The 72,089-nt window shown below is 43.4% G+C and overlaps 3 protein-coding genes and 2 non-coding genes across 5 annotated transcripts; 3 read left to right on the forward strand and 2 right to left on the reverse strand.

Moving 5' to 3' along the window:
* Window positions 1–23,857: 23,857 nt before the first annotated feature.
* On the forward strand, window positions 23,858–24,548 carry LOC123425343 (60S ribosomal protein L27a-3-like). The gene has a single exon (XM_045109026.1). The coding sequence runs from the start codon at window positions 23,934–23,936 to the stop codon at window positions 24,369–24,371; it is 438 nt and encodes a 145-aa protein (XP_044964961.1). The 5' UTR covers window positions 23,858–23,933; the 3' UTR covers window positions 24,372–24,548.
* Window positions 24,549–29,454: 4,906 nt separating this feature from the next.
* Window positions 29,455–32,871, forward strand: LOC123425703 (probable GTP diphosphokinase RSH3, chloroplastic). Its single transcript, XM_045109416.1, has 6 exons — window positions 29,455–29,835; window positions 29,931–30,116; window positions 31,003–31,463; window positions 31,682–31,840; window positions 31,925–32,279; window positions 32,390–32,871. The coding sequence occupies exons 1-6, from the start codon at window positions 29,455–29,457 to the stop codon at window positions 32,624–32,626; spliced, it is 1,779 nt and encodes a 592-aa protein (XP_044965351.1). The 3' UTR covers window positions 32,627–32,871.
* Window positions 32,872–33,330: 459 nt separating this feature from the next.
* Window positions 33,331–33,412, reverse strand: TRNAS-GCU. Its single transcript has one exon. It is a non-coding gene; the product is annotated as a tRNA-Ser (tRNA).
* A 2,688-nt stretch (window positions 33,413–36,100) lies between these two features.
* TRNAS-GCU lies at window positions 36,101–36,182 on the reverse strand. The gene has a single exon. It is a non-coding gene; the product is annotated as a tRNA-Ser (tRNA).
* A 129-nt stretch (window positions 36,183–36,311) lies between these two features.
* LOC123429699 (transcription initiation factor TFIID subunit 9-like) lies at window positions 36,312–39,076 on the forward strand. The gene is made up of 2 exons (XM_045113710.1): window positions 36,312–36,617; window positions 38,577–39,076. Exons 1-2 carry the CDS (start codon window positions 36,312–36,314, stop codon window positions 38,916–38,918), a joined length of 648 nt encoding a protein of 215 aa, XP_044969645.1. The 3' UTR covers window positions 38,919–39,076.
* The last annotated feature ends 33,013 nt before the right edge of the window (window positions 39,077–72,089 follow it).

Consider the following 72,089-nt stretch of genomic DNA (forward strand, 5'->3'; position numbering starts at 1 on the left):
ACCCACAATCATGGATAACGCTCCCTCTTGGAGTTACAATCTACTACTTGGCCAAAGCAATAAATAGCAACGGAGAACATGCATGAACCACTAAGGAACATAATATAAAAGGATAATCAAATATATAACTCATAACAATCTAAACATAATCTCATAATCCATCGGACCCCAACAAACCGAGCATAGCAATAGCAAGAGAATTACATAGATGCCTTGATTATGTAGGGCAGCTCACAAGGACAAACCATTGAAGCACAAGATTGGAGAGAAGACATCACATAGCTACTGGTCATGGACTCATGATCCAAGGAGGACTACTCATGGCACGTCCGGTAAGCATCCATGGCGATGAAGAAACTCCCGAAGGTCAATCCTCCCTCCGGCAGGGTGCCGGGAAGAGGTCACCTGACGCTCCCGATTTCGGAAGCGCTGCGGCGGCGGAACGATGGAGAAATTCGCAATTCTAGAAGTTCTATAAGGGTTTCCTCTCAGGACTCTAAATATAGGCCAAAGAAGGTCATAGAAGGAGGTCGGACCCACACAGGCGGCCTCCTGGCGCGGCCTAGGGCCTGGCCGCGCCAGCGGGTCGCTTGGGAGGCCCCTCGCCCCACTCTGGCCCATCTTCGGTGATCCGAAAGCTTCTGTTTTGCTAAAAAAATTATATATATTTTTCTGTAATTTTTCGGGCTTCGAAAAATTGGGTAAAATCCCCTCCAAAATAGGCATCAGCACGCAGAAACTAGCACTGGGTGCACTGAGTTAGTAGGTTAGTCCAAATATGTGTAAAATGATATAAAAGTGTAGCAAAACATATAACAATGTCACCCAAAAGATCATGGAACAAGCAGAAATTATAGATACGTTTGGGACATATCAACATCCCCAAGCTTACTTTCTTCTCGTCCTCGAGTAGATAAATGATAACACAATAATTTCTGTGGTGACATGCTAACACACATATAAGAACTTCAAAGTAAAGCAAGTGAGATATGCAATTCAAGTCAAGACAATAACAAGCAAGAGTCTGTATCTAGTATTGAGTTTAGCAAAGTAAGAACATAAAGGTGCAAGAGCTCTCGTTGTCCGTGACTCGAATTTCTCCAAATGGTGTTTATGTGCAAGAAGTGGGAGATGGGTTGAGATCATAAAATATTTTTTAATTCAGAACTCAATCTACTAAAATTTCACACTTGGTCTCCTTCGGAATCTTATTTTGACTCGTCCCCAGACCACTAGTGAGGCACAAGTCAAAATGATCCTCTCCCTTTCGACTTTGAGCACTCATGCAATGGATGAGCGTAAGCAAGATATGTTGGCACTTAGGATGGCAAATAGAATAATGATGGGGAAGGAAGACAAAAAGGTGTGAAAGTCTCACATCAATGAGGACAACCATAGGCGAGAGAAAGCCAAATGATAGATATGATGTGAGGAGTAGGGATTGCCATGTAACGGATGCACATATGAGCTAAGGTAAGCTCTCCAATGGAACTAGTGGGGTGCATCCAACTTGTTTGCTCATGAAGACCTAGAGCTCATTTGAAGAGGCTCATCATTGGAATATGCAAACCAAGTTCTGTATTGTAAGGGTCCCTACATAGTTATGCATGAATGATAATCTCTATGTAGTACCAATATAGAAATGGAATACGAGTGTGGATCTTTCAAAAGGAATAGTAGTGTTGCCCCCTTCTCTCTTTTTATTTCTCTTTTTTTGTGGCCTCTTTGTCTCTTTCTTTTTATCTCTCATTTGTCCTCTTTGGGATCTTTTGTTTGTCCTCTTTGGGATCTTTTCCTCACTTAAGGGCAACACTCTATGTTTTACATGAATAAAAGAAAAATCATCACACTTTATAAGAAGTACTCAACATAAAGACAAGTGAAAACTATCATGATGTATGAAAATGTATGCCTCTACCAGTGTAGCAGGATATGCAATGATACTAGCGCATCACGTAGTAATAATTAGAGCAAGGCCCAACTATCATGCGGATCTATGATCAAGCAAAATCATGTATGACATGAAGATCAAGTCATGAGATGGTGGATGTTGCATGGCAATGTATCTCGGAAAGGCTATGGAAATGCCTAAGTAGGTAGGTATGATGGTTGTTTTGAGGAAAGATATAATGAGGCTTATGTATGACAAAGCGTATCATGTCATGGGTTTGGATGCACCGGCAGAGTTTGCACAAACTCTCAATGTGAGAAAGGGCAATGCACGGTACCGAAGAGGCTAGCAAAATATGGATGGTGGAAGTGCCAACAATCGAATACTCACATTAGTCCAGAGAACTCATACACTTATTATCGGTAACTCTCTATCTAGTTAGGAAATTCACAAAGAGACAAGTACCCCGAGGAGGAGTGTTTGGGGGTTTGGTTATCCTTGCGCATCCTCCACTCATGGTAACGTGAGGGTACTCTATATATTCCAACCCCTCCAGAGGTTAGCGATCAATTTAGTAGCTAGATTTCTCAACTAATTTTTAGTTTTTGAAAAACACACGGATTTCCCAAAATACGACACCTATCACTAATAGTCTCAAGCTCTTGGCACCAATAGTCCAAACATTACGCAAATCAATACCTCAAAACTATTGCAAGTTACTACTATACTTAAATAGCAACCTCAATTACCTACTCATGCAAGACATACAACTCAGTGCAATGAGCCAACTCTCTAAAGAAGATAAGCATGATAACTCAAGAGAGTTCCAAAATCACGATTCTAGAAGTTCTGTAAGGGTTTCCTCTCGGGGCTCTAAAGATAGGCCAAAGGAGGGCGCCGGAGGAGGTGGGACCCACCCAGGCGGCCTCCTGGCCCCCTCCAGCCCGTCTTCGGTTATCCGGAAGCTTCTGTTTCGCTGATTTTTTATATATTTTTCTGAAATTTTTTGGGTTACGGAAAATTGGGTAAAAGCCCCTGCAAAATAGACATCAGCAGACAGAAACTGGCACTGGGTGCACTGAGTTAGTAGGTTAGTCCAAATATGTGTAAAATGATATAAAACCGTAGCAAAACATATAACAATGTCACTCAAAAGATTATGGAACAAGCAGAAATTATAGATACGTTTGGGACGTATCATGTCTCGCGAGAAGAAGGGAGAGAAATTCTCAATGAGATACATGCGGGCGACTGTGGACATCACGCCGGGTCTCGATCTTTGGTGTCAAAAGCTTTTCGTCATGGTTTTTACTAGTTGACGAGTCATGCTGATGTTGAAGACATAGTGTGTCAAACTGATGGGTGTCAGAAGTTCGGACGTCAGGCGCACGTACCAGCTCAGGAATTGCGCATGATCCCCATTACATGGCCTTTTGCGGTTTGGGGGCTTGACATGATTGGTCCTTTTAAAAAATCTCCTGACAAAAAGACACATCTACTGGTTGCAGTTGATAAATTTACCAAGTGGGTTGAGGCGGAGCCGGTCAGTAATTGCAAAACAGAAACGGCGGTTAAATCCTCACGAAGCTGATTTTCCGTTTTGGTTACCCTCATAGCATCATCACCGATAATGGTACTAATTTGTCTATGGGGGAAACGAATGATTTTTGTCAGCGAGAGCACATCTGGCTTGATGTATCTACGATATCTCATCCACAATCTAATGGTCAAGCTGAGCGGGCTAACTAGGATATCTTACGTGGGATCAAGCCCCGGCTCATGATCCCTCTGCAGCGCTCTCCGGGTTGTTGGGTTGAAGAACTCCCCTCTGTACTTTGGAGTATCAGAACAACACCTAACAAGTCTATTGGTTATACACCTTTCTTTCTTGTCTACGGGGCAGAGGCGGTTCTCCCAAGCGATATGAAGCACGATTCCCCAAGAATCGCCGCATACGTTGAAGCTGATAATGAGCGGGCACATGAGGATTCTTTGGATGCTCTCGAGGAGAAGCGTGATCTGGTCGTGGCGCGGTCGGTGATTTATCAACAAGACCTACGTCGTTATCACAGTCGACGTGTCAAAAGCCGGGTCTTCCAGGAGGGCGATTTGGTGCTTCGATTGATTCAAGATCGCACGAGTATGCACAAGCTTTCACCCCCTTGGGAAGGGCCTTTCATCGTCAGCAGGAACCTCCGCAACGACTCGTATTACCTGATTGACTTACGCCCCGACAAGCCAACCACGGAGGAGGAAACAACCCGCCCGTGGAATATTGCTCACTTGCGGCCCTATTATACTTAGAGCCATTGGCTCCTTCTCTATGTACATACTTAGATCATTGTGTACTCTCTACATTACATCAATAAAGTCGGCTGATACGTCTCAAACGTATCTATAAATTTTGATGGTTTCATGCTATTATCTTGTCAACTTTGGATGTTTTATATACCTTTTATATCTTTTTTGGGACTAACTTATTAATTCAGCGCCAAGTGCCACTTCCTGTTTTTCTGTGTTTTTGACTCTTTTCAGATCTGATTTTGGAACGGAGTACAAACGGAATAAAATCTCCGAAATGAATTTTTCTAGAACAGAAGAAGATCGGGGGACTTGAGGGCCAAGGCAGGAGGCCCACAGGGAGCCCACAAGCCCTGTAGCCGCGGCCACGGGGGCCCGCGGCTACCAGGCTTGTGGGCCCCCTGGAGCTCCCCTGCCCTAGCTCTTTGGCCTATATATTCCCTAAAATCCCAGAAAAATAAGGGCATCCACAAAACCACTTATCTGCCGCCGCAAGCTTCCGTTTCCGCGAGATCTCATCTGGAGACCCTTCCCGGTGCCCTGCCGGAGGGGACTTTGGGGCTGGAGGGCTTCTACATCAACATCATTGCCTCTCCAATGACTCGTGTGTTGGGTAACGTAGCATAAATTCAAAATTTTCCCTACGCATATTCAGATCTTCCTATGGAGAGACCAGCAACGAGAGAGGGGTGAGTGCATCTTCATACCTTTGAAGATCGCTAAGCGGAAGCGTTGCTAGAACGCGGTTGATGGAGTCGTACTCGCGGCGATTCAGATCGCAGTGTGATTCCGATCTAGTGTCGAACCACGGCACCTCCGCGTTCAACACACGTGCAGCCCGGTGACGTCTCCCGCACCTTGATCTAGCAAGGAGGAGGGAGAGGTTGGGGAATATCTCCAGCGGCACGACGGTGTGGTGTCGATGGAGAGACGAGGTCTCCCGGCAGGGCTTCGCCAAGCACCGGCAGAGAGGAGGAGAAAGAATAGCAGGGCTGCGCCGAGGGAGAGGAAGATTGGTGTCTCCAACAGCCCAAAGTGCCCTCTATATATAGGGGAAGGGAGGGGCTTCGCCCCCTTGAGGGTTTCCCTCTCCTGGGAGGGGCGGCAGCCCTAGATGGGGGGAGGTGCGGCGGCCAAGGGGGGGAGGAGGGGTGGCGCACCCTTCTAGTGGGCCTTAGGCCCACCTACGCTAGGGTTCCCCCCCCCTCTCCCTTCTTCCTGCACCATGGGCTGAGTGGGGGGAGCACCAGCCCACCTAGGGGATGGTTCCCTCCCGCACTTGGCCCATCTAGCCTCCCGGGGTCGTTGCCCCCTTCTAGTGGACCTCTGGTGGTTCCGGTACGTTACCGGTGACGCCCGAAACACTTACGGTGTCCGAAACCATCCGTCCTATATATCAATCTTTACCTCCGGACCATTCCGGAGCTCCTCGTGACGTCTTGTTGACCATCAACACTTGATGCTATTTTTGAAGTTCTTCTTACCCTTGCCCTTTTTGAAACTAGTGGTCTTGTTGACCATCAACACTTGATGCTCTTTCTTGATTTCTACTTCTGCAGACTTGAGCATCGAGTACAACTCGGGAATGGTCTTCTCCATCCCTTGCATGTTGTAGTTCAACACAAAACCTTTGTAGCTTGGTGGGAGATATTGGAGGATTCTGTCAATTATAGCATCATCCGGAAGTTCGACTCCAAGTGAAGTCAGACGACCGTGTAACCCAGACATTTTGAGTATGTGCTCACTGACAGAACTGTTTTCCTCCATCTTACAGCTAAAGAACTTGTCGGAGACTTCATATCTCTCGACACGGGCATGAGCTTGAAAAACTAGCTTCAGCTCTTGGAACATCTCATATGCACCGTGTTGCTCAAAACGCCTTTGGAGCCCCGTTTCTAAACTGTATAACATGCCACACCTAACCAGAGAGTAGTCATCACTCCGCGTTTGCCAGACGTTCAGAATGTCCTGGGCTGCTGCGGGAGCGGGAGGGTCACCTAGCGGTGCATCAAGGACATAAGCCTTTTTAGCTGCTTCAAGGATGAGCTTCAAGTTGCGAACCTAGTCCGCATAGTTGCTACCATCATCTTTCAACTTGTTTTTCTCTAGGAATGCGTTGAAATTGAGTTTGACGTTGGCCATCTACAATATTTATAAAGACAACTTTTAGACTAAGTTCATGACAATTAAGTTCATTTAATCAATTAAGTATGAACTCCCACTTAAATCGACATCCCTCTAGTCATCTAAGTGATACATGATCCATGTTGACTAACCCGTGTCCGATCATCACGTGAGACGGACTATTCACCATGGTGAGCAACTTCATGCTGATCGTATTCAACCATACGACTCATGTTCGACCTTTCGGTCTCTTGTATTCGATGTCATGTCTGTACATGCTAAGCTCGTCGAGTCAACCTAGGTGTTTCGCGTGTGTAAATCTGGCTTACACCCGTTGTATGCGAACTTTAGAATCTATCACACCCGATCATCACGTGGTGCTTCGAGACAACGATCCTTCGCAACGGTGCACACTTAGGGGAATACGTTCTCGAAATTTTAAGAGGGATCATCTTATTATGCTACCGTTGTTCTAAGCAACAAGATGAAAAACATGATAAACATCACAATGCAATCATATAGTGACATGATATGGCCATTATCATCTTTGCTCTTTTGATCTCCATCTTCAGGCATCGCATGATCATCATCGTCACCGACGTGACACCATGATCTCCATCAACGTGTCTCCGTGAAGTCGTCACGCCAACTACTACTATCACTACTACTATAGCTAACCGTTAGCAATGAAGTAAAAGTAGTAAGCACATGGCGTTGCATCTCATACAATAAATTAAGACAACTCCTATGGCTCCTGCCGGTTGTCATACTCATCGACATGCAAGTCGTGAAACCTATTACAATAACATGATCATCTCATACATCATACATGCAACATCACAACTTTGGCCATATCACATCAAATGTCAAACCCTGCAAAAACAAGTTAGGCGTCCTCTAATTGTTGTTGCAAGTTTTACGTGGCTGATTTGGGTTTCTAGCAAGAACGCTTTCTTACCTATGTGACAGCCACAACGATGATATGTCAAAGCTATTTACCCTTCATAAGGACCATTTTCATCAAATCCAATCCGACTAGAGTAGGAGAGACATACACCCGCTAGCCACCTTTATGCACGGTGTGCATGTCTGTCGGTGGAACCAGTCTCACGTAAGCGTACGTGTAATGTCGGTTCGGGCTGCTTCATCCCACAATACCGCCGAAAAAGAATAAGACTAGTAGTGGCAAGCAATTGACAAATCATCGCCCACAACCTTTTGTGTTCTACTCGTGCATAGAATCTACGCATAGAAAACCTGGCTCGGATGCCACTTTTGGGTAACGTAGCATAAATTCAAAATTTTCCCTACGCATATTCAGATCTTCCTATGGAGAGACCAGCAATGAGAGAGGGGTGAGTGCATCTTCATACCTTTGAAGATCGCTAAGCGGAAGTGTTGCTAGAACGCGGTTGATGGAGTCGTACTCGCGGCGATTCAGATCGCGGTGTGATTCCGATCTAGTGCCGAACCACGGCACCTCCGCGTTCGACACACGTGCAGCCCGGTGACGTCTCCCGCACCTTGATCCAGCAAGGAGGAGGGAGAGGTTGGGGAAGATCTCCGGCAGCACGACGGCGTGGTGTCAATGGAGAGACGAGGTCTCCCGGCAGGGTTTCGCCAAGCACTGGCAGAGAGGAGGAGAAAGAAGAGCAGGGCTGCGCCGAGGGAGAGGAAGATTGGTGTCTCCAACAGCCCAAAGTGCCCACAATATATAGGGGGGGGAGGGGCTGCGACCCCTTGAGGGTTTCCCTCTCCTAGGAGGGGCGGCAGCCCTAGATGGGGGGAGGTGCGGCGGCCAAGGGGGGAGGAGGGGTGGCGCACCCTTCTGGTGGGCCTTAGGTCCACCTGCGCTAGGGTTCCCCCCCTCTCCCTTCTTCCTGCACCATGGGCTGAGTGGGGGGCGCACCAGCCCACCCAGGGGCTGGTTCCCTCCCGCACTTGGCCCATCTAGCCTCCCGGGGTCGTTGCCCCCTTCTGGTGGACCCCCGGGGCCACCTCCGGTGGTCCTGGTACGTTACCGGTGACGCCCGAAACACTTCCGGTGTCCGAAACCATCCGTTCTATATATCAATCTCTACCTACGGACCATTCCGGAACTCCTCGTGACATTTGAGATTTCATCCGGGACTTCGAACAACTTTCGATAACCTCGTATAACAATTCCCTATAACCCTAGCATCGTTGAACCTTAAGTGTGTAGACCCTACGGGTTCGGGAGACAGGTAGACATGACCGAGACACCTCTCCGGCCAATAACCATCATCGGGGTCTGGATACCCATGGTGGCTCCCACTTGCTCCACGATGATCTCATCGGATGAACCACGATGTCAAGGATTCAATCAATCCCGTATACAATTCCCTTTGTCTGTCGGTATAGAACTTGCCCGAGATTCGATCATCGGTATACCTATACCTTGTTCAATCTCGTTTCCGGTAAGTCTCTTTACTCGTTCCGTAGCACGTCATCGTGTGACTAACTCCTTGGTCACATTGAGCTCATGATGATGTTCTACCGAGTGGGCCCAGAGATACCTCTCCGTCATGCGGAGTGACAAATCCCGATCTCGATTCGTACCAACCCAACAGACACTTTCAGAGGTACCCGTAGTGCACCTTTATAGTCACCCAGTTACGTTGTAACGTTTGATACACCCAAAGCACTCCTACGGTATCCGGGAGTTGCACAATCTCACGGTCGAAGGAAAATACACTTGACATTAGAAAAGCTTTAGCATACGAACAATACGATCTAGTGTTATGCTTAGGATTGGGTCTTGTCCATCACATCATTCTCCCAATGATGTTATCCCATTGTCAATGACATCTAATGCCCATGACCAGGAAACCATGATCATCTATTGACTAACGAGCTAGCCAACAAGAGGCTTGCTAGGGACACATTGTGATCTATTTATTCACACATGTATTACCGTTTCCTGTTAATACAATTATAGCATGAACAATAGACGATTATCATGAACAAGGAAATATGATAATAACCATTTTATTATTGCCTCTAGGGCATATTTCCGACATCGTGAGTAGTCTACTTCAGACCTACGGGTCCATAGTTAGTAGCTAGATGGCTTCTTCTCTCTCTTGGATCTTCAATACAAAGTTCTCCATGATCTTCATGGAGATCTATCCGATGTAATCCTCTATGCGGTGTGTTTGTCGAGATCCGATGAATTGTGGATTTGTGATCAGATTATCTATGAATTATATTTCAGTCTTTGCTAATTTCTTATATGCATGATTTTATATCCTTATAAGTCTCTCCGAGCCTTGGGTTTTGTTTGGCCAACTAGATCTATGATTCTTGCAATGGGAGAAGTGCTTGGTTTTGGGTTCATACCGTGCGGTGACCTTTCCCAGTGACAAAAGCGGCAGCAAGGCACGCATCATGTTGTTGCCATCAAGGGTAACAAGATCGGCTTCCATCATAGATTTGAGATTGTCCATCTACATCATGTCATCTTGCTTAAGGCATTACTCTGTTCTTATGAAATCAATAAACTAGATGCATGTTGGATAGCGGTCGACGTGTGGAGTAATAGTAGTAGATGCAGAAAGTATCGGTCTACTTGTTTTGGACGTGATGCCTATATGTATGATCATTTCCATAGATAACGTCATGACCTTGCGCGGTTCTATCAATTGCTCGACAGTAATTCGTTCACCCACCGTCTACTTGCTTTCATGAGAGAAGCCACTAGTGAACACTACGGCCCCCGGGTCTACTCACAATTATCATCTCCACTTTTACTTTTACTTTGCTTTGTTTACTTTTTGCTTTCAGTTCTCACTTTGCAAACAATCTATAAGGGATTGACAACCCCTTCATAGCATTGGGTGCAAGCTCTTTGTGTTTGTGCAGGTACTTGTTACTTGACGCGATCCTCCTACTGGATTGATACCTTCGTTCTCAAACTGAGGGAAATACTTACCGCCGCTGTGCTACATCACCCTTTCCTCTTCAAGGGAACACCAACGCAAGGCTCCAAGGCCGCGGGGGAATCCTTTGCATACTTGCCAAGGAAATCCCTATAGGCGTAGCCAGCGGCAGAAGGATTTCTGGCGTCGTTGCCGGGGATAGATCAAGTCAAGATCTATCCAAGTAAGTGTCACAAACTCATCTCTTGCATTTACCTTTTTTGCCCGCTGCCTCTCGTTTTCCTCTCCCCTACTTCACAATTTGCCTTTTTTGTTTGCCTTTTTCATTCGCCCTTTTCTCTCGCTTGCTTTCTGTTTGCTTGTGTTGCCATGTGCCTTCAATATGCTTGCATCTTCGCTTGCTGAAAATCTATTGATATGGATCCTCATCCCCTTGCTAATCTCTTTAAGAGATCGAATTATGTTGATCCAATTGCTAGTGAGTTGAGTGCGCTTGACTTTCTTTATGGAGTTTTGCTTGAGATGCATGAATCTGAAAATTGTGAGGAAGAAATTTATGAAGTGATTCACGAGGGGTCCTTGGATGAAAAGCATGATTGCAATGGTTTCACTATAAATTCCATTAGTGACAATCATGCCAAAAATATGCAAAACCCTAAGCTTGGGGATGCTAGTTTTGCTATGTCCACTACTTGTTGCAATGATATTTGCAATAATATTGGAAGTGGGTTTGGAGAAGTCATGACTTTAGTTGATGATAATCCCACTATTTTTTAAGAACGTCAACTTTGCATGCATGTGGATCTTGAAAAGAATATCCTTTGTGATAACTATTTTGTTAAATTTGATTATGATCCCACATGTAATTGCTATGAGAGAGGAAAATATTGTGGTACAAACTTTCATGTTACCAAATTACCTCTCGTTATGTGGAGATTGCTATTGTCTCTTTCTTCTTCCTTGCATATGGCAACTATTGGTTGTCTTGACAATCTGTTTTCCTATAAAATGCCTATGCATAGGAAGTATGTTAGACTTAGATGTGATTTTCACATGCTTTATGATGCTCTCATTGTGCTTCAATTCTTGTCTTTTGTGTGAGCGTCATTGAGTTATTAATGCCTAGCTAAGGGCGTTAAACAATAGCGCTTGTTGGGAGGCAACCCAATGAATTTATCTTTTTCTTTCTGTTTTGTTGCGTCCACACCATCATAATTCTGTTATGATTGTGTTTTTTGTGTTTCTTTTGCGTTTGTGCCAAGTGAAATCGTTATGATTAGTCTTGGGGATGATCGTTTGATCATGCTGGAAAAGACAAAAACTTTCTGCTCACGAAAAGAATTTTCATTTTTTTCTGTGAGAGCTTTTGAGTTGATTCTTTTTGCTGCTGATTGCTACGCAAATTCTTGAGACTGTCGTAATGTTTCAAAAAATTTAAAGTACCAGAAGTATACAGATTGCTGCAGACTGGTCTGCTGTTAACAAATTATGTTTTTGTTGAGTTGGTTGCTTATTTTGATGAAACTATGTATAGTATCGGGGGGTATTAGCCATGGAAGATTGAAAATACAGTAACCCAACATCAACATAAGTATAATTTAAGTTTGCTACAGTACCTAAGGAAGTGGTGATTTGCTTTCTTATACTAATGATATCACGAGTTTCTGTTTAAGTTTCGTGTTGTGAAGTTTTCAAGTTTTGGGTGAAGTTCTTATGGACAAAGAGATAAAGAGTGGCAAGATCTCAAGCTTGGGGATGCCCAAGGCACCCCAAGTTGATTCAAGGATGCTGAAAAAGCCTAAGCTTGGGGATGCCCTGGGAAGGAATCCCCTCTTTCGTCTTCAATCCATCGGTAACGTTGCTTGGGGCTATATTTTTATTCACCACATGTTATGTGTTTTGCTTGGAGCGTCTTGTATCGTAGGAGTCTTTTATTGTTGTTGTGTCACAATCTTCCTCGCTGCACACCTAGAGAGAGACATGCACTCACCGTGATTTTGTCGAGCTTCACTTATATCCTTTGGTTAGGCAATTCAGCTCACATGTGTTTCACTTATATCTTTTGAGCTAGTTGATTTTGCTCTCTGTGCTTCACTTCTATATTTTAGAGCACGGAAGTGTGTGGCGTGGTAGTTGATCTATGGTATGAAAGTAGTCTCAAAAGGGGTAGTTATCCAAAGGGATATGAAAACTTCCACCTTCATGTGCATTGAGTAGTTAGAGAAGTTTGATTCATCTCAATTAGTTTTGAGTTGTGGTTGTGGTAATATTGAAGTTATACTAGTAAGGTGTTGTGGATCTAGAAATACTTGTGTTGAAGTTAGTGATTCCCGTAGCATGCACGTATGGTGAACCGCTATGTGATGAAGTCTGAGCATGATTAGTTTATTGATTGTCATCCTTTGTGTACCGGTCGGGATCGCACGACGGTTTATACCTACCAACCCTTCCCCTAGGAGTATGTGTTGAATGCTTTGTTTCGATTACTACTAAAACTTTTGCAACAAGTATATGAGTTCTTCATGACTAGTGTTGAGTCCATGGTTTAGATGCACTTTCACCTTCCACCATCACTATCTTCTTTAGTGCCGTTCAACTTTCGCCGGTGCATAAAACCACTATTAGCCTCCCTCAAAACAGCTACCATACATACCTACTATGGCTTTTTCAAAGCCATTCCGAGATATATTGCCATGCAACTACCACCATGACATGTGCCACAGCTTCTACATTGCCATTGCATGATCATAAGATAGCTAGCATGATGTTTCCATTGATGTCTATGCCATGCTAGATCATTGTCACGGTACACTACCGAAGGCATTCCATATAGAGTCATCATTGCTCTAAGTTTTGAGTTGTAAGTGTGATGATCATCATTGATGGAGCATTGTCCCATGCGAGGAAATAAAAGAGGCCAGCGAAGCCCATTTACAAAAGGAGGCCAAAGATGCCCACAAAAAAATAAAAAAAGAGGCCAAAGAGCCCACCAAAAAAATGAGAGAAAAAGAGAGAAGGGACAATGCTACTATCTTTCCACACTTGTGCTTATTAAGCACCATGATCTTCATGATTGAGAGTCTCTCATTTTGTCACCACCATATAGCTAGTGGGAAATTTTCATTATATAACTTGGCTTGTATATTCCAATGATGGGCTTCCTCAAAATTGCCTTAGGTCTTCATGAGCAAGCAAGTTGAATGCACACCCACTAGTTTTCTTTAAGAGCTTTCACATACTCTTAGCTCTAGTGCATCATTTGTATGGCAATCCCTACTCATTCACATTGATATCTATTGATGAGCATCTCCATAGCTCATTCATATGCCTAGTCAATGTGACCATCTTCTCCTTGTTTGCCTTGCAACCTCCACCACACTCCATTCCACTTATAGTGCTAAAACCATGGCTCACGCTCATGTATTTCGTGAGAGTTGAAAAAGTTTGAGAAAGTAAAGGTGTGAAAAAAATTACTTGGCCAATACCGAGGTTGTGCATGATTTAAATTCGTTGTGCAAGGATGATAGAGCATAGCTAGACTATATGATTTTGTAGGGATAACTTTCTTTTGGCCTTGTTATTTTGAAAGTTCATGATTACCTTGTTAGTTTGCTTGAAGTATTATTGTCTCCACGTCAATAGCAAACTATTGTTTTGAATCTAACGGATCTGAACATTCACGTCACATAAGAGGAGTTACAAAGGACATCTATGATAGGTAGCATGAAAGCATCAAAAATTCATTCTTTATCACTTCCCTACTCGAGGACGAGCAGGAGTTAAGCTTGGGGATGCTTGATACGTCTCAAACGTATATATAATTTTTGATGGTTTCATGATGTTATCTTGACAACTTTGGATGTTTTATATACCTTTTATATCTTTTTGGGACTAACTTATTAATTTAGTGCCAAGTGCCAGTTCCTGTTTTTCTGTGTTTTTTACTCTTTTCAGATCTGATTTTCGAACGGAGTCCAAACGGAATAAAATCCCCAAAATGAATTTTTCCGGAACAGAAGAAGATTGGGGGACTTGAGGGCCAAGGCAGGAGGCCCACAGGGAGCCCACAAGCCATGTAACCACGGCCAGGGGGGCCCGTGGCTACCAGGCTTGTGGCCCCCCCTGGAGCTCCCCTGTCCTAGCTCTTTGGCCTATATATTCCCTAAAATCCCAGCAAAAATAAGGGCGTCCACGAAACCACTTTTCCGCCGCCGCAAGCTTCTGTGTCCGCGAGATCTCATCTGGAGACCCTTCCCGATGCCTTGCCGGAGGAGACTTTGGAGCTGGAGGGCATCTACATCAACATCATTGCCTCTCCAATGACTCGTGAGTAGTCTACTTCAGACCTACGGGTCCGTAGTTAGTAGCTAGATGGCTTCTTCTCTCTCTTGGATCTTCAATACAAAGTTCTCCATGATCTTCATGGAGATCTATCCGATGTAATCCTCTTTGGCGGTGTGTTTGTCGAGATCCGATGAATTATGGATTTGTGATCAGATTATCTATGAATTATATTTGAGTCTTTGTTGATTTCTTATATGCATGATTTTATATCCTTGTAAGTCTCTCCGAGTCTTGGGTTTTGTTTGGCCAACTAGATCTATGATTCTTGCAATGGGAGAAGTGCTTTGTTTTGGGTTCATACCGTGCGGTGACCTTTCCGAGTGACAGAAGGGCCAGCAAGGCACACATCGTGTTGTTGCCATCAAGGGTCACAAGACGGGCCTTCATCATAGATTTGAGATTGTCCATCTACATAATGTCATCTTGCTTAAGGCGTTACTCTGTTCTTATGAACTCAATACACTAGATGCATGCTCGATAGCGGTCGACGTGTGGAGTAATAGTAGTAGATGCAGAAAGTATCGGTCTACTTGTTTTGGACGTGATGCCTATATGTATGATCATTGCCATAGATAACGTCATGACTTTGCTCGGTTCTATCAATTGCTCGACAGTAATTCGTTCACCCACCGTCTACTTGCTTCCATGAGAGAAGCCACGAGTGAACACTACGGCCCCCGGGTCTACTCACAATTATCATCTCTGCGTTTACTTTTACTTTGCTTTGTTTACTTTTTGCTTTCAGTTCTCACTTTGCAAAAAATCTGTAAGGGATTGACAACCCCTTCATAGCGTTGGGTGCAAGCTCTTTGTGTTTGTGCAGGTACTTGTGACTTGACGCGATCCTCCTACTGGATTGATACGTTGGTTCTCAAACTGAGGGAAATACTTACCGTCACTATGCTACATCACCCTTTCCTCTTCAAGGGAACACCAACGCAAGGCTCCAAGGCCGCGGGGGAATCCTTTGCATACTTGCCAAGGAAATCCCTATAGGTGTAGCCAGCAGCACCGGCGCCCATGAAAATCGGGGTCTCTGTGTTTCAGCCCATATCTGAGCATGAGTCTTTATTGATTAAATTAAGTCACCCAAGAGGATGAGTCGCCATCGGGGAGGCCATTCAAACATGGACGCTACTGGTATCAAAGAGAGTAAGTCGCCTTGATGTGACTACTCAAACATAGGTACCAATAAAGCCAAAGAGGATCAAGTGCCATGATGCACAGTTCAAACATAGGCGCCTATGTATGATCATGAAAAAACCCGGATTACCTCGGAGCTACTAGTTCCCAAGTCGTTTAGCAGTAATAGCATTGTCTTCTGCTATCCTATGCCTGTTTTTCCTTGATCATAGGTCATTCGGGGGCTTCTGACTCATTGAGTCCCGACTTAATACCCTCTTGGCTAGCGAAAAATTAACGCATTACTAAATGGTTATACTGGACTGTGTGTTTTGTGACTCGTCCATAAGGCCCGTGTACTCTTGGCGAGCCAATCCAAATATTGGACCCTGAACTCCCAAGGTTAAAACATTGAGGTACTCGCGAGAGCCAGCATATGGAAAATAGACAAACCATGGGTTCACTGAACCTCACCCTGGGCATTTGGGTACCCTAACCCGCTACCCGAACCCAAACCGAACCGAATTACCCGAATTTTCGGGTAATACGAGTATCGGGTTACGGTTCAGTTCTCATTTCCTAGTTATTCGGTTTTCGGGTTAGGGTTCGGGTTCTAGTCTAGAAAACCCGAAATACCCATACTACCCGAATTATTCATACTAGCCAAATTATTCATGCTATTAATACACGTACATGTTGCCCATAATACCTTAAATACTCATACTATTCAAAATACCCACATTATCCGAATTATTCATACCAAAAGTTGATGTGTGCTCCGAATATTTCGGGTTTTTTGGGTACCCGAATTACCCGAACCAAAATTTTGGGTAATTTGGGTTCGGTTATTTTTTTGGGTACCCAAATTACCCATAACCCGAACTACCCAAACCGAAATAACCAAAATACTCGAACGCCCAGGCTGAACTGAACCTGCTTTAGTAAAGCTTGACTTGAGCCTGATCAGCTAGTCTAAATACATAAAGGTTTTTGCAAAAACCTCTTCAGGTATGATTAGAGCCTTGCAAGCCCATCAACCCACCGTGACTCACAAAGCCGGCTTATTTTCCACCTTATATGGTGATTATGTTTTCAAGCAGACATTCAACAACCAAATCATTTACACATGAGTGGTGGTAAAGGAAGAAGTACAATACTTCTTCAAATTGCCAATAGCCAAATTAGGGCGAGTTATATTGCAAGGTAATGCTAGGAAGATTTGACATCAAAAGGTGCAAATACAAAAGCAGTTTTTAGCATATCCCAAAGCAAGATTACATGGCTCGTCAAGGCCAGAATTTTTCTATGCTAACCCGACAGTAAGATGTCTTCGGGTTCAATCTCCTCTGCGGGTTGAAGCTTCAAAGGGCCGCCACGCCTAAGCCGCCTCCGACTCACCCTGTGCTGAGGTTTCGGGGTCTTGGATCTGGAAGTTGTCCACATCCGAGGTGCAATTGATTAAGGCATGAAATTCGGCTTCTTCTGTCAAGATGGTTGACGGGTCAGCGCCAGAGGCAAAAAGAGGCTTACGGCGCTGAGGCGTTAAGTCCAAAGATGCAAAACAGGGAATCGCCACATGCTTCCCCTCGTCATCATAGGCCGCCTGGTACTTCAGCAGATCAAGGTCTTCAACAAGGCGGCTCGCCGCAAGGCGCACATCCTTTGCATTGCGCGTAGTCTTCCTGCGTGAATTCTGAGCCGTCATCCTTGTATTCAGGGAAGACACCGGCTATTTCATCCGGCTTAAGTTCAGGAGCATAAGCTATTACCTGGCTCATGGCTGCCATCACGCCCTTTCGCGCGGATGATTTCCTTATTTCGGCTATGTGCTGAGGAATGGTTGAGAGCCGTCGCAGCATATCCTTGATGTACTTCACTGGGTCTTTGACCCCCCAGACGGCCTTGACGGTCAGCAAGCCGCCAACATAAAGTTGCTCCATCAAAGTGTATATGGCCTTTAGCTTCAAAATCATCTTGAAGATTGGCGGATCAAGGGCCTACAAAGAAACAAGTGAAGAATAAGTAGCCGAGCACCTTGTGTCCTTTACAAAAAGTGAGAACAGATTTTATGAAGGGCTTACCAAAGATAGCGTTGGTCATTTGGGAGATATGGCGACGTAGACCAGTCAATTCTGATGTGGCTTGTGTCAGTTGACCCTCGGCCTTCTCCGCTTGTTGTACAAGGACGACTTTTTTCGCTGTGGTTGACTCCTTATAGCTAAGATATTCAGCCCTGACCTGTCCAAGTTCTGCCATTGTAGCTCGGAGTTTTTCCTCTTCTACGGCAGTGGCATCTTGCTGGCATCCCGGACTTTTTCATCTCGCTTAGGGAAACGTCACCTTGACTGATAGTCTCCTACAAAATCAAGCAGGAAAGATAAGTGACCTTAATATTATTTGGTTGCGTTGAAAGGCGGACAGTCAAGTCTCCAACATATTGCAAGCAATACACTCGACACTTGGGGGCTAATGTATTTGCTTTTCTAAAGTAAAGGTAAGTTTTAGTTTATTAAGCAAGACCATGCTCATCTTTAAGAAGATGACCCGGCCCTTGGGGGCTATAGGTTGAAGCTTTTCAGTTTATTAAGCAAGACCCGACTCATCTTTAAGAAGATGACCCGGCCCTTGGGAGCTATGGGTTGAAGCTTTTCAGTTTATTAAGCAAGACCCGGCTCATCTTTAAGAAGATTACCCGACCCTTGGGGGCTACAGGTTGAAGCTTTTTAGTTTATTAAGAAAGACCCGGCTCATCTTTAAGAAGATGACCCGGCCCTTGGGGGCTACATGTTGAAGCTTTTCAGTCTCTTAAGCAAGACCCGGCTCATCTTCAAGAAGATGAACCCACCCTTGGGGGCTACAGGTTGAAGCTTTTCAGTCTCTTAAGCAAGACCCGACTCATCTTCAAGAAGATGACCCGACCCTTGGGGGCTACAGGTTGAAGCTTTCCAGTCTCTTAAGCAATACCTGGCTCATCTTCAAGAAGATGACACAGCCCTTGGGGAGCTACAGGTTGAAGCTTTCTCAAAGACTATTACACAAAGACCCCGCTCATCTTCAAGAAGATGACCCGGCCCTTGGGGGCTACAGGTCGAAGCTTTCTCAAAGACTAAGGCTTAAAATATGATGTGAAGTAGACCGGGGGGTCATAGTGTTCACTAGAGGCTTCTCTCAAAATAGCAAATAATACGGTGGGTGAACAAATTACTGTCGAGCAATTGATAGAACCGTGCAAAGTCATGACGATATCTAAGGCAATGATCATACATATAGGCATCACGTCCGAGACAAGTAGACCGATACTTTCTGCATCTACTACTATTACTCCACACATCGACCGCTATCTAGCATGCATCTAGTGTATTGAGTTCATGACGAACAGAGTAACGCCTTAAGCAAGACGACATGATGTAGAGGGATAAACTCAAACCAATGATGAAAAACCCATCTTTTTACCCTTGATGGCAACAACACGATGTGTGCCTCGCTACCCCTTCTGTTACTGGGTGAGGTCACCGCACGGTATGAACCCAAAACCAAGCACTTCTACCATTGCAAGAATCATAGATCAAGTTGGCCAAACAAAACCCACAACTCTAAGAGAATTACAAGGATATGAAATCATGCATATAAGAGATCAGAAGAAACTCAAATAAGATTCATAGATAATCTGATCATAAATCCACAATTCAACGGATCTCGAGAAACACACCGCAAAGAAGATTACATCGGATAGATCTCCATGAAGATCATGGAGAACTTTGTATTGAAGGTCCAAGAGAGAGAAGAAGCCATCTAGCTACTAGCTATGGACTCGAAGGTCTATGGTGAACTACTCACGCATCATCGGAGAGGCCATGGTGTTGATGAAGAAACCCTCTGTATCCGAATCCCCCCTCCGGCACGGCACCAGAACATGCTCCAGATGGGATCTTGCGGAGATAGAAGCTTGCGGCGGCGGAAAAGTATTTTCATGGATCTCTCGCGCAGTTTTGGAATTTTCAGGAATTTATAGGCGGAAGAGGTAGGGCAGACAAGCCACAGGCGGCCCACAAGCCTGCTAGGCGCGGCCCCCGTGGCCGCGCCTAGGGGGCTTGTGGGGTCCCCTGGTGGCCCCTGCCTTGGTTCTCACGTCTCTTGCGTATCTTCTGTCCCGGAAAAAAATCTTTTCGGCAGTTTTATTCCGTTTGGACACCGTTTAAAATCCTCCTCTGAAAAGGGTCAAAAACACGGAAAAAACAGGAACTGGCACTTGGCAGTGAGTTAATAATTTAGTCCCAAAAAAGATATAAGAGGCATACAAAACATCCAAAGTTTGACAAGATAATAGCATGGAACCATAAAAAATTATAGATACGTTGGAGACGTATCATTGAGACCCTCGCGTACAATTTACTTTTCGTTCATCAACTTGCAATCATGGGTTTTAGTACTTTATTTGGCATTGACACTGTTGCCCTTTTGTGGAGCAAGACTCTTAAAGTAGCCTTTGCTGGGCGTGTCGAGAACGGTCTCTATGTGGTTAACTTTTCGAAGCGACCCACTAAGACCGTGACTTGCCTAATGGCTAAAGTTGATATTGGCTGGCTTTGGCATCACCGACTAGCGCATGTCAATATAAAGTCTTTGCAAAGTATCCTCAAAGGGGGATCACATTCTTGGACTAACAAATCATCGTGCTTGCAGTGCATGCATCGAAGGAAAGCTACACGAGACAGCTCACCGCCCCACGACTACCATATACTCGATATTGCTTGGTTCCCTTAAAGTGCATGCATGCATCGAAGAGGGCTTTGGAGCTCCTCCACATGGATCCCTTTGGTCCTCCATATTTCAATAGGCTTGGGGAAACAAAGTATTGCTTGGTGATAGTGGATGATTACTCAAGATATACTTGGGTATATTTCTTCAAGAGGAAAAGTGAGACTGTCATCGACTTTGCCAATGGAGCTCAACGACAACAATACCTTTGTGGACTAATCGTGTGCTTTGAGCTTTCTCGGGTTATGAGGTGGCACTAGACGGTTATTCTACCCTACGGTTGCTAAACAAGAAGATGGACTACTTCGTATGATTTAGTGTTGGTGGACTTGAGTCATAGTATATTCCGTACTATCAAGAGGGGCTCAACAATTGGAATTGTTGGGATAATCTCTCACGTACACATTCTTCTCCCTCTTTGCTTCCCGACACTTTGGAGCTGTTTTCTGTCCTTATGATCATGCGCACCTTCATAAGCGGTAGTACCGCTCAAGCGGTAGTGCCGCCCTGTAGTATCTGGATTTGTACCACTTGTCTTTGTGCATCTGATGGCTTCGGGCTTTTGCCTCCTGGTAAGCGGAAGTACCGCTGGGGTAGCGCGGTTGTACCACTTGGGCGGTACTGCCACTGTGTACTTCGAGCCCCACTTATGCTTACGTTTTTGTTCTTATTCTATGATATTCTACGATCACATTGTACCTCTACAGTTTTGAAATAAAACTCTCATTTACCATAAAAAAGAATATGTTCTTATTCTACGATCACGATCCTGAATATATGACACACGAGGTGAGAAGCTGGTCCTCCCCTCTCCCGCGACCACGTCGCCTCCGCGGGCGACCGGCCGCAGCCAGCCTTCCCTTCCTCTAGGCCCCCTCCCCCTCTCCTCTTCGCCGTCATCGCTCACATCTGCGACCGGCCTGGTCCTGGGGTCCCTGGTGGCAGCGGCCCCATGACCTTCCCCTCCCGGTCGCTTTATGACGCGGGACGGAGCTGCACCGGGGGGTGCTCCTAGACGGTGACAGTCCGTGTGATGCCGAGGCTCCCCGGCGCGGTGTGGGCGGACGGCTGGGAGACTATGCGGCGCGGCCTCCCGACCCAAATATGGGCCCTGCGGGGCTCATCTAGGCCTGGTCGGGCCAACAACGTAGAAGGTCCGTGACGGATCTTCTGGGAGGCGGGGGAGCGGCGATGAGCGAGTGGGTGCTCGCGACACCGTCGCCAGCCCGTTGCAACATGTCTGATGGAGCTTATCGGGCCCGTTTCAGCCCTGGCTGGGCCAGGGGTGGCCTCGGATGCCTTACTGCCGTGTCCGATCGGCGACCACAGCGGTGCCGGAGGCGCGAGCCTCCCGCACGTGAGCTGTGGGAGGTGGTTCTCCTCCCGCTCAGCTTCGGTGCTGCTGCTCCGTCGTTTGACGCCTCTTTGCGGTCTCCTTGCCTCGTGTTGGTGTTCGCTGTGAGACAACGTGGATGGTGGCGCTACCATGGTGGCTCATGGGGTTGGGCGGTTGTTTGGCTGGTCGGCTCTGGTTGGGCGGTGGGGTTTGGAGTGCGGGACAAATCCTTGTTGGTTCGTCCGGCTCCGATGCGGCGACACCGACGGGTGCCATCATTCCTTCGTGGAGGGTGTTAGTGTAGCCATCCCCTACCTCCTACCGTGCGCGGGGCAAACCCTAGGACTCGTCCGGCTAGCAACGTTGTCGACGTCGCATCCCTTCTTGAAGATGCTGCTTGACACGCGACGGATCAGAGCCTCGAGGTGTGGTGGTTTATTTGCGGAAGGTGCAGCGGTGGCTGATCATGTGCTCTTTGTCAAACTACCGTTGTTGGTATTTGTTTTATTTTTTATTTTTTAGGCTTGATGTGCTGTTCGCCTAGCAATATTTTTTGTACGGTGTTAGTTGGTTTGGAATACACTAGCAAAAAGGCCCGTGCGTTGCAATGGAAGAAAAAAATTATAATCTTCAATTATGATAATGACATTATGTTCTTAAAATTTCAGGACATTTCTTAAAATGCATGAACATTATTTGAATTATGATGAAAATGGTAAAGTATGTTTTGCTAATTAATGATAGCATATCATAAAAACATTATTTTTATCTTGCTGATATATGTGTTTGCATTTGTAATCTAAGTGAAGTCTTAATTTGATTGCAAACATATTAGACAGCTTCATAAAAAACAATCAATTTGTAAGTACATACATACCAAATGTTCCAGGTTGCGTATCAAAAATAATTAGCAAAACAGTTTATATATATATGAAAGATCAAAACTAAGCCATTTGTTTACGTAAAGCTTGTATAAACAACATTGTATATTTTTTTATACATTAGAAACATTTTTTTGCCTGTGACATCAGAAACATTATTGAGTTTTGATGTCTAAACTTTTTAATACACATTTTACATATTTTGTGTGCATCATGAACATTTTTTATATGCATGTTTTACATTATTCAAATACACGATTAACATTTTTAAAAAGTTCTATTTTTCATATCTACTTTGTTTCATACACATTATATATTTTTTATATGTTTCCTTATACACAAAAAACATTTTCCTATGCACATTTAAAGTTTTTTAAATAGACGATCAATATTTTTTAAAATAAAAAAAAATATATTATTTATTGTCCATACGCACTGTACATTTTTTTTGTATATATGAGAACTTTTTTGTCTATAAATTTACCGAAATAGAAGAAAAAAAGAATTGTAGCTGCAATCGGGATCGAACTGACGTCTACTAGACGGAACAGAGCGCACCTAACCAGCTGGGCTAGCCTTGTGCTTGCGATAGAATATGGGAACCGTACTCTTTAGAATTAGAAAGAAAGAGCCGAATCGAAGTTCAAAAAACGAAACGTTTTTGTCACTTACGGGTGGCTTTGGTGGGTAATTTTGACGAACTTTAGAGGTAAATTTAATAACATACCACAGAAGCAATATGTGCTTTATTAGTAGGTATAGATATAGAAAACACGAGAAATCATTTTCGGTAATCTACGATCACAATATGCCACCACATCGCGAGCCTACGGTGGCTAACGCTCACCTGTTCTTCCGTCACGACAGCTGACTAGTTTTTTTTTTTTTGAGGCAAACGACAGCCGACTAGTGTCCCACCGCCAGTCTCAAACGCAAGAAAACTTTCGCAACGAGACAATGCCAACACATCTCGCTATAATAAACTGATCCAAAAGCCCAATACACCACCCAAGGCACAAAGTAGAAACATGAAGCCTCAACCGAAGCCAGGCCCAGCCCATAGCCCGCCCCGCTCGGCCTCACCAAAGCAAAACCCTAGGAACCTAAATCCAACGGCCCGAACCGCCCCATCCCTCATCTGACGGTCGACGCCCCACGCGCCAACCTTATAAGTACTCTCCATTCCCTCCCGCAAGGGATTCCTCCCACACACCTCCGCCTCCACCCCACCCGTCCCGACCCCTCTCCCCCAAGGTAAGCCAGCGGCGGCGGCGGCGATGACGACCCGCCTCAAGAAGAACCGCAAGAAGCGCGGCCACGTCTCCGCCGGGCACGGGCGTGTGGGCAAGCACCGCAAGCATCCCGGAGGCCGCGGTAACGCCGGAGGCATGCACCACCACCGCATCCTCTTCGACAAGTACCATCCCGGCTACTTCGGCAAAGTCGGTATGAGGTACTTCCACAAGCTCAGCAACAGGTTCTACACCCCGACCGTCAACGTCGAGAGGCTCTGGTCCATGGTGCCGTCCGACAAGGCCGCGGAGGCCGGCGGCGACAAGGCCCCCGTCGTCGACGTCTCGCAGTTCGGCTACTTCAAGGTGCTCGGCAAGGGGATGCTGCCGGAGAAGCCCATCGTCGTCAAGGCCAAGCTCATCTCCAAGATCGCCGAGAAGAAGATCAAGGCCGCCGGCGGCGCTGTCGTGCTCGTCGCCTAGGGTTCTGTTCCCCACCGTGCTCTGAGATCTATATCTTAAGTACTAGTTTTTCTCGTACCAGCAATTTGTGTTGAACAAGACATCGTTAGTTTGTTATTCTGGTTCCTGTGTGGTAAACCAAACTCATGAGAATTTTGCGCTATGTTATGCCAATTTATATCAGACGAGTTATCATCATATCTGTGCTCCTATTTATGCTGAGTTTGATCTTTGTTAATCGTTATCGATCTCTGTTGCATACGTTTATTTGACATCCTGCATCTTTACGGCATTCTATGGCTGCTAGTCGTGTGACATCTAACATGTGAACTGTATGATTTTGATGTACACTGTCATGCCAGTTTATATTAGCCATGCCTCCTGTTTATGCTCTGTTTGATCATTGGTAATGTTTACTGGTCCAGGATGCATATTCTGTTACTTGTAGTTCTAGTGTGTTTCTACAGGATTCAGCTTCTTGTAGTTATAGTGAACTTTGAATTGTGTTTGCTTGATGACATTGAAGTTGATGTCTGTAGGAGGTTTGTTTGTAGCCATACTGTTAGTTATCATGCCCTGGATCGTAAGTGCCGCCCAGCATTTAGTTGTGTCAGTAAAGTTTCCTGTCATAGTAGAATTTATCTTTGGAATTTCTGGCAGACCCTTTGTTTTAGATTGTATATTGACTAGTTTGGTTGCACCTCATGAGTTAAATAAACACTTGGAGTGAGCTATTTCCTGTGGGTTAAATTAACACTTGGTGTAAGCTGTTGTGCTGTTATTGTTGTGCCATTGTGTTAAGTATGATATTCATCTGCATCTTTGCTTAAATGGCTACATGTTCTTTGTAACAACTTCCTTTGATGCCTTCAGTCTACATTGTACTCCCTCCGTTCCTAAATTTTTTAGGTCTTTTTAGACATTTCACTAATAGACTGCATACAGATGTATATAGACATACTTTAGAGTATACATTCAATCATTTTACTTTGTATGTAGACCCCTTGTGAAATTGCTTAAAAGACTTGTATTTACGAACGGAGGGAGTATTTGCTAGAACACAGTTTATCTGATATTCATTTGCATCTTTGCCTATTCTTTAGGGAGTGTTTGATTTGTTTGCTTGCTGTGGTACCTGACACTTAAGCACCTGTTTTATTTGATATTCATTTGCATTTTTGCTTAAATGGCTACATCTTCTTTGAACAACCTTAGTTTGATGCCTTCAGTCTACTCTGTATGTGCTAGAACAAATATGTTACTCTTTAGCAGTCTCTTTTTCTTGCTGTGGCTCCTGATCCTTTGCACCTGGATTATCTGTTGAGCTTCCTTTGATATTCGAGCATTCGTTACTCTATTGTGCATTATTACAAGATTATGTTCTAGTTCCATTCATATGCTTGGACTATTAAGTATGTCCATGTTCATCCCGGATGTCTGCAAGTGGTTTATGTTCATCACATCTGTGATCCAGTTGCCTAGGATCTACTTATGCCAGCAAAACTCCCCGTCAACCTTTGGATCTTATCATCCTAGGATCTACTTGTGCCAGCAAAACTCCCTGTTTGGACGGGCACTTGCAGTATTGGATCTTATCATCCTTTTATTTTATTTTAGTATATACTTAACCCTTGTGTTGTCCTAGTAGAAGTTGTTGACCGGTACTTGCAATTGGTGATATGACGTGTTTGTATGTTTATTTGGCTCTTTGCTTATCTTGGATGTTGCCTAATAGCACAGGTGTTATTTGAGTGTGTATCATGATTGATGTGTTTGCTTGTTGTGACACCTACCTATAGGATCTATTTGAGCTTAGTTTGATTTTCAAATGCATATATGCTTCAATTGGTTATACTCCCCCTTAAGAAATATAATAGCGTTTAGATTATTTCTTTATGGAGGGAGTCGCAGTATAGATTTGGTGCAACTATTTTGTGAATGTGCTTGTGTGCATTGCATCCTATCGCCTTACCATGTTGATACGCCTTGGGTCATTTGCCGCTCCTGTAATTTGCTTGTTTGCCGACGCACGTTGCCTGAAATCTGTTGTGCACAACTGACTCCCGTGCCCTCTGCTACCACGTTAGCAACCAGGCGTTGCCCTTCTTTGTCTGCGAACCTCTGTCATTTTCTCAAGCTTCCATCAGTTTCAGTTGGTTGATGGTTGATTTTCTCCAGTTGGTTGATGATTGATTTTGTCCGGCCGTTGCCATCAATCGAAAGAAACATTGGCGCCGTGACACGGTGAGTAGAAGAACCACATAAGCTGTTTGTCCGTGCCTTTGCCCAGCCGGCAAGCGATCCCTCGTCCACACGCACAAGGAACCCTCCGTCCGTCCGTTTGACAGGCGTGTGCCCCGTCGTATGTGACACGGAGGAAGTGGCACGTTTAAGCACGAGCCACCCTCACGTTGATGCATATAATTCCTCCCGTCGTATGTGACAAAAGGAACGTGCGTCGGTTTTTTGGGTGAAGGAATTCAGAAGAACTGTATGGACTATAGACAGATTTTTTCTTTAGAAGTGTTACATAGGATAAATGCTATAATAGGAAAGAAATAAACCATAAAAAAGCTTGCATTTTTCTTTGTTACGAGATGGTCCCTTAGCAACAATATCTCTCACGCCTAGAAAAAGAAAAACAACAATATATCTCCTTCAGGAATATACAATTATTAAAAGTAAGACTATGAGATAACTCATTGCACTAATTTTCTATAGATTAAATGACAGGTTTAAAATAAGAATGTCTTATCACTGTAGTACTTTTTTCCCCTTGAAGATGTACACCTGTAGGCATACATTATCTGTATTCATGGTAGTAAAAGATAAAATACATACAAGCAACAGAAAACTAGGAAGGTACAAGCAGCTGTACTGTTGCATGCCGTCTTCACCATAACTAACAAGTACCCACGATCTTAGCCGTCATTGGAGAAGAAGAGCATCAAAAGTTGCTCCACATCTTGACGCTAAAGAAATCCCTAGCCAGGAGGCGTTAACGACTCACGATAGCCAGCAACCCCAGAAGTTTGTATCTAGCTCGATAATAAACATTGATCGAAGGATGGGAGGAGCCCTCTCAGCCTCTTCAAAGTTGGAACCGGGGCCAATGCCAACACGTCCTTGAGCAAGCGACCATATCCTCCACCGTTTTTTGTAAATTTTGAGCAGTCATCACCGCCACACTCTAGGAGCAACCCATCACCTCCATCATGCTAAGGCGCAATGCCGAAAGCCGCTCAAACAACTTAGAGTCCACAAGCCTCTCATACGCGCCAACAACACCTCCGATAAGCAAGAGCACCGACTGGAAGACCATTATTCCTAAGAGCACCATCGGCATCAGTCCCACCATACCGATAGAGGAAACTCAAAAAAACTAAGAAAACCTAGGACTACTACACGCCTTACCGAGAAACCATGGCTCCCCTCCCCCTCATGGCACCAAGATGGCAGTTAGAGAGGAAAGGGAGCAATACCCACTAGATATAAAGCCGTCGGCGCCTCTTCTTTGGTTTCGCAAGAGGAGCAATTTATCAACCGTTGTACTTGCCCTTACAAAAAATGACAGAAAAGTATGGATATGCCAATGACCATGAACATCAATCTGATCCACCTGCAACAAAAGCTGACCAGATACTGGAAGATTCGTCGAAGACACACCTTCACATGCCCATCATTGACACTAAGTGCACCATGAAATGGGGATAGGGTGGGGAGGACATTATTCCAAAACTGGGGCAACATCACCCCCTCGCCTTGATCAACACATAGAAACTCCCTAAAACCCTTGTAAACCCAGACCTACGCCGTTGTACCCTAAGGTCAAGCCTGAGGTTGAGCCAACCGCCATCTACGATCCCAACGTGCCCATTCATAAACTGCTTCTGTCGAGCCGCACGTTCACTGCCGCCACCCGCCTAACGTGCCTCAACTGACCACCCCCGCCGCATGAACTCCTCCTTGACAGATCCTTCCCGCCGTTGCCGTTGCCACATGGGTTTTGCCTGATGACGCACTCAGGCGGTGGTGAGAGGGTTGAAGTCCATGGCACGTGTTAGGGCTTTAGAGTCACTTGTCCCGAGATGTAAGGACGAGTTAATCATGGTCAGGTAATTAGGTTCGGTGGAGCCCCAAAGCAAGAGTAAATGAATACTAGTTTGAACTATAAATATCACATCTTTAAAAAACATTACCTGTCTAATATACTACTCGCTATGTCCCACATCATAAGATGTTTTTTAAGCTAAAACAGCTTGCAAAAACATTATATATTAACTACGAGACGGAGGGAGTATATATTTTTAGATTGTCGCATGTGGTTTCCAAGGATTTTCATGGTAACATGGTTTCCATGGGCTTACTTGGTCATTCAAAAATTAGCATGCCAACCCACACGATAGTTTGGCAACTCGAGGGTGTAAAACATAAACGACCACCCATCCTCAACTCACCACCCATGCCGCATGAACTCCTCCTTGACAGATCCTTCCCGCCGTCGCCGTTGCCACATGATTTTTGCGTGACGACGCACTCAGGTGGTGGCGAGAGGGTTGAAGTCCATGGCACCTGTTAGGGCTTTAGAGTCGCTTGTCCTGAGATGTAAGGACGAGTTAATCATGGTTAGATAATTTGGTTGGATGGAGCTTCAAAGCAAGAGTAAATGAATACTACTCGCATCTTTAAAAATATTACGTGTCTAATATACTACTCGCTCTGCCCCACATCATAAGATGTTTTTGCAAGCTAAAACAGCTTGCAAAAATATTTTATATTAATTATAGGATGGAGGGAGTATATATATTTAGATTGTCGCATGTGGTTTCCAGGGTCTTCATGGTTTCCATGGGCTTACTTGGTCATTCAAAAATTAGCATGCCAACCCAAACGATAGTTTGGCAACTCGAGGGTGTAAAACATATAAACGACCACCCATCCTCCGACGGCGAGGCTACTATTCATAACCACGGCAGCACGCGCGAAGAGCCCAACGTCCCAACTAGAGCTCCCTTCCACGTCTCTTTCTCTCCACCTCCCCACTCCCTTCCCCTCTTCCCCGTCCCCCCCGCCGAACCCCAGCTCGCCAAGCCAACCAGCAGCCATGCCGGCGGCGGTCGCCCGCTCCGTCAAGTGCCGCCCCCACCATCGCCTCTCGGCGCCGCAGCCCCCCGCCGCGCTCGAGCTCCTCCCCCGCGGCGCCCAGGCCTCCGCCGGCGAGCTGCGGGCGACCCGGTGCCTGACCCCGCCATCCCTCTCCTTCGCGCGCGCCTCCGACCAAGGGGAGCCCCCCCGTGCTCCCTGCCGAAGCCCGCCGTCCGCGAGGCGGGCCCGCGCCGCCGTGGCGGGGCGCGAGGAAGCCGGCCCCGCCGCTTCCGCCGCCGCGGCCGCCCTGCTCGCCGGCGCGCAGTCGCGGCACGCCATCTTCCGCGAGGAGCTCGTGAGGAGGGCCTACTACGCGGCCGAGGCGGCCCACCGCGGCCAGGTGCCCCTCTCGCTCTCTGCCTGCTCATTGTTTCCGCGTGGCTTGTCGGGCGTCTGAACTGAAGTGACGGCCGGGCGTTTTGGTGGTTTCTGCAGGTGCGCGCGAGCGGCGACCCTTACCTGCAGCACTGCGTGGAGACGGCGGCGCTGCTCGCGGAGCTCGGCGCAGGGCCTCCGGTTATCGCGGCGGGGCTGCTGCACGACACGGTCGACGACGCGGGCCTGGATTACGGCTACATCTCCGAGCAATTCGGTGCCGGCGTTGCGGACCTCGTGAAGGGGGTGAGAATTCGGATCTCTCCACTCACTAACTGACATTAGGATGTGACGAGCAGGCTCACTGATATGTACTGTAACTATTTAGTAGAACTGTTTCTCTCTGTTAAAACTCACTTAGTGTGGTAGTATTATTTTCTGAAACGAACCGAAGTAAGGCGCCATTGCTGCTACACCGTTTCCACCATACTGGTAAAGGATAATGCAGCAATCCAGAGCTTCTTCACTGGTAGATTATTCGTACCGGCATACGCAGATAATTTTCTGAGCATGACTTAATCTGTGCCGGTGTCCAGGATCAGGCCATAGTTTTCTAGGAGAAGGATCAGGTCATAGTCACAACTGATTAGTTATATGGTTATGTCTCTGCGTGGGCCCCTCTTCTTTTATTTTCAGCTTTCTTGGTGTTGTCTTTTTCGTCATATCGAGAAGTGGATGTTGCTAGTTTGGCTACCTTGGTAAAATAATTTATTTACGATTGTGACTGACGGATCATGTTGTTACGTTATTGATAGAGCTTCTAGACCAAAAAAATAAATCTTATGTTTATCTAAGGTAGTATTAAGTTAACATCACCTCTGTATTAAATTAGGCAGTAGGCATCTCCTAGGATTGACTTGTGCCGTAGTATATTGTAGAATTTCTTCCCGGTTGTTTACCAGATCAAATCAGACACGCTTTTTGGTGATTTTGTGTTTGTGTTCTTTCGTGATATCACATTTATTATCTGGAACTTGGGAAAATGCCATCGTTTGTTCTGCAACGTGTTCTCCGTCATCTTAATCAATGTTACACCTGCTATATGTTAGGGCGCTTCACCATTTTTTACAACAAGGGTGGTTGGCCGCTTGAGGCCATTGTGGAATGACTAGCTGTGTTGAATATTTGACAGGTTTCTAACCTAAGCCATTTGAGCAAACTGGCTCGTAGAAATGATACAGCAAGCAGAATTGATGAAGCTGACAGATTACGTACGGTCTTCCTTGCGATGGAAGATGCGAGAGCAGTGCTTATCAAACTTGCTGATAGACTACACAATATGAGGACGTTGGACTCATTGCCCAAGATCAAACAGCAGTGCTTTGCAAAGGAAACACTGGAGATATTTGCTCCATTGGCGAATCAATTGGGCATCTTGAACTGGAAGGAGCAGCTTGAAAATCTGTGCTTCAAGCACCTTTATCCGGAGCAGTACGAGGAACTGTCATCCAACCTTCATCAGTTTTACAACAGAGATATGATTGCAGCTGCAATAAGGCGATTGGAACAGGCCCTTCAGGTGAGAGGACTATCCTATCGTTCCATATCAGGGAGGCACAAGAGCATATACAGCATTTACAGCAAGATGACAAGGTAAACCTGTGCATCATGTTTCCGTTATGGTGTCCTTACTAGATTTTTTTTTAAATACTTTGCCTTTCATTTTACTTGTGTTGTTAATGAAGTTAAATAAATCATTATCCATTTTAGATAATTCCTGCAATAACTTCAACATAGCCTTTGAAGCAACCTTGCTAGCCAGAGATACATATGCCACTAAACATGCTAACATGATTGCTTTTTTGTTACAGGAAAAAACTAGACATGGATGAAATCTATGATGTACATGGAGTGCGTGTGATACTTGAGAATAAAGCTGATTGCTTCACCACATTAGAAGTTGTCAATCATTTGTGGCCTAGAATTCCTGGGAAGTTTAAAGACTATGTCAGCAGCCCCAAATCTAATGGGTATGACCATGCAAAATATTGCCATACTACTATGCATAAAAAAATGGATGTCACCGTGCTAACTTAATGCTTCTTAACTTGTAGGTACCAATCGCTGCACACGGTTGTCCTCAGTGAAGAAACACTCCCATTAGAGATCCAAATTCGTACCGCGGACATGCACTTGCAGGCAGAGTTTGGAATCGCTGCACATTGGAGGTACAAGGAAGGCGTTCGGAACTGCTCTTCATGTCTGCCTGAAATGGTTGAATGGGTTAGATGTGTTGTTACATGGCAGTGTGAAACTCTTCACATAGATCACCCTTCGCCTCCTGGACTTGGTTCTTCCCCGAGGGCAACATGCACCTTCCCTTCTCACTCTGATGGCTGCCCTTTCTCCTATTCAAAACAATGTGACCACACTGGACCAATCCTAGTAATACTTCTGGAGAATGAAAAGGTTAAGAACCGTGATAATATTTTGCGCTAGTGCTTTCTGATTAACTAAAGTTGCAGTGTGTTAATTTAGAAGATCAGCAGAACTGAATTTGCTATGTTTGTTTTCTTCAGATGTCAGTGCAAGAGCTCCCACCAAATTCGAAAATACTGGACCTACTGAAGAGGGCTTCTAGCTACGACATGCAGTTGAGCCTACGGCTCAACAGCCATGCTGTGCACAACCTGAACCAGGAGCTGAAGATGGGCGACGTGCTGGAGCTGATTCCTTCAACTCCATGCAAATCTGGAGGCTACATGAGGGAGCTCAACCAAATGTCTGATCACCGTCTCGCGGTTTCGCAGTCTTGACAGCCGTAGGCCAGCAGATCTTTGTGAATACATATATGACAACGCAGCTAAACCCGTCTGAAGTTTAGGTGGCTACATTGACAGAATCATAACAGATAGTGTAGCATTTGGTGTATATTTGTTGATAAGTTTGTTCAAGTAGAGATAAAAAAAGTACCTTGTAAATATGTGGTACGGAGTTCGAGCTCAGGAAATTTCTTGGTTTTAGAACACATATCGAGAAAATAAAGCATGGTTTAGGATAAGTGATTTCAGTTCTCTATACTTGTTCATATATTGGCTATGAATTGCGATTTCAAGGGATTTTTTTTGCTGGGTGAGCTTAATTGCTTAAGATGCAAAATGAGAAGTGAAAAAGAAAAAGAGCAGAAAGGTGTGATAAGTGATTTGGAGCCCTCGTCTAATTCAGCCATTTGCTATGAAGTGTGAATTTGTTTTTTTTTTTGTTGCTCAGCGAGCTAGACAATGAAAAGCTGGAAGCTTTGCCGCTGATGATGCAAAATCACAAGTGAAAGGAAAAAAAAACATAAACAAAATACTGAATTTTGCTTTTTCTGAAAATATTCTGCTCAATGGAAATGTGTGCCCGGGGGACTTGGCAGTTTAAGATGTAGAAATGAAAAAGGGGGGACTTGGCAGTTTAAGATGTAGAAATGAAAAAGGGTGGACTTGGCAGTTTAAGATGTAGAAATGAAAAAGTATTACGACACCTGAGAGATTCGAACTCTCGCGGGGAAACCCCATGTACTTAGCAGGCACACGCCTTAACCACTCGGCCAAAGTGTCTTTGTTGTGCAGACTTGTGCAACCAAAGTATTGGTATTGCTTTCCTCGCTCACGAAGTGTCGCCTATGTCGTACAAATCAGCGCCCTATTGTTCTCACAAAGGAGAGACACATGTTTATATGTTGACTTTTTTTTGGCTTTTGGTGTTTGGTGGAAGAAGCAGAGAACAAGGTCAACTAAAATCATGCTAATAGAGAGAGGTGGAAGAGAGTGTATTTTATTGCTAAATCCAACCTTTTCAGTTTTAAAAGACTGGAAATAAATATGCAAGTACTTATAGATGTACATATACTAGATGTGTGTGAATTTTCATCACAAAATTGTGTTTTATGCGAAGCTATGGGAAAAACACACACTTTAATAGTAGCGAATAGTACATGTGCTAGAAATACGTGATTTTATCATTTCTGTGTAACTCGCGTAGAAAAGTATTTCGCCATCAAACTTTCCAGACAAGTAGTATGTGTGTATTTTTTAATCTTCAGAATTCGTTAAAACCTATAAGTTTTTCTTCTTCTTCAAATTAAGGGCTCCATGGAGCTCAAGCTGATGAGCTCCATTAGCAATTTCCAGAGGTGGAAGCAGTTGTTCAGGCGTTGTTCATGAATTGACCTTCATGTAGTCAAAAGTGGTAGGGCTATAGTTGAAACACTACCATTACCCTGGATAGGACAACACATATTATGCAACAATGTCCTTTTCCAAAAGAGGTGTCGCAAAAGTTTGTTTTCTCTCACGAATCAATTGTAAAGAATGTACGGACAACGATGATTAGCACAGGATGGTGGTATCAGTTACAAAGGACTCTGACAAGATCAGATTGCTGGAAGCGGGTTATAACTGCAATGTACATTATGTGGTACCTATGGAAATAGAGGAATGGTAGAACTTGCATAGATGGTTACTGGGTTAGCTCCACTGCCGAGCCGTTGCAGTAGCAGAGAGAGAGAGCACATCATTCATGTTCTAGAAGGCAATTACATTGTAGGGTGTATATGTTGTAAGTCGAGGTTCTCTTAGTTGATGAGGTCCCTAGCCGTTAGGCCTCTTTCAATGCACAAATGCTTAGATGAGGTGGTAAGCACATTAAATATTTTAGCAACTAAGGCCCTCAATGCATAGGTGCTTACCTTGTTGTAGCTAAGCTCACTTTATTAAATGAATTATAGCAACTTTACTAGTGCATGCATTGATGAGCTTTCTTTATTTAGGTGTTTTACCTCGGTTTCCGCGTTGACATTGTTTCTTCCTGGGTCACCAAACTCATCCCTCTCCTCTTAACTATATGGGGTGTTTGGTTCCAAGGGACTAGACTTTTTTTAATCCCACGGATTAAAGAAAAAAGGCCCTCTAGTAGAATCTTTTTCTAGTCCCTTAAGAAAAAAGTCCCCCATGTTTGGTTACATAGGGACTAAAAGAGATTTTCTCTAGTCTAGTCCCTATAACCAAACAGGGCCCTAGTGCCACATTAAATTTGTTGTCTACATGACATCCTTAGCACCGATACAAGGTAGAACACTGAAAAGGGCCTTAACGTTTATATTGGCTTTGTAAAGGACAACTTTTCAACTCTCTACTTAATGCAATGTAGACATTGGCCTGTTCTTAAAAAAACATTGAAATTACCGAACCAAGCACGTAGTCCAGGTTTCTTCCACATGTTTAGACTCCTCAAGCAGTTAAATCAGTGTGTTCCGTGTATACAAAAATAGTATAAATATACCCCCCCCCCCCATTCCCCACGTTCACAAAAGGGAAAAATACAATCCCTCAGAAAAGGCTCAAGGTTCATGTTTCTCCCACACAATTTACATTTGTCTATGTCATTTTAGTTTTGCTTTTGCGATTTCCGAGTTATGCAGAAAAGAAAGATATTAGTAGGTAGAAATAACTAAAACATCTGCTTAAGACATGAATTTTTCAATATGTTATTTACACATGAAACAAAAAAATAGGACTCCAATAAATCCTGAACGTTCGGATTCTAATCATTTTATCCCGAACGTTTTTTCGTGGCAACTTTAGTTAACGCAAGGTGGCAATTTTAGTTGTTAAGACATGTCAACTTTGTCTCAGATTATTCTTTATCAGAAAATTGTCATGTTTGCAACCTCGTGTGAAGTAAAGTTGGCATAAAAACGTCCGGGTTGCCATGCTTAAAATCTGAACATTTGTTTGCGTCATTTTTGTTTTGCTTTTGTGGATTTCCGAGTTATGCAGAACAGAAAAATATTAGTAGGTAGAAATAACTAAATACATCTGCTTAAGACATGAAATTTTCAATATGATATTTACACATGAAACAAAAAAAATAGGACTCTGATAAATCCCGAACATACGGATTTTAAGCATTTTATCTCAAACATTTTTTCCGTAACAAGTTTAGTTAACGCGAGGTGGTAATTTTAGTTGTTAAGACATGTCAACTTTGTCTCTGATCGTTCTTTATCAGAATGTTTGCAACCGGATTGCCATGCTTAAAATCCGAACATTTGTGATTTATCATTTCCGAAAAAAACACGCATACATTTTTAAAATAAGATGCCTCTTGGAGTTTGACAATATCCGATTGTTCACAGTGATCATTTGTGACAACATAATCATTGTTAATATTTTTTTCTTCCTTGAGGCAAGCAAATGTTGCTGAGCTTGATGTCTAAGCAGCAAAAAAATAATTCAAAAATAAATCGACGCCTGAGAGATTCGAACTCTCGCGGGGAAACCCCATGTACTTAGCAGGCACACGCCTTAACCACTCGGCCAAAGCGTCCTTGTTGTGGAAAAGATGAAATAACTTTATTTGTACAACAGACACTAGATCTTTTACTTAAACCCAAATTCTACTTTGCCTCTCCCGCGAAGAGTTCCCTGGCACGCCGCAAATCTGCGCCATACCCTAATGGACACCGGGGCCGGACGGACCCCTCCTCCAGCGGCGGCGGCGGCGGCGGACACCGGCGACGAGCCACGGGACGCGCGTGTCGTGAGGGAGATCCTGCGTTCGATGGGGCTTAATGAAGGGGACTACGAGCCGGCGGTGGTCCACCAGTTCCTGATGCTCGCCCACCGGTACGCCCGCGACGTGCTCGGCGACGCGCTGGCCTACGCGGGTCACGCCGGCAGGGCGTCGCTCCAAGCAGACGACGTTCACCTCGCCCTCCGCTCCAAGCAGACGACGTTCGGCCACGAGCCGCCGGGCCGCGAGGTACGTGATTAATTAGCCCTAAACCTCCCTGTCCCTCATGGGGATTTCGCTGCTGTTGGTTGCATCGATCGCGTACGCGGCTGTCGGGGATTGGGTTGTTTGGATCCCGCGCTTAATTTCGTGCCCAGATCGGAACTTTACCCGCGGATCACGGGATCCGTGATTGGACCGTTGTTCAAGAAGCAAGAGTTTGCAGTTTCCACGCACCCTCCGTTCCGTTCAGATCGTGCGAGTTGGAAAATTCTGAGTTTGTGTCACCCTGATTTCCTCATAGATACGAAACAATTCAATATTCTATACAGATATAATAGGAGTATAATTATTCTGATATTTTTTATTTAAATGTGTACAAAAAAAGATATTCAAACCCTGATGCGTCGTGAAAACTTACAATCAAGATGAAAAGACACAAACTTGGAGATCCGTCAAGAGTATCATAAGAATTCACTCGATGTCAGTGTTAAAAGGGGGGCCAATCAGTGGTGAATCTTGAAAGAAAATGAAGGGGGCCTCAATGTTAACGATGTGAAGAAAAACACTAATTTTTAGTCCAGATAATATTAAATTTTTGATGATGAATACTAGTAAATTTTGCTTTTCAATGTTTGGAGGGGGGCTCAAGCGTGCTGAATCACCTTTCTTGGATTCGCCACTGGGGCCAATGACATCAACAAAGGTCGAGTCACTCGTTGCCTCTTTGGTTTCTCCATGTCATGAAGAGTTGATAGTAAAATAGTTTGTATAATAGGGTATGTCTTATATTGACTCCACAGAAAAGTTATAATTAAATGCCACGACTTACATGACTCGAGTCTTATTAGCACATGTGCAATAGTGCTATCTTAACAATATCATGTAGGATGATTGCTAAGTTTGGAAGAGAGAGCGAAACTAAAAAAAGAGGTTTGGGTTCTCTTATCTAAAAGATGATATCTTAATAGGGAGGATAAGACAATTCTCTCTCTTTTACCAAAGGTTATCTATTAGTTACATATTTTCTAGCTTAACCCATAATTTTAGGAGCATGCAACTATCAGTTGTCAATGATATCTGTAGCATGATATGTTTTTTTTGCCTTCTCTAGAAGGTATGCATTGCATAAAAGATTGTCTTATCATTCAAGAACAAATTTGACTCTAAGGAAGTCAGATTTGTTTCTTCTTCTTAGTATCTCCCTCCCATATCAACAATTAATCATAAGTGACAACATTAAGAGTTAACATGTGTATATCCCTTACAAAGTAACATAGCCCCTCTTTTGTTGCTTTAATACATGGACGACATTCCCGACCAATATGTTACTGTATAAATGTAAATAATGTATAAAAATTCACATATGAGGTCCATTATCCCATAAGGATGACCATCCTTTTGTAGGAACAAAATTTATAGTGGCAGGTGGCTTGGCACTACAAATCATATATAACTTAATTTTGGTGCTTTAAATAGAACTTTGTTTCTATTCCCCTTTAGGTTTCTGGCCAATTCGTCTACACTGTCATTAGGCAAATAAGACAAAATGATCCTCACATGTATGACGTGGAGAAAATAAACATGTCACTTTCTTATAATTCACTTTAACAACAAAAATAACAAAATATTTTTTTTGGAAATAAAGGAATTCATCTTTTTGGTATGCCATTTGGATAAGTTTTCACTTATTACCTAGTCAAGTATAGAATACACATGATGATTGATTTATCAAACTATACTCCATAAGTTATCTAGGTACATATTAGCGAGGGGATTTAATTAAAATTTCTCTTGACTTGTATCCCACAATGGTGCCGACTTCACAATATGAACATTTAATTATGCCAATTACTTGTGTTTTTTCCGTATATATGTCATTTTCAAGGATCCATGAAGTCTCAACAGGCTACTGACCTAGTTGATCACATACATTTCACGTGGGCATTATATTGTTATCATAACATTCAAATTCTTCACTTTGGGTAGGTTTTTCTTGAAATGGCTCATAGCTGCAACAGAACTCCTTTGCCCATGGCCCCTCCCGGATCAATTTGTCTACCACATAATCAAGACATGATGTTGGGACAAAAATACTTATGCATTCCTCAAATGAAGCCATCGATTGATAATGTTGAGGGAACCAAGAACGACAGCACCGGTGAAACCTCGAATCCTAAAGTTGCTTCTCCCAGTTGCAAGAATGAAGATCAAACTAGTAGTTGTAATCAACAATCTAAGAGGGTTTCCTCCCAACTCAATGCTATGGCTGCTAGGGCAGCAAGGCGATGGATAATGAAGAACAGAAGATCCCAAAAGTCTCAGCCTTGAACATGAATAATCTCTGTTCAAATCATTATGTCTTTGTTTAATCAATTTGTCGTCGTTGAAAAAAATCTAGCATAATGATGTAAAAGGGTTGTTGGTTCACCAACAAGTGCATCTCAACTTGGCACATCTAAACTTTATGCAAATATCTCGCTAGTGGTCATGATTGTTTTCATAAATTGTTCTATACATGGTTATTGGATTGTGTCATGCCAAAAATAATTGTATAGATGGTTATTGGACCGCGACATGCCAAAAATAACAGGGAGGCTAAAACCCCACATGGAAAGATTGACACATCGATGGATTTTTGTGGTGTGGGGAGGTGAACCATATGAATCAAAACAAAGGTACAAGATCAGGCTTCAGTCTGTTCAATCCAGACAAATAAGTTACTATGATTATAAGCATCTTGAGGTTAACTTTAAACTCGGAGAATATGCTTACCTTTGAGTAATACCCACTAAGAGGTTTCGGGCGTATTCGTGTTCTGAAGATGATAGCCACTATAGACACATCTGTAGGTTTGAAGATATGTGTTCTGAAGATGCCAAGGAGGAGATCCAGCGTATTCATGTGATGCCCCAGGAGCGACACTATATACCTATAGCACCCCACTAGTATTCACATAGTATCGACCCCAAGAGGCCCACCAAACATAACACGCACGCGACAACATGCTCGCTATGTGGATGAATGGTCAGTATCACAACACAATTCCTCAACATGCCTGCAATAATATATATAGAATGACCCGAGTGAGTCAAATTTAACGAATGAATACATATAAAATACACCTTAGGCCTGTTACAAATCCTTAAGAAAGACTAAGGAAAAGCAAGTGGCGTCGATATCCATGCCAAAACCACTATCTGCGGGAAACCGTAACTAACGTCATCCTTCACAAAGAGGTTACCCGCTCCAAATTCTACTATTTGATTTATAGCATCCGGTTCAAAAGAATAAATAAAGCGACGTGAGCACCCAACTATCGCAAGACTTACACTAGATCTATACTAAATATGCATCCTTCTCAAGGAAAGGAGTATGTGGTCCGAGTGGCATCAATCACTAACATTCTATAGAGACATGCTATAACTTACGCCTATCAAAGATAGGGTAAGGGACTGTATAAGAGCCATCTAATCCAAACTATAAGCAACACAACCATACATTTCCACCTCGAAGGGTGTCCGCCTTGCAAGCTGCGACCACATCCGAGCCATTTATCCTATCGCCAAACATAATACCACACCATGAATTCTCCCTCGCATCACCCACTAGAAGTAAATGCATGACACTCACACCTATGTTGACAAATTTTATTAATTATTAGATGAAGTTGTTCTATGTGAAGTACAAAATCTCCAAGTCCTCCATAAACACACATGACTATCAAAAATATTTAACCCTACATGGGTGTACCGATTTACCGTAACACGTGTCAAATGCTCTTTAATGTTGTATATTGACATACTACAAGGGCGCGCTGACAGAGTGGGAAAGGCCATGATAGTTCCTCTATGCTGCAAACAAATCAAGGAGCCACCCAATTTAGTTGTACCCGAATCTAGAATCGGGCCGTAGCTTTGAGTCAGATCCAATTGTTGTGACAATGACTAAGGTAGCTAGAGACCATCAAGATAACCACTCAGCAAAAGTGTGAGATCGAGAAGAGTGGTCTAGGGGGGGGGGGGGTGAATAGACACTAAACATGGTAGATGTGCAATTTTTGATTGTCTTGAAATTTAGGCAGATTTTATCACAAGTTAAGTCACAACTAATATTTTCTACACAAGCATATCTAAAGATTGAGCAGCGGAAAGTGAATATGATGCAAGTGTAAGAAAGTAAGGTGAGGTAGAGATACGAAGATCAAATGCCACGAAGACACAATGATTTTTGGCATGGTTCCGTTAGTTGGTGCTATCATAATCCACGTTGATGGAGACTTCAATCCACTGAGTGACCCCCCATCTAGTTTCCACACATACCGTTAAACCCCCCAATGGCCGACGACAAGATGGAGTTGGACGAGATGGAATCGAGGCAGCCAACGTGATGGTCGGCTTGAGGGTCGACGACCATGCCGCCACCTCTCCCGATGACAGCCAGAGGAGGCAGGAATCACAACATGAGCAAGCTAGCAGGTTAGCGAGGGCATCTTGAAAGCAACTAGGGATCGCCAATGGGCCATATTGCGGGCTCGACCCACATTGTGCCAGATGGTGCAGGCAGCGTAGCAGGAGCCGTGACGCTGCAAGGACAACTACGACAGTGGCCGCCGCACGAGGTGCATGCTTATGTCCCAGAGGAGTACACAACTCCAGGCGTCGGGGGTTGCCTGGCGCCGGTTGCTGCATCATCGGCGATAGCCAGGGTCTTGCTGGCTACCGAGACGATGTATAAGACCCGGCGGACGCGAAGTCTTCATGAGAGGCTGTACCGACGATCACCAATGTCGAGGCTGACCCTGCCTTGGTCGATCGAGGTGTAGGTCATCAACTTGACGACCTCTTGTCCTCCTGAGCCAAGGAACGACATGATATCGGTGGACGATGAAAGATGTGCGTGTTGGGTCATCCGTTAGGGGTAGTAGCACTTTTGTGCGCGCCCAGTTCATATATATTATATTAATGTAAAATTGCAAACTAATGTTTTGTAAATTACTCCTCCAACTATGCATTATACCAATTTGAGCATGTAAATGCTTGATTAAATTGTTCATTCATGCCAAATGTGTCAACTGTATGTGCTTGCCTATATATATACTATTAATACGAGAAATGCCTTTTAGAAATCGGCGGTGATCACGAGTTGGAAACACATGGATATCATATACTCTAACCGACACGATGCTTAAAATGAGTAACTGTGTGCTATACTAATATTTCCCATGGAAATTTAAGAACTTCACAAACATCATTTTAGTGTACGCAGGTTAACACGGTACTTAACAAATTCAAACTTAATAATATTGACAACCATATGATCAATAACTACACACTTAAGATAGTAACAACAAGTGCATTTTATGAAGAACATGGCCAGCAACCACAACTATACACTGAAAGCAGCTTGATCACGACATTTCGGCATCTCGTGAATGAACAGGAAGATCCCTTCACTGCCTTTGTAGAGCATGAATATGACAATATCTCCAGTTTTTAAATGTGGATGCATTGTCACGACAACAGAGAACCTATTATTTTGAATGGCTCCAATTGTGCAGGAAATGAGTACCTTGCAATCACTTTGGCGTTCCTAGTAGGCATAAGTGTGATGGACCACGTCAGGGAATACGTTCAGGAACAACTCTAGGGGGCAATTTCTCTTGTAATGAAGAACACAAACCAATTGCAACCTACCATTGAAGCCATCTATAGTTTATAAACAACAACATAAAAATAATATTTTTGTGCGAGCATTTTGTTGACACAATTGGTGTTGTTCGATATGTGCACTAGTGGCAGATTTGTTCCCATGCAAAATCCAACATTCAAACGTTCTACTGGTAGTTTACGAATAAATTTTATGACATGCTTGAATCTTTCGAGTGAAACTTGGTATGGTGAGTAACATACATATTTTTAGCTATGCATCGATCATATCTGATACTTGTGATCTGCGTTGGGTTTTGTGTGAAGAGGAACAGATGATGCAACACAATATAGGTAAGTATTTCTCTCACTAGAGAACTAAGGTCCATTGAACGAATAGGAGTAACAACAAACCCCCGTCCCCCGCGACCACACACAAGAGAAACAAACACTTGCACCCAACGCAGGCAAGAGGGTTGTCAATCCCCTTGTCTTGTTATTTGCAAGCAAGTACATATTGTGGTTGGAATTTGCAAAGTGAAACATAAATAAATAAAGTCAGCGAGCAAATTGTAACATTTGTAAACCTATAAGAGAATAGACCCGAGAGCCATAGTTGTCCTCATTGGCATCTCTCATGAAAGTAAGCATACACTAGGTAAACAAATTACCATCAGACAATTGATAGAAAAGCTCATAGGTATGTGATATTCATGACAATGATCATGTGTATATAGGCATCACTTCCATAAGCAAATAGACTGACTCCTGCATGCACCTACTACTATTACTCCACCTATCGTCCGCTATCTAGCATGCATCAAGAGTATTAAGTTGTAGAGGCCCTCATGGGAGCAACAAGGATGATCTAGAGGTCCTCCATGAACGTCCCCCTTCGGCAAGGCACCGTAACAAGGCTCCAGATGGGGGCATGATGGAACAGAGACTTGTGGCGATGGAAAAAGTGTTTCATGTTGCTCTATAGGGTTTTTGGGATATATGTGAATTACAGAACGTAGAGGTACGCTAGGAGGCAACCATGGGGAGCATGAGGCAACATGGCGCGCCCTCCTGGCCACACTCTGTTAGCTCATGCTTCCCTTGTTAGGTTTATCGCCTCCTCTCGAAGCTTTCAGGTTTTCTTTTGTCCAGAAAAAATCATCAAAATTTTTCGTGGTAATTGAAGTTCCTTTGGTACTGTAAACCCGAAAAGCCAAAGTCATGCAGAAAACAACAACTAGCACTGGGTAAATAGGTTAGTGCTCAAAAATAAAATTAATTGGTAGATAAACTCCCAAAAAGTATCCTAGAATGATAATATAATAGCATGTCACAATAAAAAAATATAGATACGTTGGAAACATATCAATATCCTACGAAAAAATTTGAAAGTGCTTATTTATTCAGAACAATGCAGAAGAATAGTGGGCATGCATTGGTAATGAGAAGTTGCTGCTGGCTAGGAAACAGAGTCAGAACAGAAATCCCAATTGGTTGCTCACTAGGAAATAGAGTTGAAGGAACACTAGCATGGATCGGAACCTCGTCGGATGGTGCCATTGGGGAAGTAAAATCCATGTTAAAATTAGGCTTTGGTGTATGCACTAGAATTTTAATGTCAACTTTAAGTTCATAAAGCTGAGATAATTTCCTCCAAAGACACGCATCAAAATAAGGATGGCCAACATTATCATTTTTACCCGTACTTTTATTGTACATCCATGGTTCATGGTCAATATGACATTAATGGAGTCATCAACTAAGTAAAGGCCAAGATATATGTGTACATGTGTTCTTATAAAGCAGGGGATGTACCGCAGGAAATGATAAGACCATAACATATAATAGAGCAACAAAGCAAGCATGGGAGAAACTGAGAGAACACAACATAACAATAGCTGAAATCAAAGTACAAAAATATGTAATTAAACAGATAATGTAACCAAGACTACATGCAAATATGAGGGTAAAATAAAGAAGAGTACAACATAAATTTCCCTAATATAGATGAAAAAAAAACTCCTCTTTGATGTCTATGCTGCATGTGACACCTTTTGTCCAAATTTAGCAATGTATAGTACAAGCTCATAATGTCCATGCCAACCATGGTAGGGTCAGATTGAACATACCGTGTGATGGGAAACATTGCATGGGAAACAAAAATTTTCCTACGCACACGCAAGACCTATCCACATACCCTTGTAGATCGCTAAGCGGGAAGCATTAAGAAATGCGGTTGATGTAGTCGAACGTCTTCGTGATCCAAATCGCAAGCCATCCCACGAACTCCGTCCCGATCTATCGCCGAACGGACGACACCTCCGCGTTCAGCACATGTACAGCTTGATAAAAATCTCCTCCTTCTTGATCCAGCAAGAGGGGCAGAGAGGTAGATGAGTTCTCCGGCGACACGATGGCATGGTGCTGGTGGTGGTGAACTAATCCAGCAGGGCTTCGCCAAGCTATGCCAGACTAATCTAGACGAGGGAGACGATCTATGGAGGAGAGGGCAACACGTGGCTTTTCTGGTGTTGTTTGCCCTGAAAACCTCCACTATATATAGGAGGAATAGGAGGGAGGGCTGCCTTGCCTCCTACTCCAAGGAGGAGGGCTCGGCCGAGCCAAGGGAGGAGAGTCCTCCTCCAATTCGGTTTGATGGAGGACTCCTTTCCTACTTGGCCACCTCCTTCCTTTTTTTCCTTTTTTCCTTTTCCTTTTGCACTTGGACGAAATTGGCCCTCTTGGGCTGGCCGCACCAGCCCACTAAGGGGTGGTGCACTACCTTGAGGCCTATTAGGTTCTCTCCGGGGTGGATGGCCCCTCCTGGTAAAACCCTAGAACCCATTCGTCACTCCCGGTACTTTACCGGTAATGCCCAAAAACTTTCCGGAAGCCAAATGCAACTTTCCTATATATCAATATTTACCTCCGGACCATTCCGGAGCTCCTCATGACGTCTGAGATCTCATCCGGGACTCCAAACAACTTTCGGTCACGAGCATACATAACTCAATAATACCGAAACGTCACCGAACCTTAAGTGTGCAAACCCTGCGTGTTCCAGAACTATGTAGACATGACGTGAGACACTCTCCGGTAAATAACCAATAGTGGGACCTATATGCCCATATTGGCTCCTACATATTCTACAAAGATCTTTATCGGTTGAACCTCTATGTCAAGGATTTAGTTAATCCCGTATAACATTTCCTTTGTCCTTCGGTATGTTACTTGCCCGAGATTTGATCGTCGATATCTTTATACCTATTTCAATCTTGTTATTGGCAAGTCTCTTTACTCGTTCCGTAATACAAAATCCCATGGCTAACTCTTTAGTCACGTTGCTTGCAAGGCTTGTTTGTGATGTTGTATTATCGAGTAGGCCCCGAGATACCTCTCCGTCATACGGAGTTACAAATCCTAGTCTTGATCCATGCTAACTCAATGGACACCTTCAGAGATACGTGTAGATAACCTTTATAATCACCGAGTTACGTTGCGGCGTTTGATACACACTTCCTCCGGTGTCAGTGAGTTACATAATCTCATGGTCATAGGAATGTATACTTGACATGTAGAAAACAGTAGCAATAAAATAACACGATCACATGCTAAGTTCATAGTTTGGGTCTTGTCCATCACATCATTTTCCTAATGATGTGATCCCGTTATCAAGTGACAAAACTTGTCTATGGCTAGGAAACCATCTTTGATCAACGAGCTAGTCAACTAGAGGCTTACTAGGGACAATGTTTTGTCTATGTATCCACACATGTATTTGTGTTTCCATTCAATACAATTCTAGCATGGATAATAAACGATTATCTTGAAACAGAAAATATAATAATAACTATTTTATTATTGCCTCTAGGACATATTTCCAACACTGTGCGGCCCCTAAAGTCGTCTGATATGGTGGGATAAAACTTTTTATCCATGTGGATGCCGCCACCATACTTTCGTGATTTGTGCTTGCACTGTGGACACTACGAATGAAAACTGTCGAATTAGCTACAAGTAAAATTCATCGACGGCTATTTTCCCCTGGGTGATTGACAGGGACATACGAAATGCGATAAGGGATGCTCAAATATTTCACAAAATTGGTTACCTGGTTCTCGTTTAAAAAAACAAGCCTAATCCCGCATAATATCCCGTAGAAATCCCCAATCAAGCAGCATACAGAAAGTCGGCGCTGATAGGCATCGGCGAGGGGATGAAACAAATTGTGGTGGCATTCATCGGCGGCAGCTGGCTACAACAGGCATCATCGAGCTCGAAGATTTGGGCGGGCTGAGGTCGAGAACGAGCAACTATACATCAGTGGGAATGCGGATAAAGGGGGAGGGCCGGGGTTGAGGGTTTGCGTCAGAAATGGTTTGTAAACAGGAACCATGTGTGATTAATATCATTATGATATAATATATATTTGATTGCAAGTTTTTGTTGGTAGCTTAATTTAGTACATTTACGAACTAAAATCCCAACTATAGTATACAGGTGTGATGGGAGAGGTGTGGATTGCCGTTAAATCGTGGTGCATCCTATGGTGCGCATGCACGATCTGTGTGGCTGGGGTTGTGTCCTACATAATACGTTGCAAAATTGGGTAAACATACACGGTTCTAGAAGGCACACAACCTTCACAAAGTAACCGTCTGCCAAAACAAATCACAAAGTTTCAAGGGAAACCCATATTTCCTTGGTTGTTTCTCCATATTTTTTTCTACGATCAACATACCCACTAGAATGCAAAATGTTCAAATGTGACATTTTTTCAAGCTTGTTTAGTGTAATTAGGCTTGTATGTGCACTTTCTAGGCATTTACTACTTATAATTCAAGTTTGAATGTTCTGTACATGAAAAGGTGTTCAAAAAGGGTTAAAAAATCATAATTATGTCATTGAATAGATTTTCATGTATTTTACATGAAACTAATAGAATTTTAAAGGATATGTGTGGAAAGAGGCAACCATAGATGTGTCATTTATTGGTTTTGTAACTTAGAAAAGTGGAGAACATGTCTGAAAACATGATAACTTGTGTGGTGCCTTGGTAGGGCCTTAATATGACATGGTAAATATTTGAGGAGCTTTGGCTAATGTTGTCATACACACTCTTCATATATCGAACCATCACGTATGAAGTTTCATGGTCCGGGAAGCCAAATCACCATGTTTTGAAAGGGAAACCCATATTTCATGGTCCTTTCAACTTGATTTATTTTCTACGCTCATCATACCCACTATAATGCATTGTGTCCAAATTTTACATTTTTATTGGGCTCGTTTACTATATTTAGGATTTTATGTGCATTTTCTAGGCCGTTTGTGCTTATAATTCAATATTGGACAAAATATGCATGGAAAAATAAATAAAAAAATGATTCTAAAGCATAGTTACCGGGAACAGGGAACAAGGCAGCTACCCTCATACCGGGATCGTCGACCCGAATCGAGGGTTAGGATCTATCTGGGGAACACCACGGGTCGATGTCCGGGATGAGACCCCATCATCTACGATACGAACCAAATTCAGCCACCCAAAAACACTCGATCTTGATTCCAAATCACAATCGCGAGTAGGAAATAGAATGATAGATTCATGGAAGAGCATACGTCGAGATTTACCAGGAGCCAGGAGCCCATCTCGTCCACCTTCCACCCGTGTGAACGTGGCGCCAAGCGACCCGCTGCCCGGAGTCTCCCATCCCACTGCCGCTCCATGCAGCTGGCCGGGCAAGCCGCCATGGCGGGCGGCGATATCGCGGAGGTGGCGCCCAAGTGTTCAAACGGTGGCCCAATGTTTACCTTGAGCTGCTGTGAGAACTTCAGTGATATTTTGATGATTCATATTTTCTCTCTATAATTTATGTTGTCAAGAAAATTAGCCATGTATGGCAAACGTAGATAATGGAAATGGCTGGTCTTCTACAATATGATATCTCTGTACAGAGTAGTTAATTGCATCCTTTCTTGACGTTTGACTCACGGTGATTTAGCTATCCTATATAATGCACCTCCAGCATCTTCCTCGAATCGTCCCATCTTTCTGGGGACATCGTTCCTCTATAGGGGACGCGTTCCACCCATCGATGGAACGTTTGAAAGATGTATACCCCCGCCGTTCCCTAAAATTGGTAACCAGCGATCCTCGACCCTCGTTCCTGTCCCTCGACCCTGTCGACCCGGGAACTTGGAAAGTATGTTCTAAAGATCATAATTATGTCATTGAATAACATTTCATCTATTTTATAGGAATTTAATATAAATTAAAATGAATGTGTGGGCAGAGGCAACCATATACGCGTCATTTATGGGGTTTCAAACTCTAGAAAAATGGAAAGCATGTCTGAAAAACATGATACTTTGTGTGGTGCCCTGTCATGACCTTAATATGGCATGTCAAATATTTGAGAAGGTTTGGCTAATGTCGTCATACACACTCTTCATATAACGGACCGTCACCTATGAAGTTTCATGGTTTTGGGACGAAGATCAACATGTTTTGAAGGGGAACCTATATTTCGTTTGTCCTTTCTCCTTGATTTATTTTCTATGATCAACATACCCACTTCAATGCACCATGTTTAAATTTGACATTTTTTAGGCTCGTTTACTATATTTAGGCTTTTATGTGCATTCTCTAGGCATTTAATGCCCATAATTGAAGTTTGGGACATCATGTATACGGAAATGTGAAAAAAACGGTTCGAGAAGTCATAATCGTGACATTGAATAACTTTTCATGTATTCCATGGGAAAATTAATATAAATTTAAAGGGTATGTGTAGGAAGAGGCAAACACATATATATGGTCCTTTATTGGGGTTTTAACTTTAGTAAAAATGGAAAACATGTCAGAAAAACATGATACCTTGTGTGATGCCTTTGACATGACCTCAATATGATGTGTCAAACATTTGAGAAGGTTTGGCTAATGTTGTCGTACACACTCTTCATATATCGAACCATCACCTAGGTAGTTTCGTGGTTTTGGGAGAGAAATCGCCATGTTTTGAAGGAGAATCCATATTTCCTTGGTCGTTTCTCCTTGATTTATTTTCTACGACCAACATACCCACCATAATGCACCGTGTTCAAATTTGACATTTTTCACGCTCGTTTACTACATCTAGTCTTTTACGTGCACTTTCTAGTCATTTACTGCTTATACTTCAAGTTTGAACATCCTGTACATCAAAAGGTGTTCGAAAAATGGTTCAAAATATTATATTTGTGTCATTGAATACCTTTTCATGTATTATACAGAAAATTAATAGAAATTTAAAGAATATGTGTGGGAAGAGGCAACCACCTATGTGTCGTTTATTGGTTTTTAACTCTAGAAAAAGAAAAACATGCCTAAAAACATGATACCTAGCGTGGTGTCGTTATACGACACGAGTATGCTGTGGTAAATATTTGAACACCAAGAAAAGTATCATGTACTATCTTATTGTTAGAGCATATTTCTCCATACGTGGTTTTTGTAATTGATGACAATCCCTATGGACTAATTATTGCCTTAAGTTATATTCGAAGCATTTGTCCATAGGCACTTCTTGAAGTCCATCTGTTGGTGTCAAGGAGTTTATACGATAACCATGGTGGTATTCAAGGTATTATCCAAAGATTGGTCATAAAGACACAAGGTTGATCAAGACTAAGCAAAGAGTAAATCAAGATGATCAACACACAAAGTGTACAAGATGTACCGAGAGGGATCAAGTGATCCCATGGTATGGTAAGCGTTGTCCATAACACTTTTCTGTACTAACCCATGGTCCTTGTGAGTGTTCTATGTGGGGTTAGGTGTGTCTCTATGGGTTTGCGTCAAGAGGAAGATCTCATTCAACCTATGAAGGATGACATCAAGTGGTGATCGTCATCAAGATTGTGGTGTGCAAGTTCAATTGGATCATCACGAAGATATCATGCTTGAAGCTTGCCGTCCATTGTGGTGGCAATGGACTTGTGAAGATGTGCTGAAGAGTGGCTCACCTATAGTGAGTATGGGGGAGTAATCAACTAGTCTTCGTCAAACCAACGCAATCAAGAAAGGTGGTCCATATTGAGGAAGCCAAGATCATCATCATCTAGCTCAAGAGGACCAGGTGCAAGGTATAGGTTTGCCCTTGATAGGTTTTCTATTTAGGATAGATTGCCGTACTGTCAAGGGGGGGGGTCTCAAGTGAGTAGCTTGATCGTATGGTTCGTTGAGAGCTCAAACCATTTGCATCCTTGCATCACATTTCTTGGTTCGTGTTTGCTGTTTCTCTTTGTGAGTTTTAGAGCTTATGGTCATCTTCATGACAAGCTCGAGTTCACAAAAAACGGAGTCCATTTGCATCTTCTATGATGTTGGAAGTTTTTGCCGGTTCTTCATTCATAGAGGTCTCACTTCTCTATATATCATTGGCATTTATATAACTGCATGTTCTTAGGATTTTATGTCGTTGTTGTATATCTCTTGTCATTGTGAATTCAACAAGCTTGAGTTTGCTCGATTCGGAGTTCGTATGCGAAAGTTAGAGCAGTTTTAGTATCCAGTGGTAGTACTGCTCCGAGTGCCAGCGGTAGTACCGCTCCTGGAGTGGTAGTACCGCCCCCGGAGTGGTAGTAATTTTTTACTACCACTCCCGGGCGGTAGTACCGCTCACTCGGACGTTCTGGGAGCGGTAGTACCGTTCCGAGCAGCGGTAGTACCGCTCCAGTCGGGCTGTGAGTGGGGGTAACGGTTGGATTCGTTCCCCCACTATATAAAGGAGGTCTTCTTCCCCATTGGACCTTATCTATCCGTTGAGCTCGTGTTCTTCCCCCATTGTTGACCTTCTTAGAGCTTGCTAACTCTCAATCCCTCTAATGATTCTTGCTAGTTCTTGAGGGAAAAGAGAGAGGAGATCGAGATCCACATCTCCACCAATCACTTTCTCCTCTATGTGAGGGGAACCCCTTGGATCTTGATCTTGGAGTTCTTTGTGAGCTCTTTGTTCTTCCTCTCACATTTCTCCATAGCTTTTGTTGTTGTGGAGGGATTTGAGTGTGAGGGACTTGACCACTTCATGTGGTCTCGCCTTTGCATTAGTTGCATCGGTTTGAGTTCTCCACGGTTATACGTGGAAGTGAGAAGTTGAGAAGCTTATTACCCTTGGGTACTTGGTACCCCTAGAAGCTTGGTGGTGCCTCGGAGCTCAATCATTGTGGTGTAAAGCTCCGGGCAAGCGCCGGGGTCTCCAATTAAGTTGTGGAGATTTCCCCGAGCATTTGTGGTCACCTCGAAGCCATATGTCATTGCAGTGAAGCTTCGTGGTGTTGTTGGGAGCCTCCAATTAAATTGTGGAGGTTTGCCCAACCTTGTTTGTACGGGTTCGGTGACCACCCTCAAGGGTTCCTTAGTGGAATCACGGCATCTTGCATTGTGCGAGGGCGTGATGAGATTACGGTGGCCTTAGTGGCATCTTGGGGAGCATTGTGCCTCCACACCGCTCCAAACGGAGATTAGCATCCGCAAGGGTGTGAACTTTGGGATACATCATCGTCTCCGTGTGCCTCGGTTATCTCTTACCTGAACCCTTTACTTATGTACTTTACTTTGTGATAGCCATAATATTTCTTGTCATATATCTTGCTATCACTTAGTTGTTTATCTTGCTTAGCATAAGTTGTTGGTGCACATTGGTGAGCCTAGTTGTTTTAGGTTTTGTGCTTGACAAATTAAACGTTTGTTTTATTCCGCATTTGTTCAAGCCTAAACCATAATTATTTTAAAGCGCCTATTCACCGCACCCTCTAGGCGACATCCACGTCCTTTCACTTATATCATTAGTTTTCCAAAAAATACAGTTTTAACGACAAGTGTTTTCTCACAAAGAACCGTTTGCTAAATGTCCGATGACACGAGAGAGAGAAGGCTTGTAATATGCGTGCGAGCTCACTTTTAATGCCGAGATGTGCATGCTAGAGCTTTGCCAGCCCATAGTTATTTTGTATTTTCTCACACTCGGGTATTTGATGCACTTTGTTTGTGTTGCATGTTTCCCCCGCGTAAGGTTTGAGTTTCACAACCAAATTTTGAGTAGGCGCGCGATTTCATAAGTTATTCCTCCCACCCCATACCCACCCGTCATATTTTCCCTATCCCCCACCCTCTCCCTGCAACCCAAACCACCACCGCCGCAACCAAATCTATGTTCTTCCCCAGCCTCGCTCGTCGATCTAGCGAGGTAACCACCAATTTCCATCACCGCCCCGGTACGATTGCTCAAATGGAGCCTGCGGACCACCCTCATGCCTCCACATCCCCACCCCTATCACCGAGCATCCCCATGTAATCCCAACCACATATCACACGAGGGTTGAGGAGCTCATAAAGGTCGATGGCGTAGTGGCCGCTATGCGTGTCGACCCAGAGGAACACCTTGTCGCCAACGCCGCCAACTTGGTGCGGGCTGTGGTCTAGATGAAGTGCCCAGGCAACTACCCCTCGGGATTTACCAAGTATGAACTGTCGAGTTCAATTTTACCTATACCAGTTGCAAAGTTTAACCATGCCAATTTTAGTTTCACCGGTACAAGTTTTAATCACCATGTTAGGTTTTCTATACTCTATAGTTAACACGCCCGCTGTTTATTTCAGTTATGCGCACTGTGTTATTCAAGTATGAACTGCCGAGTTCAATTTCACCAATATGAGTTATAAACTTACAACGCCCATGCTAGGTTGTTGTTAAACCTGCTATAGTGAATAGTTATATCCAATTTTTACGCCGCCCATTTGGTACCGTGCTACTCTTTGTAATGAAGATATCACTCGAGATGCTGTCCTTCAATTACCATTAGATATTTTTGGTGGATGTTAACCCTGTTGTAGTTGACATGCCTTTCCATGTTCTTACGTAGTGTCACAATGCACGATGATGTTGTTTACCCTCGAGGTTTGTTACATCCCAATATGTTATAGTATTTTACATCATTTGTGCAATTGCAATTAAACTTCTAATATTTACTCATTACTTGTAGGTAATATGTTAGATGTACTGGTCCATGCTTCGACCTGCAGGAACACCTTGCCACCGACTTTGGGCGCGCTGTGGCTGAGATGAAGTGCCCCAGCAACTACACCTCAGGATTTAGCAAGTACGAATTGTCCAGTTCAGTTTCACTAATACGTGTCCCTTTGCTTCTATGCTACTCCTCGCAATGAAAATATCACCAGATATACTGTCATTTAATTAAAATTTGCTACCTTTTGTGGATGTTAACCCTGTTGTATTTTACACGCCTTTCTATCTACTTATGTAGGGCTACAATGCGCGATACTGTTGTTTACCATCGAGGTTAGTCATATCCCATTGTAGTATTTTACATCATTTATGCAATTGCAGCTTAGGTTCTAACATTTATTTGTTGCTTGTAGGTACATATGTCAGCGGTACTGATCCACGCTTCGACCCCCTTTGCATATGGGGCAATGAGATAAACATGAACAATCATCAAGTGAGGAAACTAAGAAAGATTGTTAGGCATAAGCGATATATGATTGGAACTAGTGAACTTTATCCAGGGCACCACATATATATAAGAGATACATATGTCAGCGGTTCTAACTCTTTATTTACACTTTATCCAGGGCATTAGTAAACTTTAGGATGGTAAGTAATTTATTGCCTTCTTTTCTTGCCACAACAAGTTACTTTGTTAGACATGAATACCTGAAAGTTGTCTCTTTTCAGTGGTTTCCAAAGGAATTTACTCAAGATTACCTTGTAAACTACCTGACTGGAGTGGAGGCAACAAAGGTTATAGTATATAATTCATGCTACAATGATAATGGTCTAGACATCTTCCTGAAGGCGGTGAAGGATGGACGGGCGATCATCACAAGGGGTTGGACAAAAGTTGTGCGCACTTTCGACATGGAGGAGGGCATATTACGGTATTCCGCTTCATCAACATCATAACAGCCAAAAGTATTGACAATTCTCTCTTCACCTTTACCGCCTATAGTACTGTATATTGTGGTTGAACATATTTAATCTCTGCCGAACTATGTAACCATCGAACATGTATTGAACTTTTGATTTATGCATTGGTTGTTAAACAATTATAATTAGGGTATGTATTGATGGATGTGAAATCCACATATCATAATTAAATTTTTTAAATTTCCAATTATAATAATAGATTAACAAAAATAAGATATTAGGTAATAAATTAGAGTGCACATAGTTAGAATGAATAAACCGTGTGCGATGATGTCATACATTACACATGATTGTTGAAGAATAGCGTGTGCGATTATCTGCTTTACAACACACGGTCACATATTTTGCGCATGTGGGATGTGCGCAATGTCACACACGTGTTTGCAAGCTGTAACCGTGTGGGATTGGCATCAATAGCACAAACGGTTCCGATCCCGAGTGCGTGTGTAATGTAGGACGATAAGAAGACAATTAACATAAGAAGCGCTGATACGTCCATTTTGCATCATGATTCCTTATTGATATTTGTGTTATTATTGTCCACTGTTCCCTATTATCAGACAATTCTTATGCCCTTTCTCTATGAATATGCAAGGTACATCACAAAGAGGGAAATATCTGGAAAGTGGAATTCTGGACCGGTAAACAGAGAAAAAGCAAAAAACATCACGAGACTCCAAATGACCTGAAACTTCACGGAGAATTTTTGTGGAATATTTAAGAGTTATTGGTCCAAAAATATACCAGAGGGGGCCCACCTGCTATCCACAAGCCAACAGGGCGCGCCCACCCCTTGGGCGCGTCCTAATGGCTTGTGGGGCCCCTACAGGTTTCTTGATGCCCCACTTCTCCTATATGGTGTGTTTTAACCTAGAAAAAACCATAAGAAACCTTTTGGCACGAAGCGCCGCATTCTCGAGGTGGAAACCTCGACAGAGGCCCTTTTGCTCTTCGGCACAGAGATTCTACACGAGGAATTCCCCTATGGGAGAGGGAAATAGTAGACATCGTCATCATCAACGCTTCCTCCTTCGTGGGAGGGCCAATCTTCATCAACATATTCATGAGCACCATCTCATCTCCAACCCTAGTTCACCTCTTGTATTCAATCTTTGTCTCAAAACCTTAGATTGGTACATGCGGGTTACTAGTTGTGTTGATTACATCTTGTAGTTGATGCTTGTTGGATTACTTGGTGGAAGATATTATGTTTAGATCCTTAATCATTATTATTATACTTTTGATCTTGAACATGTTGATGAGGTGTGAGTAGTAACTATTGTTCCTGATGACATGGGAGAAGTCTCGTTTTAAGTAATCATGTAAAGTTGGTATTCATTCGATATTTTGATGATATGGATGTTGTTACTTATCTTAATGGTGTGATGTGAACGTCGACTACATGACACTTAACCATGTTAGGGGCCTAAAGGAAGTCATTATGAAGTAATAAGTAGATGATAGGTTGCGAGAGTGATAGAATCTTAAACCCCAGTTTATGCGTTGCTTCATGAGGGGCTGATTTGGATCCACACATTTAGTGTTATGGTTAGATTTATCTTAATTCTTCTATCGTAGTTGCGGATGCTTGCGAGAGAGGTAATCATAAGTTGGTTGTTTGTTCAAGTAAGAATAACACCTTAGCACAGGTCCACCCACATATCAAATTAGCAAACTAGCAAACGCGAATCAACTCAACATGATGAACATGACTAGACAGAAATTCCCATGTGTCCTCGGGAGCGCTTGCTTAATACAAGAGTACTTTCAAGCCTGTCCTTTGATACAAAAGGATTGGGGTACTTTGATGCACCTTTGCAACTATTGTTACTTGTCAATTGTTACAAATTATCTTGTTACAAAACTATCTATCACTGTTACTTACAACACTTGTAGAGAATACCTTGCTGAAAACCGCTTGTCATTTCCTTCTGCTCCTCATTGGGTTCGACACTCTTACTTATCAAAAGGACTACTATTGATTCCCTATACTTGCGGGTCATCAATACTATTTTCTGGTGCCATTGCCGAGGAGTGAAGCACCTTTGGTAAGTGGAAATTGGTAAGGAAACATTTCAGTACATGCTGAAATTTATTATTGCTTATTACTATGAACAGTCACCCTTTGAGTGGCTTGTTCGGGGCATATTCACCTTGAACGGGAGTTAAGAAATTTGTTCCTCCACCTACTGAACCTACAAAAAATGTTTATTATGAGATTCCTTCGGGTATGGTAGAGAAACTGCTGGCTAATCCTTATAATGTTTCAACTCATCGTGATTATCATTTCATTTATGTCGATGAGATTTGTGGATCGTTTAAGCTTTCAGGTCAACCCAGAGAGAAAGTTAAGAATAATATTTTCTCTTTATATTTGGAGGGAAAAGCATTAATGTGGTGCATGCTATTGGATGATACTGGATCATGGGACTCGAATCGCTTGAAGGTGGAATTTCATGAGAAGTTTTATCCTATGCATCTAGTTCATCGCGATCGGAACTTTATTTATAATTGCTGGCCTCGTGAAGGAGAAAGTATTTCTCAAGCTTGAAGGAGGCTTAAATATATGATGCATAGTTTCCCCAACCATGAGATCTCTAGAGAAATGATTATACAACATTTTTATGCTTGACTTTCTCATGATGATCAACCATTACTCGATTCTTGTGCTACTAGTTCCTATATGAAGGAGACTATTGAATTCAAATGGGATATTATGGAAATGTTAAACACAACTTTGGAGATTGGGAACTCGATGAAGGTAAAGAGTCAGGTATAAATCTTAATTTTGATTGTGTTAAATCTTTTATGGAAACTGCTTCTTTCCATGAGTTTAGCAATAAGTATGGTCTTGACTCTGGGGTAGTAGCTATTTTCTGTGAATATTTTGCTACCCATGTTGATCTTCCCAGGGAGAAGTGGTTCAAATATCATCCTCCCATTGAAAAATTATCCGAGGAACTTGTTAAAATTAAGAAGGAAGAAATAATTGTTAGCCATGTTGATCCAATTGTTCCTACCGCTTACATTGAGAAACCTCCTTTTCCCGTTAGGATTAGGGAACATGCTAAGGCTACTAGTGTGGTTAATAAAGTTCATGTTAGGACACCTAAACCCCTTGAGCAAATAAATGTTGAGCCTAAAGTTGCTATTGTTAAAGATCTCCTAGTTGATAATGTTGATGGTCAAGTTATTTACTTCTCTCATGAAGCTGCTAGAATTGCAAAACCTGTTAGAAACAAACGAGATGAGCTCGATAAAAATAAACCATTTTTAGGCATTCTTGTCAGTTCAGTTAAAATTGGAGATCATTGATACCATGGCTTGTGAGACATTGGTGCTAGTCTTAGTGCTATACCTTTTACATTATACCAAGAAATTATGCATGATATAACACCTTCTAAGATTGGATATATTGATGTCACTATTAAACTTGCAAACCATGATACTGTTTCACCACTTGGGATTGTTAGAGATGTTGAAGTCTTATGTGGAAAAGTGAAATATCCCGCCGATTTCCTAGTACTTGGTTGAGAACAAGATAACTTTTGTCCCATTATATTCGGTAGACCTTTCTTGAATACTGTCAATGCTGAAATTAATTGTGCTACTGAGAAGCTCAAAGTAAGGTTTGGTGATATGTCTCCTGAATTTAATTTCCCCAAGTTTAGTAGACAACCACATGAAAAAGAATTGCCTAATAAGGATGAAATAATTGGTCTTGCTTCTATTGCCGTACCTCCTACTGATCCGTTAGAACAATGTTTGCTAGACCATGAAAATGATATGCATATAAATGAAAGGAATGAAATAGATAAGATGTTCTTTGATCAACAACATATCCTTAAACACAACCTACTAGTTGATATTTTAGGGGATCCTCCTCCACCCAAGGGAGATCACATGTTTGAGCTTAAGACATTACATTATACTTTGAAATATGATTATCTTGATGAAAAGAAGATATATCCTGTTATTATCAGTGCTAACCTTTCAGAGCATGAAGAAAAGAGATTACTTAAAACTCTAAAGAAGCACATGGGTGCTATCCTATATACTCTTGATGATCTTAAGGACATAAGTCCTAGTCTATGTCAGCACAAGATTAATATGGAACCGGATGCTAAACCTGTCGTTGATCATCAACGTTGTCTCAATCCTAAGATGAAAGAGGTGGTAAGGACTGAGACATTAAAACTTCTGGAAGCAGGTATAATTTATCCTATTGCTTATAGTAGATGGGTAAGCCATCTTCATTGTGTTCCTAAGAAAGGTGGTATAATTGTTGTTCCTAATGATTAAAATGAGCTTATTCCGCAAAGAATATCTTCAATGTATCTATAATTTTTTTATTGTTCGATGCTGTTATACTATCATCCTAGGATGCTTTTTGGGTCATAATTCACCAATTTATATTATTTTTGAGCACTAATCTATTAACCAGTGCCCAATGCAAGTTGCTATTTTCTGCGTGTTTTTTGTTTTTCAGCTTTTGAGTACCAAACGAAGTCCAATTGCCATGAAGAATTTTTATGATTTTTTCTGGACCAAAAGAAGATGTGGAAACCTCGGGAGGAGTCCTGGAGACTCACAAGGGAGGCACAAGGCAACACGGCGCGACCAGGGGTGGTGGTCGCGCCTTGGTGCCTTGTCCCTCCTTGGTGGCTCCTCTTGCTCCGTTCTCTCGCCTATAAATTCATAAATATTCCAGAAACCCCAAATATCATCGCCAAACACTTTTACGCTAACACAAGTCTCAATTCCACGGTGACCCCATCTGGAGCTCCATTCTGGCACCCTGCCGGAGGGGGGATTAATAAATCTCCAACATATCTATAATTTTTGATTGTTCCATGCTGTTATATTATCATTCTTTGATGTTTTATGATCATTTTATAGCAACTTTATGTAGTTTTTTGGGACTAACCTATTTGTTGGGGAACGTTGCATCGGAAACAAAATTTTTCCTACGCACACGAAGACCTATCATGGTGATGTCCATCTACGAGAGGAGATTTGGATCTATGAACCATTGTAGATCGCACAACAGGAAGCATTAAGAAACGCGGTTGATGTAGTGGAACGTCCTCACGTCCCTCAATCCGCCCCGCGAACCGTCCCGCGGTCCGTCCAACGATCCGATCCGATCTAGTGCCGAACGGACGACACCTCTGCGTTTAGCACACGTACAACTCGACGATGATCTCGGCCTTTTTGATCCAGCAAGCAAGACGGAGAAGTAGATGAGTTCTCCGGCAGCGTGACGGTGCTCCGGTGGTGGTGAGGATCTACTCGTGCAGGGCTCCGCTCGAGCTCCGCAGAAATACGATCTAGAGGTAAAACTATGGTGTCTAGATCTGAGTTGCACGTGGCAAAAGTTGTCTCAAATCAGCCCTAAGTCACCACTGTATATAGGAGGGAGGTGGAGGAGGCTTGCCTTCAGGGCCAAGCCCTCAAGGGTGCGCCGGCCAGGGAGGAGAGGAGGATTCCTACTCCAATTAGGATTGGAAAGTGGAGTCTTTCTCTTCCTTCCCACCTCCCCCTTTTTTTCTTTCTTTCCTTGGTTTTCTTCTTATGGCGCATAGGCCCTCTTGGGATGTCCCACCAGCCCACTAAGGGCTGGTGCGCCACCCCTAAGGCCATTGGGCTTCCCCCGGGTGGGTTTCCCCCTTCCCGGTGAACTTCCTGAACCCATTCGTCACTCCCGGTACAATCCCGGTAATGCCCGAAAACCTTCCGGTAATCCTATATATCAATCTTCATTTCTGGACCATTCTGGAAACCCCCGTGACATCCGTGATCTCATCCGGGACTTCGAACAACATTCGGTAACCACACATATAACTCAACTACACTAAAACATCATCAAACCTTAAGTGTGCAGACCCTGCGGGTTCGAGAACTATGTAGACATGCCCCGAGGCACTCCTCGGTCAATATCCAATAGCGGGACCTGGATGCCTATATTGGATCCTACATATTCTCCTAAGATCATATAATCCCGTATGTCATTCCCTTTGTCCTTCGGTATGCTACTTGCCCCAGATTTGATCATCGGTATCCGCATACCTATTTCAATCTCGTTACCGACAAGTCTCTTTAATTGTTCCGTAATACAAGATCCCGTGACTTACACTTAGTCACATTGCTTGCAAGGCATGTGATGTAGTATTACCGAGTGGGCCCAGAGATACCTCTCCATCACATGGAGTGACAAATCCCAGTCTTGATCCATACTAACTCAACGGACACCTTCGGAGATACCTGTAGAGCACCTTTATAGTCACCTAGTTACGTTGTGACGTTTGATGTACACAAAGTATTCCTCTGGTGCCAGTGAGTTATATGATCTCATGGTCATAGGAACAAATACTTGACATGCATAAAACTATAGCAATAAAACAACACGATCAATATGCTACGTTCATAGTTTGGGTCTAGTCCATCACATGATTCTCCTAATGATGTGATCCAGTTATCAAGCAACAACACTTTACACATAGTCAGAAAACTTTGACTATCCTTGATCAACTGGCTAGACAACTAGAGGCTTGCTAGGGACATTGTTTTGTCCATGTATCCACACATGTATCTATGTTTTCATTCAATACAATTATAGCATGGATAATAAACGGTTATCTTTAAACAGGAAATATCATAATAACTATTTATCATTGCCTCTAGGGCATATTTCCAATAGTCTCCCACTTGCACTGAAGTCAATAATATAGTCCTCACATCGCCATGCGATTTACATTGTAATAAATCAAACACCCATACAGTTCTGGTGTTGATCATGTTTTGCCCGTGGAAGAGGTTTAGTCACCGGATCTGCTACATTCAGATTCGTGTGCACTTTGCAAATATTTACGTCTTGTCCTTCGACGTAGTCGCGGATGAGGTTGAAGCGTCGTTTGATGTGTCTGGTCTTCTTATGAAACCTTGGTTCCTTTGCTAAGGCAATGGCACCAGTGTTGTCACATAACAGAGTTAATGGATCTAGTGTGCTTTGCACAACTCCAAGATCTGTCATGAACTGCTTCATCCAGACACCCTGCTTTGTTGCCTCCGCGGTAGCCATGTACTCCATTTCACATGTATAATCTGCTATGCACCAGCTTACTGCACCCCCATTAAGAATAAATACGTATCCAGTTTGTGACTTAGAGTCATCCGGATCGGTGTCAAAACTTGCGTCGATGTAACCCTTTACGACGAGCTCTTTGTCGCCTCCATAAACGAGAAACATTTCCTTAGTCCTTTTCAGGTACTTTAGAATATTCTTGACTGCCGTCCAGTGATCCATTCCCGGATTACTCTGAAACCTGCCTGCCATACTTATGGCCAAGCTGACGTCTGGTCTAGTGCACAACATTCCAAACATGATAGAACCTACGACTGAAGCGTAGGGGACGAAACTCATTTGTTCTCTATCTTCCGCACTTGCTGGGCACCGAGTCTTACTCAATTTTATACCTTGTAATACTGGCAAGAACCCTTTCTTGGACTGATCCATTTTGAACTTCTTCAAAACTTTATGAAGGTATGTGCTTTGTGAAAGTCCTATCAGGCGTTTCGATCTATCCCTATAGATCTTAATGCCTAGAATGTAAGCAACTTCTCCTAGGTCCTTCATAGAGAAACTTTTATTCAAGTAATCCTTTATGCTCTCCAAAAGCTCCATGTTGTTTCCAATCAGCAATATCTCATCCACATATAATATTAGAAATGCCACAGAGCTCCCACTCACTTTCTAGTAAATACAAGATTCTCCAACCACTTGTATAAACCCAAATGCTCTGATCACCTCATCAAAGCGCTTATTCCAACTCCGAGATGCTTGCACCAGTCCATAAATGGATCGTTGGAGCTTGCACACTTTGTTAGCATTCTTTGGATCGACAAAACCTTCAGGTTGCATCATATACAACTCTTCCTTAAGAAAACCGTTAAGGAACGCCGTTTTGACATCCATCTGCCAGATTTCATAATCGTAAAAGGCAGCTATTGCTAACATGATTTGAATGGACTTAAGCATCGCTACCATTGAGAAAGTCTCATCGCAGTCAACTCTTTGAACTTGTGAAATACCCTTTGCCACAAGTCGAGCTTTATAAACGGTCACATTACCGTCTGCGTCCGTCTTCTTCTCAAAGATCCATTTGTTCTGAATAGCCTTGCGGCCTTCAGGTAGTACTTCCAAAGTCCACACTTTGTTCTCGTACATGGATTCTATTGATAACCCACAAGTATAGGGGATCGCAACAGTTTTCGAGGGTAGAGTATTCAACCCAAATTTATTGATTCGACTCAAGGGGAAGCCAAAGAATATTCTCAAGTATTAGCAGTTGAGTTGTCAATTCAACCACACCTGAAAGATTTAGTATCTGCAACAAAGTATCAGTAGCAGAGTAGTGTGATAGCAACAGTAGCAACAGAGTAATAACAGTAGCAACAAAGTAACAATAGCAGCAGTGACAGCAGTAGCGGCAAAGTAACGTAGCAAGGACCAGTAGTAAAAGACTCGTAGGCATTGGATCGGTGATGGATGATTACGCCGGATGCTATTCATCATGCAACAGTTATAACACAGAGAGATATGTAAGTAGCTCCAGTTCGTCAATGTAATGTAGGCATGTATTCCGTATGTAGTCATACGTGCTTAGGGAAAAGAACTTGCATGGCATCTATTGTCCATCCCTCCCGTGGCAGCGGGGTCCTAATGGAAACTATGGGATATTAAGGTTCTCCTTTTAATAAAGAACCGGATCAATGCATTAACACTTGGTGAATACATGAACTCCTCATACTATGGTCATCTCCGGGAGTGTTTCCTGCTATTGTCACTCTGGGGTTGCCGGGTCATAACACATAGTAGGTGACTACAACTTGCAAGATAGGATCAAGAACACACATATATTGACGAGAATATAATAGGTTCAGATCTGAAATCATGGCACTCGGGCCCTAGTGACAAGCATTAAGCGTGGCAAAGTAGTAGCAACATCAATCTCAGAACATAGTGGATCTAGGGATCAATCCCCGTCAAAACTAACTCGATTACATGATAGATCTCATCCAACCCATCACCGTCCAGCAAGCCTACGATGATATTACTCACAAACGGTGAAGAACATCATGGAATTGGCGATGAAGGAAGGTTGGTGATGACGATGGCGACGATCTCCCCTCTTCGGAGCCCAGAACTGACTCCAGATCTGCCCTCTAGAGGAAGAGTAGGAGGTGGCGGCGCCTCCGTATCGTGAAACGTGATGAACTCTTCTCCTTGATTCTTTTCCGGACGAAAGAGGCTAAATAGAGCTGAGATTGGAGGCGGTGGAGCAACGTGGGCCCCAGAAGCCTGACAGGCGCGACCACGGGGGCCCGCGCCTGGTGGGCTTGTGGGCTCCACGCTCCACTTCCTCTATTGATTCTTGCGCCAATATTTTTGATATATTCCACAAAAATTCTCTGTAAATTTCCAGGTCATTCCGAGAACTTTTATTTCTGCGCAAAAACAATACCATGGCAATTCTGCCGAAAACAGCGTTAGTCTGGGTTAGTTCCATTCAAATCATGCAAATTAGAGTCCAAAACAAGGGCAAAAGAGTTTGGAAAAGTAGATACAATGGAGACGTATCAACTCCCCCAAGCTTAAAACCTTGCTTGTCCTCAAGCAATTCAGTTGACAAACTGAAGGAGACAAAAGAAAAACTTTTACGAACTCTGTTTGATCTTGTTGTTGCAACTATGTCTAACTCATATACAGAATTTCAGCAAGATCACAAGCAAACCACATAAGCAAATGACATCTAGGTATGATGGTAAACTCATATCAATGGCATAATCAACTAGCAAGCAAATAATATTAGTCTCTAACGTCAACACTTCAATCAAAACAATCATGAAGCAGTACGAACAGATGGTATCTCACTAGCTCTTTCTGAGACCGCTAAACATAAATGCAGAGCACCTTCAAAGACCAAGGGCTGACTAAACATTGTAATTCATGGCAAAGAAGATCCAGTCACAGTCATACTCAATCATAGTTAAAAGCAAAGCATAAAAATGACAGAGGTGCTCTCTAATGCGTGCTTTTATAAGAAGATGATGACTCAACAGGAACATAAATAGACACACCCTTCGTAGAGGGAAGCATTGTTTTGCCGAGGTGCCAGAGCTCAAGCTTTGAAAACAGAGATGGCATGCTTTCATTGTCTACGCAATGACCAAGAGTTCTCACCATCTTCCACGTTACACATGCTATAGGCGGTTCCCAAACAGAAAAGTGAAGTTTTGACTCCCCCCCACCAATCAATCACACTCCACGACTAGCCGAATACTCGGGTGCCGTCCATACCAACATCAATCCAGGGGGAGTTTTTTTGCAATTATCTTTTCGATTTGAGCATGGAACTGGGCATTCCAATTACCGGCCCCTTTCTCGTGAATGATAGTGAATAAACATATATAGAGGATAACACGCCTAGCATGGAAGATACTGATCGCCTCCTGTCACCACATGAGCGGTTCGGGCATGCAAAGCAGATTATTTCTTGAAGGTTTAGAGAGTGGCACATGCAAATATACTTGGAACGGCAGGTAGATACCGCATATAGGTAGGTATGGTGGACTCATATGGAACAACTTTGGGTTTATGGAAGTGGATGCACAAGTAGTATTCCCGCTTAGTACAAGTGAAGGCTAGCAAAAGACTAGGAAGCGACCAACTAGAGAGCGACAACAGTCATCAAAATGCATTGAGATTAACCAACATTGAGTGCAAGTATGAGTAGGACATAAATCACCATGAACATGAATATCATAGAGGCTATGTTGATTTTGTTTCAACTACATGCGTGAACATGCGCCAAGTCAAGCCACTTGAATCATTCAAAGGAGGATACCATCCTATCATAGTACATCATAGTCATCTCAAAATTCATGTTGGCATCCAAGACAAACCATTATAAGCTCCTAGCTAATTAAGCATGGCATCAGAAACTATGATCTCTAAGTTGTCATTGCAAACATGTTTCTCTCACAACAAAGCTGAATCAGGAATGATGAGCTAGTCCTATTTACAAAAACAAAATAGATCGAGTTCATACGAGCTTTTCCAGGCTCAATCACTTCATCATATATCGTCATTATTGCCTTTCACTTGCACGACCGAACGATGTGAACAATAATAAGCGTGCTCGTGCATTGGACTAAGCTGGAATCTGCAGGCAAACACAAAGGAGAAGACAAAGTAATATGGCTCTTTGACAGATAAACAGATATGCATGCGAGAGCCACTAAATATTATAACCATGGTCTTCTACCATGACCCAAAGAAAAAGAAAACTATTTACACGGGAAAGCTCCCAACAAGCAAAAGAAGAACAAGAAAATATTTTTGGGTTTTCTCAAACTAGGCAAACACACGAAAAGAAAACGAGAGAAATAAATAAACTAGCATGGTTGATCTAGTGGCAAAGTGTGAACACCGATTAACAAAGTGAAAGTGCAAGCAAGAATATAAAGTCGGTGAGAAACACGTACTACCCCAAGCTTAGGCTTTTGGCCTAAGTTGGTCTACTCCCATGGATGGTCCGGGCGATACCCAAAATCATAATGGGGGTTGTACGGGAGCGCTGCCGCCACTGCCTGAATAGCTGCCTCACGGAGACGAGCAGCCTTTGCCTCCCTCTCATACTCCTCTACCTCTCCTCTGGTTATGTAATATCTCCTTTTTACCTGAAATTCAAAGAAGGCAGGAGCAGGAAGGGTAATATGGAAAACATGCTGCCGGTTAAATATTAACCGGTATAGGAGGGATTCATCATCCCTCTCAAGGAACTGATAGCGTGTCGAAGCGGTGCGATCAAGGAAAGCTGTATGGAGTGGGGGATCTCCTTCGCGGATGGGTACTCCAAGAAAATTTGCTATGCGAGTGGCATAGATCCGACCAAAGAAATCCCCTTCATTACCATTATTATTCATCCTCCTTGCTATTATAGCTCCCATGTTGAAACTTCTATCACCCGTCACTGCGTTCTTAAGAATACTAAGGTCGGGTGCGCATAGGTGACAATGCTCAATCTTGCCATTAATGCATCTACCTATGAAGAGGGGAAAGTAATGCAAGACAGGAAAATGAATGCTCCCCATGGTAGCCTGTGTAATATCTCTAGTTTCTCCAACAGTTATACTAGATAAAAAAAATCTCTAACCGAAGATTTAGGAGGATCATTGAGACTACCCCAAACAGGTATCTTGCAAATTCTATTGAAATCCTCTAAATCCATGGTATATGATTTGTCGTAGAGATCAAACAGTACGGATGTGTCACGGCCAACTGAAAAATTTGAATCTACGAACAAAAGAAGCAGTGAGAGTAACATACTGTTCACATTTATCAGAGATGAATTCTTCGAGTCCAACGTTGTGAACAAGTGTATCGAACTCGTCTTTGAAACCCGCCTCAATCATGAATTCATCAGAAGGTCATTCACATGGTTGTACTTGTGCGTTCCTCGGTTGGCAAGGATCGGGTTCCCGAATCGCAAGACGGGGACCTCTCTTGCTTGAGGAACCACCATGATAGTTTCTCCTGAACATCTTCCTTTTCTGAAATTTTCAGTGACCCAATGGAAAAGTGAACAAGGCCCAACTAAACTCGTAGCAACTACTCCCTCAAGTGCCTATAGGCCATATTACGCATCAAAACTACTTGGGACCAGCTAAAATTAGCATGCAAAGCTCAAGAACAGGGTCACCAAGGCAGCAAAAATACGTGACGTATAGGGCACTAGAGAAAAAACTAATTGGACCAATGGAGGAGTCACTTACCAAGGAGCAATTTCCCAAAACAGCTTGGCGAATGTTGCTTTGCACAAGGAGATCGAAAATCCCAGCAAGAAGAGTAAGAACACGGGTTTGGGTTGCGAAACGATTTTTTCTGGAGGTAGGAGAAGCATATGGGAGCTAGAATGAGTGGAGGGGGTGCACGTGGGCCCCACAAGCTTGGTAGGCGCGACCAGGGGGGGTGCCCGCGCCTCCAGGGCTTGTGGCCCACTAGTGCAGCCCCCTGACTAGCTCTTCGTCTCAGTATTTTTCAAAAATTCCAGAAAAAATCATACTTGATTTTCACGGCATTCGGAGAACTTTTATTTTCGGGGTACTTTTCTACGGGACGCTAAAACAGAAAACAGGGACAATAAACTAAATCTACCACTTTTCTTCTAAGAAACCGAAGGTGAAAGCTTGGAACAGAGGTTTGTGACTCCTCGATTCATCCATCTCATGGTCATTGAAAGAAATCCGTCAATGAGGTTGATCAAGTCTCCTTGACAAACTTTTTCGAATCGCAAAAGAAGACGGAGAATTTTCGAATAGTCACTAAGTTACCTCAATGGGGATGTGAATCTCCCCAACAAGCAAATCATACTTCATCTTAATAGGAGGAATAGGGCATTCAAAGCTCCCAATAAGAATCGATGAAGTTTTTTCGATAGCATTGATGCAATGTACTCGATATTGTTTCTTCGGAAAGTGCACAATATGCTCATTATCGTTGACATGGAAAGTGACATTGCCTTTGTTGCAATCTATAACAGCCCCTGCAGTGTTTAAAAATGGTCTTCCGAGGATGACCGCCATGGCATCGTCCTCAGGAATATCCAGAATAACAAAGTCTGTTAAGATAGTGACGTTGGCAACCACAACAGGCACATCCTCGCAACTGCCGATAGGGAAAGCAGTTGATTTGTCGGCCATTTGCAGAGATATTTCAGTGGGTGTCCACTTATCCAGTTCAAGCCTACTATAAAGAGAGAGAGGCATAACACTAACACCGGCTCCAAGATCGCATAAAGCAGTTCTAACGTAGTTGCCTTTAATGGAGCAAGGTATAGTGGGCACTCCGGGATCACCTAGTTTCTTAGGAGTTCCACCCTTGAAGGTATAGTTAGAAAGCATGGTGGAAATCTTAACCTCAGGTATCCTCCTCTTATTAGTCACAATATCCTTCATGTACTTAGCATACAGAGACATTTTGAGCATATCTGTCAAACGCATTTGCAGAAAGACAGGTCTAATCATTTGAACAAATCGCTCAAAATCCTCATCATCCTTTTTCTTGGATGGTTTGGGAGGAAAGGGCATGGGTTTCTGAACCCATGGTTCCCTTTCTTTACCATGCTTCCTAGCAGCAAAGTCATTCTTATCGTATCTCCTATTCTTAGGCTGTGGGTTATCAAGATCAAAAGGTTCGATCTCCACATCCTTATCATCGCTAGGTTGAGCACCAACATGAACATCACTATTGATATTATCATTAGGCTCATGTTCATCACCAGATTGTGTTTCGGCATCAGAGACAGAGACATCGTTTGGACTCTCACGTGTAGCAGCAAGAGGGTTGCTAGCGTGCAAATCCCTATCATCTTTCTTCTTCTTTCTAGGATGACTAGGTGCATTAGTGCTAACTCCTTGAGAATCTTGTTCAGTTCTCTTAGGATGGCCCTCAGGATACAAAGGTTCCTGGGTCATTCTACCGCCTCTAGTGACGACTCTAATAGAATTGTCATTCAACTCATTGAGCAAGTCATTCTGAGCTTTAAGTACTTGTTCTACTTGAGTGGTGACCATAAAGGCATGTTTACTCAAGAGCTTAAGATCATTGACATTTCTGTCCACACAAGCACTTAAATGACTAAGCATACGAGCATTCTGTTCCAATTGTCTACTAACATAATCATTGAAACTTTTTTGTTTGGCAACAAAGTTATAAAATTCATCCAAGCATAAGCTGGCAGGTTTATCAAAAGGAATATCACTCTCATTGAATCTACGCAGAGAATTTATCTCTACTACCTGTATCGGGTTATCAAGACCATGGATCTCTTCGATAGGTGGTAGGATTTTGACATCTTCAGATTTAATGCCTTTCTCTTTCGTAGATTTCTTAGCTCCTTGCATATCTTCAGGACTGAGGAATAGAATACCTCTTTTCTTCGGAGTTGGCTTAGGAGGTGGTTCGGGAATAGTCCAAGCATTCTCATTGCACAAGATGTTATTTAGTAGGATCTCAGCTTGTTCTACGGTTCGTTTCCTAAAAACACAACCAACACAACTATCTAGGCGGTCTTTAGAAGCATCGGTAAGTCCATTATAGAAGATATCAAGTATTTCATTCTTATCAAGCGGGTGATCAGGCAAAGCATTCAGTAGATGGACGAGCCTCCCCCAAGCTTGTGGGAGACTTTCTTCTTCAGCTTGCGTAAACTTGTATATTTCCTGCAAGGCAACTTGCTTCTTATGGGGAGGGAAATATTTTTCAGAGAAGTAGTAGATCATATCCTGGGGGCTACGCACACAACCAGGAGCAAGAGAAGTGAACCAGGTCTTAGCATCATCCTTTAGCGAGAAATGAAACACCTTGAGGATATAGTAGTTGCGGATCTTTTCCTCACTCGTGAATAGGGTGGCTATATTGTGCAGTTTTGTAAGATGGGCTACAACCGTTTCAGACTCATAACCATGAAAAGGATCAGATTCGACCAGAGTGATTAACTCAGGGTCGACAGAGAATTCATAATCCTTATCGGTCACAAAGATAGGCGAAGTAGCAAACTTCGGGTCGTATTTCATCCTAGCATTCACAAATTTTTCTTTCCACTTGAGCAGTAATTTCTCAACATCATAGCTATCCTTACACGCAAGAAAATCCTCAGCTATCTCTCCCTCCATAACATAACACTCAGGCATATCAGGCAATTCATATCTAGGAGAGCTAGTTCTATCAGGCAAAATAGCAGGTTCTACTTCAATAGTATCAGCAGTTTCAGAAGTATCATCACATCTAGCAAAAACTCTAGCAATTTGTGCATCAAGGAATGCACCTAGTGGCAAAGCAGTATCAAGCATAGCATCATCATAAGCATCATGGGCAGCACAAGTAGCATCATCAATGTGACGCCCTCGGCTTAATCGTACGCTAATCATACACGCAAATGCGTACGATCAAACCCAAGGACTCACGGGGAGATATCACAACACAACTCTAGACACAAATAAAATAACATCAGCTTCATATTACAAGCCAAGGGCCTCGAGGGCTAGAATACGAAAGCTCGATAAACACACGAGTCAGCGGAAGCAACAAATATCTGAGTACAGACATAAAACAAGGGGTGCCTTAGAGAAGGCTAGCACAAAAGATACAACGATCGAACGAGGCGAGGCCTCCTGCCTGGGAACCTCCTAACTACTCCTGATCATCAGCGGCCTCCACGTAGTAGTAGGCACCGTCGGGGTAGCAGTCGTCGGTGGCGGGGACCTCCATCTCCTAGGCTTCATCATCTGGTCGCAGCAACCGGATCAAGGGAACAAGGGGGAGCAAAGCAGCGGTGAGTACTCATCCAAAGTACTCGCAAGTCTTACATCAGAACTATCCTAATAATGCACCAGTATCAAAGAAGGGGGTTATATGTGGACTGACTGCAGCAATGCGAGAATAGAGAGAGAAAGGCCTAGTCCTATCGAAGACTAGCATCTTCAGGGTCTTGCAGCAATAGACGAGAGTAGAACAGGGGGGTAACACATTCATAGTCATATTGTTGCAGCAATATTAAAGTGAGGTCACGCCTAAAGATCCTCCCTCGACTCCCTGCGAGGAAGCAATCCCGAGGCAAACTAATTCCAGTTAAGTAACAATTGTAGTAGTATAAGATCGGGGCACAACTCCAAGTCGTCCTGTAACCGTGGACACGGCTATCCGAATAGTTAATTTTCATCCCTGCAGGGGTGCACCACATGTCCCGTCACGCTCGATAACACTCTGGCCGGACATACTTTTCTGGGTCCTGCCCGGCCTCGGAATATCGACACGTCGCAGCCCCACCTAAGACTAATCAGAGAGGCCAGCCCGCCGGTCTAAATCCTAAGCACAAAGGGTTCATGGGCCCAGTTCCCCTTCGCGCTCCTGCACGTGGCGTGGGCGGCCGACGTCAGTCCTAGCATCCCTTAATCACAAGCGCGATGCATCTCGGGACCACTCGGGCGCGCGCCGCTACACTGCTGGCATCTGAAAAGCTTCGGCTGATACCGCGACGTCGAGTACCCATAATTCTTCCCGCGTAGCCGGTTAGTGCGAAAAGGTCTCCGACCAACCCAGATCAAATACCCAAATCCATTAGCATTTTAATTAGGCCAACAACACGGTCTCGCGGGAATCCACCCGTCTTACAACTAATCACCAATGATCCCAGTAACATGGTCGAGTAACTGTGTGGTTGTAACATCGGGGGAATCCGAGGTATCACCCTCGTTGGATTCCGAACGACGTACCCGGCAAGGTGGGCTTAGAGGAATCACCCTCGGGGGTCCCACACTCGCGGGGTGGCACGACAGAGACGTCATCGGGAATGGTGAAAGAGGAATCACCCTCGATAACCACGACCGACTAGCTATACTACAGAGATATCATCAGGAGTACTTAGCGAGGTGTCACCCTCGGTACCCGATAGTATCCCTGTAGCGTCGTACAACGAAGGGGGGTGAACGTGCTGTGTCGGGTCTGGCTCGTCGATCAGAGATCGAGATTTGGAAACAAGCGGGGCAACTGATCTACGGGGTCAGAGGGGATGACTGCTCCACCTATACTAAGCATATTAAAGGTACATGACTGAAAGTAGCAGTTCATCAAAAACAGGCTATGCATCAGATATAGGAGCTAACTACAACAGTAGCAAAATACTAATGCAAGCAGTAGGAAGAAAGACATAGGCGATATAGGAATGATCAAGGGGAGTTTGCTTGCCTTGCTGCTCTGCGGCAATGGACTGATCAGCAGGGTCGTAGATGTACCCGGCAGCAGC

The sequence above is a fragment of the Hordeum vulgare genome, chromosome 2H, assembly GCF_904849725.1.
Source record: "Hordeum vulgare subsp. vulgare chromosome 2H, MorexV3_pseudomolecules_assembly, whole genome shotgun sequence".
Taxonomy (NCBI): Eukaryota; Viridiplantae; Streptophyta; class Magnoliopsida; order Poales; family Poaceae; genus Hordeum; species Hordeum vulgare.

Bases quoted from the DNA above. Each gene is read 5' to 3' on its own strand.
- LOC123425703 (XM_045109416.1), top strand. From the start codon at position 29,455: ATGCCGGCGGCGGTCGCCCGCTCCGTCAAGTGCCGCCCCCACCATCGC. The intron at 29,836-29,930 runs GTGCCCCTCTCG...TGGTTTCTGCAG, and splicing joins AGGCGGCCCACCGCGGCCAG to GTGCGCGCGAGCGGCGACCC. The intron at 31,841-31,924 runs GTATGACCATGC...CTTAACTTGTAG, and splicing joins AGCAGCCCCAAATCTAATGG to GTACCAATCGCTGCACACGG.
- LOC123429699 (XM_045113710.1), top strand. From the start codon at position 36,312: ATGGACACCGGGGCCGGACGGACCCCTCCTCCAGCGGCGGCGGCGGCG. The intron at 36,618-38,576 runs GTACGTGATTAA...CACTTTGGGTAG, and splicing joins ACGAGCCGCCGGGCCGCGAG to GTTTTTCTTGAAATGGCTCA.
- LOC123425343 (XM_045109026.1), top strand. From the start codon at position 23,934: ATGACGACCCGCCTCAAGAAGAACCGCAAGAAGCGCGGCCACGTCTCC.